Genomic DNA, 72,089 nt, shown 5'->3' on the forward strand with positions numbered 1-72,089 from the left:
ATTAGCACTCTAACGAACTAGTATGCTCTCTAGTTTACTTCTATCTCAAGTTATTTTATCTATCCTCACATACCTCTCTTTTGTTGACATTCCTCTTTTTATATTACCCTTTGGGCCCAAGGGTCGGGTTCACTCTTAATCTCGCACTTGATGGCTTACTTGGCCTTCCGATTGCGTGTTGGTTTCCGTTTGGCTCTCATATGGCCAACTGTACATTCGGCTTCAAGAGCTCTTAGATTATAGCCGAATTGACTTTAGCCAGATGTCTTCAAATATCTTGGCCTTCCTCAACACATCATTATTCGGCCCCCACAAGTGGATATTCCATTTTTGTGTATGGAAGACAATTTATACATTTGTATAATCGGTCTATTTTGTCGTCCTATGCTTTTATGTGGATTAGTATTACTCGTACAAATAACTTTTGGCATCAAACGGATAAATTTTGTTGTTGTAAATAGATTACTTTTTGTCGTGGTAAATAGATTACCTTTTGTCGTGGTACAGATTACGCCAAATAACCATTTGGCATGGTAGTGAATATATTTTTTATGTAAGGAGGGCATGATTTTTGTATGATTCTGTAATTTGTATGAAATTATTATTTTATGTTGGAATATAGTTGGTTTGTATGGAATTTGGCATTAAAAGTTATTCATTTTGGATGGTTGGAAGTGAAATGAATGCAGATTGTTGAATGATTGATAATGGCCCCATTTGGTGTAGCGGTTAAAACAAATTATAGCTTAACAGATTATAGATTATGACTTTAATTAGGAGTTGTTAATCTGTTTGGTGTAGCTGTTGGATTATAGATTTAAGTTGCTGAGTAGCGTTTGTTAAATAAGCTGTGAAGTTAACTTTTTCAATTAACTTTTATTTTTATGTTATTCACTACTTGTCTACATTTCTCATAAAATAATAATAATAATAATAATAATAATAATAATAATAATAATAATAATAATAATAATAATAATCTATAGTCCATTTGGGTCTTTTTTTATTTTTAAGAAAAATAAAAATAAAATAATCTAAGAGTATAACCGTAAATTAACATGTCTACAGCAGAAACTGATAATTAGAAGTGAGGGGTAAGCAGCTTCTCATAATCAATTTTTTTTTTTTGAGTTAAAATAAGTTGTTAGAATCAGAAGTTGTTTGAAATAAGTTTAACCAAACAGTCCAAAATAAATTTTCCAAACCTAAAAGCTATAAGTTTGCTCAAAAAAGCCCAAACAAACACCCTCAATATATGTATTGTTTTGTTTATATACATGCCACATATTGCACGTAATACAAGTTGTGGACAAATTAGAATTTTGAAAAAAAAAAAAAAAAAACATAAAATCATATTTTTGGCGACTAAACAATTGGCAGCTAAAAAGGAAGTACATATTTTTTGTAACAAAATAGTCAGTAGCTAATAAAAAATTTAAAAAAAAAATAAAAAAAAATTGGCAACTAAAACTTTGGTATCCACAAAAAAAAAAATATATATATATATATATATATCAGGGGTAAATTATACTTTGCACCTCTGCATTTTGTACCAAATCTCACTTTAGACCCTACACATAAAATTATAACAATCAACCCCCTACACTTCTAGTTAAATCTCACTTTGGTCCCTACACATGAAATTGTGACAGTCAACCCCTATACTTTTAGTAAAATTTCACTTTTGGTTGCTACACAAGTGTTAATGTCCCTTTCTGTTACTCAATTGTTTCAATCTTTAACAAAATTTAGTCATGTGATAAAAATGTAACTACGACATGAGAGTAAGAAAAGAAAATCATCTACATTTTTCATCAATACATACTTTATCCCAAAATTTACATTAAAATATGATTGTACCGGGCTAAAATGAAGCGTAGATTGTGAATAATTAAGAAAATAAACTAGGGTTTTGCATAAATTGTAATCACGAAACTCTATTTTTCACGGTAACACAGTCTTCTATCTATTCATCTTTCTTTCTCTTTGATTTCTTTGTTGCATTCTTTTTTTTTAAAATTTCAAAAGCCTTTCATCCCAATTTTTACCATACAAACATGTATATAATTATTGTATTATATAACTCTCATGTGCTTATCACGTAAGACAAAATATATTGGTAGGAAATATGGATGATTTTTCTCTCTTACCCTCATTTCGTAGTCACATTTTTGTCACATGACTAAATTTTATTAAAGATTTAAAAATAAAGTAACAGAAGAGAGACATTGACATTTGTGTATGGACCAAAGTGGGATAAGAGTAAAAGTGCAGGTGGTTGACTGTCAAGATTTTATGTGTAAGGACCAAAGTGGGATTTGATCAGAAATGCGGGGGATTGACTATCATGTGTAGGGCCCATAGTAATATTTGGTGCAAAGTGCAATGGTACAAAGTGTAATTTATCCAAAAATCAGAGTTCAGGCGATTTAAACTTTAATAGCTAGAACAATCAAATTTTAGGCGACTAAAGTATTTAGTAGCTAAAAAACATAAGATGAAAAAAATAAATAAATAAATAAATAAAATTGGCGACTAAAACTTTAGTAGCCAAAAAACAAAAATTAGACTTTAGGCGACTAAAACATTTAGTAGATTAAAAAAAAAGGATTTTAAAAAATAAGACTTTAGGCGGCTAAAATATTTAGTAGCTAAAAAAAATAAGATGAACAAAAAAATAAAAATAAAAAAAAAATAAAAAAGTAAAAATAAAAATTGGCTACTAAAACTTTAGTAGCCAAAAAACAAAAATTAGACTTTTGGCAACTAAAACTTTAGTCATTATAAATAATTGAAGTTTTTGGCGACAACAAGTTTTAGTTGATGAAAATGCAACATTAATCTTATTTGAAAGCTTTTGGTGACTAAAATATTAGTCGGCAATTTAGGATTTTCGGCGAATAAACTTTTTTTAGTGGCCGATTATCTTTCCCAACAATTATTCAATGACTAATCTAGCGACCAAAAGTTTCTACTACTAAAAATTTAATTTTAAAAACTAAAAATTTAATCACTAAAAATCTCATTTGTTATAGTGTCTCAAATCCTCCTTGAAAGAATCTCATTCCATGAATCATTTTTGTATCCATTCTACGTAAGAATGCCTTCCAATGGTACTACTTGCTTTTGGAAACACTACTGGGCATCCAAGAAAACAATACAAATTCAACTCAACTATTGAATATGATAAAGGATTAATGTGGACTATATATTATTTTTCCATGTAAATTAATTTGTTCATCAATTAAATATGTATTTCCAAGGAAGTCTCTCATCACTTCTAATAATTGAAAAATAATTCACACAAATTTTTTATTTTTATTTTATGTGTAAAAAAAATTTAGAATTATGTGATCTAATATTCGGATTTGTGCCAATTCAACAATTTTTTTTGTAAAGGGTTATTTACACAGAAATCTCCTAAATTATTAAAAAATATCACTTTAACCCGTTAAATTATAAAATCATACAAATAAACCCTTAAACTATTGAGAAGTATTACTTTTCCCCCTAAACTATAAAAATGTACAAATGGACCCTCATAAACTATTGTCATGTTCCATTTTAACCCTTCCGTTAAGGAATTCGATTTGTATGTTTTTATAGTTTAGGGGTCAATTTATACTCTTTTATAATTTAGGGGGTGAAGTGATATTTCTCAATAATTTAGGAGGTCTATTTATACGCTTTTATAATTTAAAATATCAAAGTGATATTTCTCAGAAATTTAAGGAGTCTTTGTGTAAATAACCCTTTTGTAAATTAATGATTTAAGTTTTGTCTACTCATTAACATAGTAAGATTCATTGCCAGCTAAATTGTTTAACAGGGTTGGATTTTGTTGGATCTCTTCTTCCATTTTCTCTACCTCTTCAACTGTGACAAGGTGATGATGATGATGATGATTTGTTCCTCCATTCTCCATTGGTGTTTTCAATCTTGTGTGTTCTCGAGTTAAGTCCTCAAATCGTGCAATTAAAAAACAACACTACACTCACCTTTATCAATGTAAATTTATCCAAAAAAAGAAATTAATAGTTCAAATTCATTTTACTCATAAACTACACACTTTGACAACTTAATTTCCACCACACAAACTCATTCGAGATAAATTATGAATTCCTAAAAGTGGGTTCATAGCATTTTTCATTAAAAAACATATGACTTGTGTACTTGGGGAGACAAGTCAATCATAGAGAAAAACATGATTTGGAGAAAGTCCTAATCACATAGGGGTAATTTCTGAGGTTAAACCCTATAAGGAGTCAACGCCTTAGAAGTCACCCTTAGTTGGTTGTTACATAACAAGGCCACTTAGTCATATAGTGGTAAGTCACAGATTCACACATAGGCAGGGATTCGAACACACACTCTTGACATTGGGTACAGTTCACCTAGATTTAGAAGGTTCGTCCTACCAATTATATGTATTGTTACTCGGGTAGCTGACTCGGGAAGAGTGGAACCGGAGACATGCTCAACTTTTTTTCCTTTGCCCTCAATCTGAAAATAGATAAAGAATATTCGTCAAAAATAAAAGTCTATCACTGTAAAATAAAAAATTCATCAAAATACATTTTTATTATCAAAGTTATCACTACTGTACACATCGTATTGATAATGATTTATATAAAAAAAATTATGAAAACATAACCTTCTTGTTTGATTTAATTTTTAAGTGGGAGGGAGGTGGTGTTGGGATTAAAACTCTCAACCTTTGATAAGCACCCTTCAATGCCCTACCACCTCTAGCTAATTGTAAGATGAAAGCGGAACACAAGTTCGTTTACTAAGATATGAAATAAATAAATAAATAATTAAAAGAAAATGTTTTTTAATGAAAAACATGCAAAAAATAATATGAGAAGAAACCTTTTTTAATTTTTTGTATGAGTTAAATTTTTTTTTAACTTGTTAATAATTTTTTAACTAAAGTAGCCACTTGCAAAGGAGGGCCCCTATGCCTTGAAAAATTTAATAATAGAAAATAAAATCTAGTGCGTGCATACTACTATATGCATTCTAATTATTTAAGCCATATCCCAGACTGTAACACAATGATAATAGTAGAGATTTATAGACTGGTTCTATGGCCTAGTTTGAATATCCAATAAGTCTTAGAGAGTGTTTGAGATGATATAAATAAATATATTTTTTGATTTTTTAGAAAAACATATGTAAAAAAAATAGCGAGGTGATGTGAATAAAAAAGATATAAAGATAAATATATATATATATATATATATACACTTTTCAAAGGAATGCCAAATAATGCCTAAATTAATAGATTTACATTTGATTATATTTTCACAACCCAATCCATAACCTACAATTCTCAGCTCAGACTGATTCGTATAATAAACTCATCGTTTTTCAACGATTCTTAATAATAATAAAAAACACAATTTTTAGGACTAATATGTCTATAAAAAGTCTTATTCAGGACTTATTAGTTAATAAATCTAACTAAAAGGACTGCCTGATAATTTTGCTTAATAAAATACATGAGCAAGGCTCCGAAGGCGCCCAGATTTTCCGTACGCAACTAGGCCTCAGGCCCAAAGAGAACCTGTATAATAATTTTTCCAGCCCAATAAAAGCCTCAGGCCCTAATTTAAGATCTTCAAACAAACATGAACAAAACAGGAATGATATGACTTACCCATCAGCAAAAATCAATAAATTTAATATTTTGTATTACTATTACAGAGGGAAAAATTATGTGCCCACGCCCAAACCCAATCATGCTAGTCCAAAACAAAAAGGATTAAGTCTAAGCCCGTCCCTTGAAGCCCAAGGAATATAGCTCGCAGCAACTTGGCATCAAATCAAGACTCGTGGGGGGAGAAGCAAATATAAAAGATAGTCTTCTAGAAGGCATATCTGTAAAATAAATGAGAGAAGTTGAATTGGGTACCATCCAACGGTGATAAACATAAAACAAACAAGACTAAAACATAGGCTGGGCTTGCTAGAATGAGGGCCCATTCGATCAAATTAATCCCCGTAACGCTTGGCAAGCTGGCCACTAATGTCTAATATCATCCAAATTGTCCATGCAACAGAGATCCAATTATCAAAGACAATGGCAACCTGGCAAGTTGCCCAACCAAAACCAGGTGTGAGCAGAACCTTTCGATCAGAGCACAATTTAATAGATGAGATTTGAGTTAGAATAGCTATAAAAGGGTAAGCAAGCAAAGCATAAGGGGACAAAAGAGAAAATCCAATTCTACTAAATCTTGATCAGCTTCTACTTTAGAAATATTTCATTTTTAAATATTTATGTGCTATGGCCAATTAGTGTACTAACTTAATCGTTGGATGGTCTTTCTAGCCTACCCTGGTCAGGAGTGATCACTGACATTTGGTTTCTCTTTACAAAGTGTAAAGGATTGAACGCATCATCACGCATTCCCTGTGGAGATAATCTCACCTTCCACAACTATAATTTTTTTTTTTCATTTAAATAATGTGATTCGTTCAAATTGGGGCCTATATTAGATGAAATATAATTCTCTTGAACTCAATTGTGTGCGCATCAAATTGACTATGTTTCTTTAATCCTTATTTAATTTGGTCTACCATTATGGACAAAGTTTTAAAATTTTGAAAAAAAAAAAAATTAGTGTAAAATTCATCTTCTACCCAAAAATCTTGTGATGATAGTATTAATCACACACAAAAGATTGTGACCTAGAGTGTTGAAATTTTTTATTATTTAAAAATTAAAAATTTTAAATTAGTTTGTCCATTCTCTTATAATAATAAATGATAATTATATTTATAATATATTTTTCATAATATTTTTAATAAATCAAACACAAGAATAAATTATTCTGATCTAGTAATCATTTCACTTCAATTCATTCCAATTAATCAAACATACATGATTGTGAAATACTCAAAACCCTCCATATATCAACTACTCAAATCTAGCTTTCCATAGATAGATAATCAAAGTCGTGTGAACAACGTTGTAAACTACAACTACCATATAGCTAGGGTCGTTTGTTCACTCGTGTTACACATGTAAACATGTAGGATTCATTACAACAAATTAAAGTTTTAGAAGTAAAATTATTTTTTTATGGACAAAATATTTTTGTTGGCAAAACTTGTCATTATTATATTTTTAATAACAAAATTAGATATTTAATGATGATTTTTTTTTTTTGAGGGCCAAAATTTTTGTCTAAAAAAATAAATCTTTTTTAGACTAAATTATTTTACTAGTAACATTTTCAAAATTTTGTCACTAATTTTTTTTTATAATTATTTTTTGAATGACTTTAATGATTATCCTTTGACAAAAAAGTTTCCTAAAACATCAATGTGTCTTAATATCCAAAGGCCACCTTTGTTTGGTAAATTAGATTGGATGGAATTGTTACTGAGAGGATGGTCAGTGAAATAATTGTTAAGATGAAGATTGCTAGTAAGGTGATTAAGAAAAAGTTCGTTTATTTTGATGATACTGGGAGTGACGATTAGTGATAAGATCGTTAAATTATTTTTATACCAAATTAAAAATATATATATTTCTATACTAAAAAAAATTCTAAAACAAATATAATTTTTTTTACAATAATAGATTTCACTTGGCACTACAACATGTAAGAGTTTTAGAGACCAAATTTTCTAATCTCTAAAAGTGAAAATTTTGTTACAAAATACATTTAGCGACTAATTTCTATCGTCATAAGGATAGTCGCTAAAAAGTCGTCCCGAAAAGTCAAAAATAAAGTTTTTAGGAAATTTTTTTTGAAAATGTCACTAATAAATACACTTTTAGGGACAATAATTTGGTCTCAAAAAGATAATAATTCATCACTAATGTCCAATTTTCATTGCTAAAAATATAATAATGACACTTTTCGCAACAAAAATATTTAGTCCCTAAAAAATAATTTTGTCCCTAAATTTTGTTCTCTAAAACCTTAATTTTTTATAGTGTGAGTAAAAAAAAAAAATAGCACTTAATTCCCTCATTATTTTTTAATCCCATACATTCTCCAACTTTGTTAATCCAGTTGTATAGGAGAATTGTCAACCCATCTAAACTAATAATTCACTCATAAATTTCTCTAACCACATATACTTTCATAGGTCTAATATCCCAATCACTGCAATCCAACCACTCATGGCGATAACAAGCATGGCCATAGTGCTATGTAGGATGGACCACACTGAAGTCAACATCAAACATTGGATGTTTTAATGAAAGCAAAATCTCAAACCTCCTATGTATGTGTAAACGAGGGAACTGATCAAGTCTTTTTTCAGACAGATGATCACCGCACGAAATGTGAACTAATAATACTTCATTGCACAGGAAATTATAAAAGAATAATGCTTGGGACCCCCTTTTGGGGGTCACCCCCTCACCCCCTTTGTCACGTGGCGGGTGGTGATTGGAGGAGCAGGAAAAAAAAGAAAAAGAAAAAGAAAATGTAACCAATGAAAGAGAAAGGGGGTCAAAGGGGGTGGGGGGAAAAGGGGGGATGAATCATTGTTGATTATAAAATTAAATAAACATGTAGTTTAGATTCGGGCAAAACGTGGTATGGGCCACATATTTATTTTTTTTATGTACTATTGTATCTTTTTTTCATATGCACGTAGTATTATTGTAATATAGGTTACATATTCGATGTATTATTCTACTGTTTTTTCATATGTACGTAGCATTATTGTAGCATGGGCTGCATATTCATTTTTCTATGTATTATTCCATCATTTTTCCATACGGACTTAGCATTATTGTAATAGGACTTACATATTCATTTTTCTTTGTACTATTCCATCGTTTTTTTCATATGGACTTAGCATTATTGTAATATGGGCTACATATTCATTTTTCTATGTACTATTCTATCATTTTTTCATATGTCACTACAAAAAATTAAGATTCTAGAGATCAAAATTTAGAAACAAAATTATTTTTTAGGAACCAAATAATTTTGTTGCGAAAAATGTCGCCATTATATTTTTAGCAAGAAAAATTAGACATTAGTGATTAATTATTATCCTTTTGGAACCAATTTTTGTCTCAAAAAATAAACCATTTTGAGACTAGATTATTTTGTCTCTAAAATTCTATTTATTAGTGATATTTTCAAAATTTTGTCGCTAAAAGCCTTATTTTTGACTTTTTAGAACGATCTTTTAGCGACTATCCTTGTGACAATAGAAATTGGTCCCTAAGTGTCTTTTGTAACAAAATTTTCACTTTTAGAGACTAAAATATTTGGTCTCTAAAACTCTAATATGTTGTAGTGTGTACTTAGCATTATTATAATGTGAATAAGTTAGGGTTATTCATTCACGCGTGATACACATGTAATGCATACTAGTAGGATTAAAAACTCATTTACAAAGTCTTTGCTTGTTATGTTCTTCAAGTTGGACCACAGAAAAATTCTCTTTAAAATAAGAAAAAAAAAATTGAAATTCAGATGAAAGTAAAATTAGCCTAGCACTTCTAATCAATTATTTATAATAACTTAAAAAAAGGTACTATTTTAAATCATGATATTGGCAAACTCAGAAGAAGCTGAAATTAGGATTGAAACCAGTCATGTTAACCTTTACCAGTGAGATTTTCTATGTTTAGATACAACATACATGGGATAAATTGAAGGGCAAAACATGAAAGATATGAATGGAAGGTGGTTTCTTGGAGCACAATAAACTGTTTTTGGGGTGAAAACATCATGTTTGGGGTTGAATTCTCACAATGGTGGTGAAATTCGTCATCATGTTTGCTGGTCATATTTTGGTTGAAGAATTCAAAGAGCAGGGTAAGGATTTATTGCTTCACACTGAGGAAGGTATTCATGGCAATCGAAGATGTTGATGTGCTGATTTTCTGTTTTTTGGTTACTTTTGAAGTAATGATGTGTGGCTGCTTAGGAATATAGGAGTTGTTTGTTGTTTGATTTTTCTGTTTTTGCCTCTGTTTTTTCCCTTTTTCTGCTCCCCTTTTCAGTTGGTTCCTTACCAGTAGTAGTAGCAGAGATGATTGGGTTTACTTATCAACCTAGTTGTGATTGATTAAGTTTTGTTGTAATGCTTTTGCATCCCGTCTCTCTTTATTGTTGTTTTTATCGTTGTTATATCTGTACTCTGATTGTTTCATCACTAAAGATTATTTTCACTGATCAAAGAAAAAAAAAGGTGGGGTGAAAACATCAAAATCAAAATGAAAACATGTGACCTACAATGGAGAAATTTGTCTCGGTTCGGTTTTTAATGGTAAAAGCACGTGCAGATGTAACTAAAATATGTACCACCATATAGAGACAGGCTGCTGAGTTTTAGATTCCATGACCTTTGACGAGCCTCTTCGGCCACATAAAAGAGTAATGTTATACAACTAATCTAGAAATTCATTCGTGATGTGACAAAAAGAATGGGACCCTTATTTATTAGGTATGTAATAAATTAAAAATTAACACCTATTTTGACATATTATTGTAAATAAAATTGTAGAAGTTTTTTAGAGTCTCAAAAATTTTCCCTAAAATTGTGGTGCAAAGTATTTTTGATGAATCATAGGATATAAATTTAGATTTGATGGGATATGGATTTGGGTAAAGCTTATGTTAGATTATTTTAATATCTTTTATTTATTTATTTATATATTTTGTTCATGAATCTTCTTTTGTCTTGTTCATAAATCTTTTCTTGTTCATGAGTGGAAATTCATAATTTTTGTGACCTTTTGTCTTGTTCATGAATGGAGATTAATTGGAGTTCATGAACTTGGTGGTGAGTAAATATTTGGAGACTCTCGATTTTTTCTAATTTAATGGTCATTATTATTTTTGGTATAAATTGTAAGGTCCTAGTGGCCTATAAATAGTTCCTCTCATCTACTCTTTTACACACCAACTATTGTTTATACTTGAGAGATTACTAACAAAGAAGGGTGTTCTTTTTGGTGGAGCTTTGGGTTCACCATCTTGTGTAGAGTTGGCCTGAATCATACGACAAGTGGTCGGGCTGTTGTATCCTGGAGGGGACAAGTCATAGTTTTGTGACTGCTGCATCGGTATTTGAGTTCTTCCAACCGCGGTGAGCTTGATCTGCTTAAAGAAAATGAGATATTTGTGCCTCTGCTTGATCTATTTGTATCTCATTTTCTTTGTATTATTTATCAATAAAATATAATTCTTCTGGTATTTTCACCAACAATTTTAAGGAGATCAACCATAGAACAAGTACCAAAAAAAATCAATGATGGAATTGGAGATCTCAACAAGCCTTTCAAGTTCAAGGGAGTTCATCTTAAAATGTGGAAAGGAAAAATTCTTTTTTACCTCTACCTTTTGAAAGCTGCATATGTTCTTACCGAGAAGAATCCAGACAAAATCCCAACCGAGAATATATATGATGAAGACTACGAGGTACATGAAGCAAAAGCGGCTTCCTACAATACAGATGAGTATAAATGTCATTTTTATTTCTTAAATTTCCTTGTCGTTTAATTTTATGATTATTACTATGACACCACTTACACTTTGTCTCTATTAATTTTTGGCATACTCGCTTGTGTCATGTTAACTGTATGAGCACGAAATAATTCTTCTCGTATAATCCTATTGATCAAACTTGCACTCCTCCGTACGTCGTCACTTTGCCACCTGAAAATACAAACATGAGCTAACCGGCAGGTGTGGGCCGGAAACCCCTCCGATGCCTAAGTCAGCACAACAGACAATAGACACAAAAGCTCTGTGAATTCAGGAATCAAAGTTGTGTTACCTCTCCATAGATGATGCTGTGAGCTTTTATAAGTTCTGTGTGGCACAATCCTAGTAAGACTCTTACTCCTCCACGCAAAGTCCTCCTAGGGATCACACTCCTGAAAGATAATACTTATCCTTCAACACCTCCCTCACTGCTTAAACCAAGTGAGATGGTTATACCTCGGTTGTATGACAAAACGACCAAGCTAAAACAGCCATGCTAGACCGGCAGAATTGACCGAGCTCTGACTAGCTCAGCTCTTCCTTTTACAACTTGTACCTCGGTTTCACTTCTTGAGACCGCACTATCCACAGCATACTTGGACCAAGCAATTCAACAGCAAGGTTCTAAGTCAAAGCCCAAAATACCCCGGTCCTTAGTGGTATGACCGAGCTAACTGCTACTACTCAGATCGTAGTGACCGAGCTAACTACAAAAGCTTTTTCTGGACCAGGCTAACTACAAAGCTTTTTCTGCACCGGGCTAACTACAAAGCCCTTTTACTCAGCCCTTTTCACAGAACGGCCCATCACCCAGCTCGGCCCAATTTACATATAAATTACCCTCTCAATTGCCCCTTAATTCCATCTTCACAGCATGATAGGGATTATCTTTTACCAGCCGAGCTAAAAACCTTAGCCTTTCAACCGAGCTAAATTCAGACCGGGATACAAATCTGTCCGGTCAAAACGCCTCTTCCGTCTCTGTAACTGAACCACTTGTCATTCCAAGGACACGTGGCAAACTCTTATTGGCCCAATGCAGCTATTCAGACGTCTTCGTACTTCGCAATATTTGAACAGTCCCGCCTAAAAAGTCTTACACAAAGTAAAAACCCTACTTTTTGAACCATTCACTAGCACTATTCACCTTCTCTCTCTCTCTTGTTTGAGCCTACATTTCTACAACCACTGTTTTTTGCAAAGCTCGTGTTCTTCCTTGCGACTTCGATCTTCATCAACTTGCCTCCATACTTGTAAGTGACTCAATCTCATTTCCTCTTTGTTGATTCCGCATCTACTTCGTAATACACAGCATGCGTATTTTTATGTTTTTTCAATACATATTCCATTTTTGCTTCCATTCCTCTGGGAAAAGGTCACGTAATAGAACTATCGTACTTATGAACAATCTGAAGAACGATGTATTTGATCCAAATTCACACTCCAACCGAACTAGGAAGTTGTTTGTATTATGTGTAAGCTTAGCCAAACCAAACAACCGAACTAAAACCTCACGCCATACTTGTAGTTTCAATAAGTCTGCGTACCTTTTGCATAATTTAACCGAACTAGCGAACCGTACTAGGTTTGTGCAATGCCGTGCTAGAAAGCCTCAACCACTGACCGAGCTATAACTTAGGGGCTAAACCAGCTCCCTAACTTAGTCAAAACCGAAAAAATGTTGCACCATAAGCTACAACCAGGCTACGAAAGTCTCATTAACTTAACCGGGCTAAATCTCTAGCCCAAACCGAGCTAAGAACGGATATTATTCCACGTGGCCGAGCTAATACAACATTTATTTTACCTTTTGTTTACTTTTAGCACAGTCCACTAGTCTGTGCTTAACACTTTTCCTTTTTACCTTGCAGACTTAGGTTGGCCAGGCACTCCCTTGAACGCTTCAGCCGAGATATTCCATATCATCTCAGCACCAAGCTAACACTTGAGTTTAATTTATACATAATTTAAACCCATATGGGAAAGTATAGGTTCTTACTAAACTCGCCAGGTGCTATGGCCGAGTTCCGAAGGGACTACCATATCCCTGATGATGTCCATCTTACTTTGGCCGAACTAGATACCACACCTTGGGGAAATCCTGGCTTCGTTCCTTTTACTGTTTTTTCCATTGTAGAAACCGGACTCTGATTCCCTGTACAGCCTCTCCTTTGTGAATTCCTCAGACAAACCAATATTTGCCCTACCCAGCTTAGCACCAATTCATATAGGATAATAAACGGCATTGCCGAACTAAATCGCCGCCTTGGCCTGAACCTCGGTTTAGCCGAGCTATATCACCAGTATTCACTTGGCCAAAATGAAAACGACTGGGTCTATTATTTAAAAATAAGAAGACACCAAGAAAAAATAATAAAGAAAACCCCAGACAAAGATGTAAACGACGATGATTTTTTCTGGGTCTCTAGAAACTTCGAAAACCAAGAGGCCCAGATCCCGGGCAACCGAATAAACTGGAACAAGGGCGTAGCCGGTATGAATACCTCGGCTCAATTTCATGCTTTTCTTTACTTCTCTATTTTAACCTTCAACCGTACTAACCGTTTGTCTTCTTTCTTTATGCAGATTTAAACTTCCTAAAGTCACAATACAGTTACCCCAACCTTAATGCCCTCTGCGCCGCACTAAGATATCCTGATAGAAATTGGGCCGATCTACTCAACTTTGAGCCGACCTACTGATACAGCAGCCACAGGAAGACCAGGGTGACCGATTTCTTGTTGGAGCCCTCACCTGAGCCTGATCCTACCCTTCCACAAATCAACCTCATTCCATTAACAGCGAAGCAAGAGATGGCAAAAAAGAGAGCAGTGAGAGCGCTAGATACCGAGACAAACCAGCCCGAGATACCATAAGCCGGTCAGACTCAGGAGACCGTGGTAACCTTACCATCCCATCAGCCTTCATCATCCTGCCTAAGCAAGCGTGCTCGGACTTTTCACAACCGAGCCACGCCTTGTCAACGAAGATGAAATCATCCATCCCCAATCCACACCACCAAACCCACAACCGGAGCGCTCTGACCAAGCTACATCTTCCAAGTGGGTGCCTAAGGTCACATACAAGAACCGCGCTATCACTGACTCCGACTCAGTGGTCGCGGAAAAGACCATATGCTGGCCTTTAATCTAGCCAAGAGCGTCTGCCTTCCAGCCGATATGGATCACCACGATCATCTTACAGAGCTGAAGGCCATTCGCTCGGCTTCCAAATCAATGGTGTTGATAAGTTCTCCTTTTCCTCCTCCAAATTTCAACATCTTTTTGCTCGGTTTATCTCAACTATTTCTCTCCTTTTGCAGGCCCTGCAGAAGAACCACGTTGCTCGCAAGCGCGTGTTGGAGCTTCGAAAGACCACAAGGGATGCCAAGGCAGAGGCCAATGCTAAAACGGCCGAGTTAAGAGAATCCAAGCAGAAAATGGCCGAGCTACAGGCCGAAGTAGCTCGGTTTATCGACCTGGTCAATTCAGTTGAAGTAGATAAGAAAAAGGCTGCGGCCGTAGTGAAAGATAAATATCTGCGCGAGTTGGCAAAGCTTGAAGGAAAGAAGAATACCGAGATAGCCCGGTTGGAGAAGAGCGTGGAAGATGCTGAAAACCAGGGTTACAAGGAAGGGGAGGCCACTTACATCAAGCAATGCGAAGCTGCCAAAGATATATTTTTCAAGTGTGGGTGGAAGGCGGCTGTGGCACAGCTCGGTCATGGCCCAGAGACCGAGGTCTTCCTCAACCTTCCTCCGCACTTCATACCGAGCTATATGGCGGAGTACGCTGCTGCTATTCAGTAAAAATTTCTGCAAGAAGGGGAGAACGAAGATTCGGCTCCTGAAGACAACACCCAGCCCGGTCGCCAGTCTATCTCCCCAACTCCAGTGGTTTCCAACCCACCTTTGCCTGCTGTGCCTGATGCGGTGCCTTCGACCGAGCTCAACCAAGGGATGCTTGCCACAACCGAGCTACCTCTGGGTGAAGACCGGGTTGTTTTGGACGCCGACCTGGACGACCTTTTCTCTTGATTTTTCTCCTTGTTTTATTAAAAGAATTTGTAGCCGGGCTGAGGCCCTACCTTTTGTACTTGATTTGAAATTTCAATGAAATCTTCTTTTGTTCCGGTTTGTGATTGCCTTTACTTTCCAACTATAATCTGAATGAAGTATAACATTTTCCAGCCAAGATACCTATCTCGGTCTTAACCTTGAAATCTCTGGTCATACCTGCCAACCTCTTCAGCCTAGGTTTTTACCTCGACTGAAGATCACAAAAAGTTATTCCAGCCAACCACTCTTCAACCTTGATCCTTATCTCAGCTGAAGAGTACTAAGTATTGGTTTTTCCAGCCAACCACTCTTCAGCCTAGATCCTTATCTCGGCTGAAGAGTACTAAGAGTTGGTTTTTCCAGCCAACCAATCTTCAGCCTAGATCCTTATCTCGGCTGAAGAGCAATAAGTGTTGGTTTTTCCAACCAACCACTCTTCAGCCTAAATTCTTATTTCGGCTGAAGAGCAATAAGTGTTGGTTTTTCCAGCCAACCACTCTTCAGCCTAGGTCCTTATTTTGGCTGAAGAGCAATAAGTGTTGGTGTTTCCAGCTAACCACTCTTCGGCCCAGATCCTAATCTTAGCTGAAGAGAGCTCAAAGTTTGTTGTTCTTGCCAACTTAGAGTGAAGTGTTTGGTTTTTTCAGCCAAACGTCCTGCAGACTGGATCCTTATCCGCGGCTTAGGAGAGGTGTTGGTTTTTCTAGCCAACTTCTTCAGCCCAGATCCTTATCTTAGCTTGAAAAGAGCTCCAGGTTGGTTATTCCGACCAACGTAGAGGGAAGTGTTTGGTTTTTCCAATCAAACGTCCTGCAACCGGGATCCTTATCCTCTACTTAGGAGAGGTGTTGGTTTTTTCAGCCAACTTCTTCAGGCCAGATCTTTATCTTATCTTGAAGAGAGCTCCAGGTTGGTTATTCTGGCCAACGTAGAGGGAAGTGTTTAGTTTTTCCAACCAAACGTTCTGCAGCCTGGATCCTTATCATCGGCTTAGGAGAGGTGTTGGTTTTTCCAGCCAACTTTTTCAACCCAGATCCTTATCTTAGCTTGAAGAGAGCTCCAGGTTGGTTATTCCGGCCAACGTAGAGGGAAGTGTTTGGTTTTTCTAGCCAAACGTCATGCAGCTTGGATCCTTATCCTCGGCTTAGGAGAGGTGTTGGTTTTTCCAGCCAACCTCTTCAGCCCAGATCCTAATCTTAGCTAAAGAGAGCACAAAGTTGGTTATTCTGGCCAACTCTGCTTACAATGCCCCTAGCTCACAAAACAACTTTTGCAGCGAACACCAATTGTGCTGAAAAGAAACTCTACTTGTTTTATTGAAAAAAAGAGAAAACTACATGTACTTAAAAGAAAAGCTAAAAATAAAATAGTTTGAGATTGGCAGTGTTCCACGGCCTAGGAATGGTCTTGTCGTCTCCATCCTCTAAGTGGTATGCCCCTTTGCCAGCTAATCCAACCACTTTGTAAGGTCCTTCCCAATTGGGCCCTAACTTGCCATCTCCGGGTACTAGGATGTTTCTCATTACTTTGCGCAGCACCCAATCTCTGATCTTGAATTGCCTTGGATGTACTGTCTTGTTATATTTTCTAGATAGCTCTTGCTAGTATGAGGCAATGTGAACCAGTGCTTTTTCTCTTCTTTCTTCTGCAAGGTCGAGCTCCAATGCTATGGCTTCTTCATTTAACTCTGGGTCAAAATTTTCACTTCTGATGGTGGGGAGGCCAATTTCCAGTGGGATTACAGCTTCCATGCCGTAAGCTAAAAAGAATGGCATTTTGCCAGTTGATCGCCGAGGTGTGGTGCGATAAGCCTATAAAACATGAGGAAGCTCCTCAGCCCACTTTCCTTTTGCTTTTTCTAATCTTTTCTTCAATCCATCAAAGACGACTTTGTTTGATGTTTCCGCTTGGCCATTTGCTTGGGGGTATGCCGATATAGAATTGTAGAATTCTATCTTGTATTCTTCACAAAAGTTTCTGTAAATTTTGCCATCGAACTGAGTACCGTTGCCAGATATTAGAGCTTTTGGTATGCCGAACCGAGTGATGATATTCTGCCAGACGAATTTCTTCACATCTTTATCCTTTATTGATGCTAGTGCTTCTGCCTCCACCCACTTTGTGAAGTAGTTTGTTGCTGCAAGAAAGAACTTTCTGTTGCCAGGTGCCGTGGAAAGTGGTCCTACTATGTCCAAGCCCCACATTGCGAAGGGCCATGGGCTAGTTAAAGGTAGAAGCTCTCTGGCTGGCTGATGTATTTGGTGTGCGAACTTCTGACATTTCTCGCACTTCTTGACATTCTTCTCTGAATCTGCTTGCATGTAAAGCCATCAATATCCCTGTGAAATTTCTCTGTAAGCCAATGATCTCCCCCCCTTGGTGGCTTCCTCATACGCCTTTGTGTATCTCGAACAAGAATGCCTCAACCTTGCTGGGATGGACGCGTTTCAAGTAAGGTCCTGTGAAGGATTTTTTGTACAAGGCCATTGATGGGGAGCCAAAATCACTGCGATAAGAATCCTTCGGGTAAGACGCCGTATCGTATTTTAAGAACATTATAATGAGATCCATCCATGAAGGGCCTAATTCGGCGCAACATACCTCTTCTACTTCGGGTTCTTCAATGCTTGGTCTTGGTAGGTAGTCAATTAGCAATGGATGTGGAATAGATGTATCTGCCATCGAAGCAAAGCCTGCTAGTTCATCTGCTCTGCTGTTTTCTTCTCTGCCAATCTGCTCTATCCACACTACTTCGAACTTCATGATCTCTTTTCTGACTAACTCTTGGTACTTAGCCATCCTTTCATCCTTTGCTTCGTAGTCGCCTAAAATTTGGTTTACCACCAGCTGTGAGTCACTGTAGACCATTAGCTCGATGGCCTTCATGTAGAGTACTGATTTTAGTCCTGCCAGAAGCACTTCATATTCCGCTTCGTTGTTTGATGCTGGGAAGCCAAGGTTGACTGCCTGTTTCACTACTAGGCCATCTGGTGAGATGAGGACTATGCCGAGTCTTGCACCGTGTTTGTTGAACGCCCCATCCACGGAAAGCTTCCACATCTCCCCAACGAACAGCCTCCAGCAAGTAGAGGGATCGGATGATGCCTTGGGGTCGTGAGTGGTACTGGTATTTTCTTCCAAGTCTATGCTTATTGTTTGCCCCTCACTATCTGATTGTACCAAGTTTTTATTTGCTGATGCGGCTTTGGGGCCTGGTGTAGCATGGTCTATCTCTTCGTGCTTTGTCTTCAGGCCCGTGTGATTCACAATGTGGCTGAGTATCTGGTATTAGGGGTTGCGCATTTACTGCGACACTTTCCGTCCCCATTTCGGTTGTTCCAGTCAAATCAACTGGGCAAATATGATGGCTTCCTAGCGTGAACTTAGCCACAAAGTCTGCCAAAGCTTGGGCTTTTATTGCGGTCCTTGGTTAAAACTTGATATCATACTACCCCAATTCCACCGCCCACTTCAAGATTCGCCCAGAAAAGTTCGCCCTCTCAAACAAAGCTTTTAATGGAAAAATTGTGAGGACGATTATGGTGTAGGCATGAAAGTAATGTGACAACTTCCTTGATGCCATCATCAAGGCTAAGGCCAGTTTTTCCAATGGTAAGTACCTGGTTTCTGCGCCCAGCAATGTCTTGCTGACATAAAAGATGGGCAGGTGTTGGATTCCTTCCGCTCTGACCAACACCGCGCTGATCGCATGCTGTGAAACGGCCAGGTACAAAAAGAGCTCTTCTCCAAGTATTGGGGTTACCAGTAATGGTGGAGAAGACATGTATTCTTTCAAGCTCTCTAGGGCACGGTCGCATTCTTCATCCCATTCAAACTTGCCTTTTAGTGCTTGGAAAAATGGTCGGCATCTGTCTAACGACCGACTTATGAACTGGTTGAGCGCAGCTGCCATGCCAGTGAGATGCTGTACTTCTTTTACTAAGTTGGGTCTGTCGAGATCCTGGATTGCTTTGATCTGAGAGGGGTCTGCTTCAATACCTCGGTTGGTCACCAAGAAGCCTAGAATTTGCCAGATCTTACGTCGAACGTACACTTGGATGCATTAAGGCATAGCTTGTTTCTCTTCAGGATCTGAAACATCTCATCTAGGTCCCTGAGATGGTTATTCTCATCCTTGCTTTTGACCACCATATCGTCTACGTATGCCTCCATTGTTCTGCCTAACAATGGTTCAAACATTTTGGTGACCATTCGCTGGAATGTTGCCCCTGCGTTTTTTAGGCCAAAGGGCATGACCTTGTAGCAATATAGTCCTCTTGGCGTTGTAAAAGAAGTGACCTCCTAGTCTGGTTCATATATAGCGATCTGATGGTAACCTCTGTATGCATCAAGAAAGCTAAGTCGGTTGTGCCCAGCCGTTAGGTCTACCAGTTGGTCTATCCTGGGTAAGGGAAAGCTATCTTTTGGGCATGCCTTGTTGACTATTTTGTAGTCTACGCAGACACGCCATTTCCTATTCTTCTTTGGCAGCACTACTGTGTTGGATATCCACTTGGGGTAGTGCACTTCTTTGATAGCTCCTGCCTCTAGAAGGTTTCCCACTTCTTCCGCCACTATTTTGGCATAGTGGAGTGCTGATCTGCGAGTGCGCTGTATAATTGGTCTGGCATTTAGGTGGACGTTTAATTGGTGGCAGATGAAGTTTGGGTCAATGCCAGGCATGTCATACGGCGTCCAGGCGAACACTTCGATGTTAAAGGTTAGGAATTCCACCACCTCTATTCTCTCAGTGCTGGACAAAGATGAGCCGAGCAGAAAAAACTTTTCTGGGTCTTTTTCATCTATCCTTACTTGTACCAAGTCTTCCACTGCCTTCTGTTCAGCGGCCTTGCCAACATCCGCAAACAGTTCATTACTCTCAGGTTCTTCCACTATCTGTACATACCCTTTGGCAGCGCAGCTGCCATTTACTGTGACGAAGCATTGTTTGGACATGATCTGGTCTCCAAAGACCTCTTCAATTACTTCGGTTTCGTTGGGGAACCGCATTACTTGATGGTAGGTTGACGCTACCGATCGCATGGCATGCAGCCATGTCCTTCCCAAGATTATGTTGTAAGTGGAAGGGACTTTCAATACCTAGAATTCCACTTGTTTCGTCATGCTTCCTGCTCTGACTGGGAGGATTATATTGCCAACTGGCCATTCTGGCATTTGAGTTGAATCCGATTAGGGGAGATACAGCAGGTGCCAAGTCTTTATCCTCCAGTTTCAATTGTTTGAAAGCTTCGTAATACATAATTTCACATGAGCTCCCTTGGTCAATCAAAATCCGTTTGACGTCGAAATCCTTGACGCGTAGAGTGACGACTAGAGCATCATTATGAGGGCTATATATCCTTGCCAAGTCTTTGTCTGAAAAGGATATGACATTCGTGGCCTCTGTTCTCCCCTTCTTGATGACAAGTTGTGCACTTAATACCTCTCTTACGTGCTCAGCCTTTTTGATCGTTCCTCAGAGCTCGTATATTTGCTCAGGTTCAAATACTCCATGTATTACGTTAATCACGCCTTGAGGTGGAGCGTCGACTGGCATCCCATCTGGGATGTTGTGGTTCTGGGGGGCTAGCTGTGTCCCTTCTTCAATGTATTGATCCAGATGCCCAGCCGCCACTAGCTCCTCCAAATGCTGCCTCAATGGCGTGCAATTTTCAGTGCGGTGCCCCTTTTCATCATGAAAGGTGCATCGGGACCTCTCGTCATAGTTTTTTTGTGCTTCTCTCAACTTAGCTGGCTATTTGACGAAAGGTTCATCGCGTATTTCACTAAGAATTCGGTAGATCAGTTTGTTGAACACCGTGGTGATGGCAGTACGGACTCTTAGCCACCTTTTGTCTGAGTCCTCTCTGTTGGCCCACCTGCCTTGCCCATTCTTGCTTGGGCATTCTACCGTGTTGACTTTTGTTGTAGTCTTTTTATCTGGCATTACTGTTGTGCCAGATTTTACTTTAGCACGGGTGTCGTCCTCCTCCACCCGAATATGCAGGTGTACTCTTTCCATCAAGGCCTCCATCGTGAGGGAGGACGTCATTGTGATTGAGTCCCTCAACTTGTTTCCGACTGGTATCCCTCTTTTGTACTGTGCGATGGCAAGATTGGTGGGGCAGTCTCCTATCTGTTTGAAGGTCTCCCAGTAGCGACTGTTGTAGGATCTCAATGTCTCCTTGTCGCCCATGTCAATGGAGAGTAGCTGATCGATCTCCACTGGCGTTTTGGTGTTTGTTCGGAACCTAGTCACGAACGCCTCCGCTAATTGCGCCCAGGTGGCTATGCTGTCTTCTGGTAGCCTTTCGAACAAGGTTAAACCTAGGTCGCCAAGGCTGGATGGGAATAGGATGCACATCAAAGCCTCGTTCCACCGGTATACTGCCATGACCTCGCGAAAGTGGCTTAGGTGCATGTAGGGGTCTGTCTTTCCCTCGTAAGTCGTAAATTTAGGCTGGCTGAAGCCTGAAGGTAATGGTGCGTTCTCAATCGCCGGAACGAACGACGAGCTATGTAGCCTTGCCAATGCTTTATTTGTTGGTTCGTAGGCAAGGTGCGGTATTGGCATTCCTACCTCGACATTCCCATGCGTCCGAGGAGCCAACCGCTGAAGGGCTGAAACTCTGTGCGGGTCGCGTGCCCTGGCATCCTTTTTCCATCGTGCCTTTTCTTCAAGCACAGTTCGTAAATCGGATGACCTAGGCAGCTCCGTCTGCCTAGATGACGTCTAGTGTGTGCATGAGGGCCGATAAGTGCTTCCCTCAGTATATGACCTCTCAGTCCTCGTTCTTTCGGACCTGGAGTAACGAGTCCTGGCAGTCCTTGATTGAGTGTCGCCTGTCATGAGGCTCCTACTCACTGCTTGTGACGGTGTGGTATGCCTACCACGATCTTCCGAGTGGCGAAGAGGCGTATTGCTTTTGCGCCCCTCTCCCGTCGCCACCCCCTTCTCTTTTATCTGGCGCTTCATTAATTCCATGTCCGCCACCATCTTCCTGATTAACTCGTCCTGCTCCTTTACCCGATCCTCTAAAACTTGAGGGTCGATCCTCCGCCTCTGTCTATCAGGACTTGATGAGCGACGGGGGCTATTACCACGCCTCCCCCTTGCATCCCTCCGAGGGTTCTGCCACTGGGGCTCTAAATCTGCTATGGGAGGGATGGAAGGCAAACCTTCACGCCTCCCACCTCCCTCTGGGGTTTGCCCGTCAATGGCAGACTACGGCAAATCTTCATTGTGCGCTATTGTGTCTAATCTAGCGAGGAAAACTTTGATCAAGAGGTTTTGTTCTTTCTGTGACTTCCCATAGACGGTGCCAATTGTACGAGCACGAAATAATTCTTCTCGTATAATCCTGTTGATCAAGCTTGCGCTCCTCCTTACGTCGTCACTTTGTGACCTGAAAATGCAAACGTGAGCTAACCGGCGGGTGTGTGCCGGAAACCCCTCCGATGCCTAAGTCAGCACAATAGACAATAGACACAAAAGCTCTGTGAATTCAGGAATCAAAGTTGTGTTACCTCTCCATAGGTGATGTTGTGAGCTTTTATAGGTTCCGTGTGGCACAATCCTAGTAGGACTCTTACTCCTCCACGTAAAGTCCTTCTAGGGATCATACTCTTGAAAGATAATGCTTATCCTTCAGCACCACCCTCACTACTTAAACCTAGTGAGATGGTTATACCTCGGTCGTATGACAAAACAACCGAGCTAAAACAGCCATGCTACACCAGCAGAATTGACCGAGCTCTGACTAGCTCAGCTCTTCCTTTTACAACTTGTACCTCGGTTTCACTTCTTGAGACCACGCTATCCACAGCGTACTTGGGCCGAGCTATTCAACAGCAAGGTTCTAAGTCAAAGCCCAAAATACCCCGGTCCTTAGTGGTATGATCGAGCTAATTGTTACTACTCAGACCGTAGTGACCGAGCTAACTACAAAAGCTTTTTCTGGACCGGGCTAACTACAAAGCTTTTTCTGGACCGGGCTAACTACAAAGCCCTTTTACTCAGCCCTTTTCACAGAACGGCCCATCACCCAGCTCGGCCCAATTTACATATAAATTACCCTCTCATTAACAATCAATATGTGGGAATCATGAGTAGTTTAGGATTAATTCCTAAAGTGACAAAAAAATTTGAGAAATGTGAAGTTTGCAGTAAAGCAAAAAATTACCAAGGGGCTTCATAAAAGTGTTAAAAAAAAATACCAAATTGCTAGAATTATTTCATACTGATTTGTGTGAGTTTGAAGGAATTTTAACTTGGGGTGGTAACCAATATTTTATCACTTTTATTGATGATTTTTCAAAATATACCAATATATATTTATTAAAAAATAAAAGTGATGCTTTTGAGAAATTTAAAAAAATTCCTTCTTGAAGTGGAAAATCAATTTGGTAAAAAGATTAAGAGAATTAGAAGTGATAGAGACCGGGAGTATGAATCTCTTGGATTCAACTCTTTTGTTCAGTCATTAGGAATTATTCATGAGACTACTCTACCATACTCACCTTCATCTAATGGCATAGCTGAAAGAAAAAATCAAACTTTAATTGACTTGACGAATGCTATACTTATTGATTCAGGTGCTCCCTTAAATCTTTGGGGCAGGGCTATTTTGACAGCTTACCATGTGATAAATAGAATGCCACACAAAAAGACTAAAATTGTACCTTAGGAGTTGTGGAAGGGCATAAACCAAATTTAGGTTATTTGAGGGTTTAGGGTTATTTGGCTTTTGTGAGGCTTGCAGATCCTAAACAACCTAAATTGGGTGAACGAGCCACCACTTGTGCCTTTTTTGGGTATGTGTTGCATAGTACAGCTTACATATTTTTTTGATATGGAAAATAATATTATTTTTGAATCAGGTGATACCATTTTTCATGAAAATAAATTTCTTTTCGAATCTAGAAATAGTTGGGGTCGAATAATTTCTGAAAATATTTTATCCATGCCTAACTCTTCTACTCCATCTCAAGTTTTTCAAGAACAAGAAAATTCTCAAATCCAGTCAAGAAGGAGTAAACAAGCTAGAGTTGAAAAAGATTTTGGCCTTGACTATTATCTTTACAATTTGGAACTCTTACGGTGCAAGAAGCTTTATCATCACCTGATGTTATTTTCTGGAGAGAGGCTGTAAATGATGAGATAGATTCACTAGTTTCCAATAAAACATGGACGCTAGTGGATTTACCTCCAGGTTGTAAAACTATTGGGTGTAAATGAGTCCTTCGTAAAAAACTTAAACCGGATAGAACTATAAATAAATATAAAGCGAGGCTTGTCGCTAAAGGTTTTAAGCAACAAGTTGATCTTGATTTCTTTGATACTTTTTCTCCAGTTACTAGAGTTACATCCATTAGACTGTTGATAGCAGTGGCTGCAATTCATTATTTAAAAATTCATCAAATGAATGTGAAAACAGCATTTTTAAATGGATATCTAGATGAAGGGATTTACATGGACCAACCTGAGGGCTTTGTGGAGCCTGGCCAAGAAAGCAATGTGTGTAAGCTAACTAAATCCCTTTATGGTTTAAAATAAGCTCCTAAATAGTGTCATGAGAAATTTGATTCCTGCATGCTTGAGAATGGCTATAAGACTAATGAATGTGATAAGTGCATATATTATAAAACTTGTGAGAATGCACATGTGATTATTAGCCTATATGTGGATGATCTACTTATCTTTGGCTCTAAATTGCATATTATAAATGAGACTAAAAATATGCTTAATAGCCACTTTGATATGAAAGATCTTAGTAAAGCGAATTTTATTTTGGAAATTAAAATTACCAAAACTAAGGATGACATTTTTCTTGATCAATCACATTATGTTGAGAAAATTTTAAGGAAATATAACTTTCTAGACTGAAACATGTTGCTACTCCTTTTGATGCAAGCATACATTTATCTATTGTAACAAATGAAAAAGAAGTGATTAATCAAAAAGAGTATGCTAGCATGATTGGTAGTTTGAGATATGCTACTGACTGTACTAGACTCGACATTGCATATGCTGTTGGAGTACTTAGCAGGTTTACTAGCAAGCCAAGTCGAGATCATTGGCTAGCCATGGGAAGAATTATGAGATATTTATCTGGTACCAAAAATTATGGTTTGTTTTATAAAAAGTATCCTGCAGCACTTGAGGGATATAGTGATGCCGATTGGAACACTTTGTTAGGTGATTCTCTCTACCTTGGGTTTTATTTTTACCGTGGGTGGTGGTGCTATATGTTGGAAGTTTAAAAAACAGACTATAATTGATAATTCTACAATGGAAGCTGAGCTTATAGCGTTAGCTTCAGAATGTGAGGAAACGAATTGGTTGAGAGATTTGTTATATGAAATCTCTTTTTGGGAAAAACCAAGTCCTTTTGTATTAATTTGTTGTGATAGCACTGCTGCTATTGGTAGAGTGAACAATCATTTTGATAATGGTAAATCCAGACCAATTTGAAAGAAACACAGTAATGTGAGATCCTATTTGAGTAATGGCATCATAATTGTGAATTATGTAAAATCTTGTGATAATCTTGCGGATCTGTTAACCAAGGCCTTGGCAAGAGATAGGGTCTGGAATACATCGAGGGTGATGGGTTTGAAACCTATAAAATCATAAACCATGTATGAGGATACCCAACCTAGGGACCAGAGATCCTATAACTAGGTTCAATGGGAAGAACGAATCATATGGTGGTTGTAAAAAAATGCACTCTTTAATATTTTGTTATCCATCCCTATAATGTAAGTGCATTTGTCCTGTAATGTTGGAGGGTTGAGTTTTTATACTCTTAATGAAATTATGTAGCTCTTGTTGAGTGGGGTGTGTAAATTACAGGAACATCCTTGACAAATTTCACCTATGTGGGCATGAAAGTGGGGCCGCTTTCTATGAAAACAAGGCTTATTCTCAAATATGCTCATGAAAACTGGGATTAGCACAAGGCCGTAATGTGCTAGCTATTAAAAGCTCATGTCAACACCTGGATTATTATGTGTGAGCAGTAACACTTTATTTCCTCTAAGCAGTCATAGTTCAGGTCTGAGGCCGCTACTGACTCTGGAGTAGAGGTTATTGTTTCACTAATGAAGGTTCAATGCAGAGCACACCTTCATGATGCATACTAGTCTATCTTTGTTTGGTAATCTATCTTGTCCTTGTTGATACTAAAATGAGTGGGGATTGTTGGACCATTTTAATATGTTTTATTTATTTATTTATATATTTTGTTCATGAATCTTCTTTGTCTTGTTCATGAATCTCATCTTGTTTATGAATGGAGATTCATTCACTATAACAAAAGTAACCTATGGTGATGAAAACTAGTGAAGAAAATAAATTTCATCACTAAATAAGAATGATTCGTGAGGAATTTATAAATTTTGTCACATATAATAAAAAATTAAAAATAATAGGTGATGAAATTTATTTTCGCCAATAAATACTTCTTTTTAAGTGAGGAAAAATTAAGTTCCATCACTAAAAATTTTCCCGCTAATTTTTTTGGGTGACGCTAAAATTTTGAGACTTTTTGTGAGATAAAAATTTGTCACTAATTATAAAATTATTTGTGAGGAATATATTTTCGTCACCAATAACTTTTAATATTTTTGAGATCTTTTGGTGAGAAAATAATGTTGTCACTAATTTTGGTGGGAAAATTTTGATGTATTGAGCGGCAGTGAAAAAAAAAGGGTGTTAATTTTTTTTTACCCCTTTTATGTTTATCATCTCTCTCTCAAAATAGGGTTTTAATTTTTGTTTTGCCTATTTTCTATTTTGCCTCTTTTCTGTTAATCAACTCTCTCTCTCTCTCTCTCTCTCTCTCTCTCTCTCTATCAAACAAGGCGCACTTAATACCTCTTCATTGCTCTTTGCCCTTGCTACTCCACCTTCAACGCCTACGCCTTTCTTGTATAAACAGGGCTCCACTCTCTGTATCAAACCCAAGTACTTTTATCTCTATTTTTTTTCTTGTATTACATTGATTTAATTGAGTTACAATTAGGGCACTCAGACAGTCACAACCTCACCACCACCATCAACCAACACAGCCGAACAGTCCTTAAAAGGACACTAAAATTTCTAAGAAGCAAGAATGATCGATTCACACAGTGCATTTTCCCACCAATCAAACACTAATTTGGATATAATGAGACAACAGGACTCGGGCCTACAAAACCCCTTCACAATTCAATTCTGGACACTTCACCATCGATATATTCTCTTGAATTTTCACTGTGACATGTTTGGCAATGCAGTCAAAGTAAAACAAATGGGTACAACTAGTGTTGTTTTCAAACATTTCTGATTTTATGGGTTTTCAATATTCACAAATTTTTTAGCTTATAATCTGGTTTTATTGTTGATTTGGTAAATAAATTTGGAATTGTTTTCTTTATTGAGCGATTTAAAAGGTTTGATTTATCATTTGGGTTTTTAAGTTTATATGTATTTTTTGGGTTTTTGTTGGTAGTTAATTGTTAGCCATTAATGCTCTGCTCAGGGATTAGATTTATAAATAGGGATTCGATTCTAGTGATATATGCTTCATTTCCTCATATTGAACTAATATTTGGGAAAAAAAATTCTGGAATAAAAAAATTTGCTATTTTATTTGAACAGAAATTTCGTAAATATATTTGGGTTTACTTTATTTGAGTTAAAAAAGTGAAAGACATTGATCTTGTGAGTACAATGAAACCAAAATGAAAGAAAATGATGAAGAATTGAAGAAGAGAATCGAGAGAGAGAGAGAGAGAGAGAGAGAGAGTTGAATTTTGCTCTGGTTTCATTCTGTTCTTTGAAGAAGAAGACATATTTTATCCTATGTGAATGCTGGAACTTTCACTTTGACTGTCACTGCTGTAGTAAAAGTGTGGCCTTACTTATGTCTATAACTATCACAAGCAAGTTTGAATCTTTCTTGCTCTCTGGATATCTATATGTTTAGGTGGTTTACGATTGTTAGTTGTTGTTGTTGTTGTTAGATATCAATTATGAAGATTAACAACTTTGTTAGATATGTGCCTTGTTGATGTTATTATCTTTAGTGACTGTTATGTGATTTGGTGGAATTGTTTGTTAGTGTATTAGTTGGTATGTTGTGCTTTTTTTTTTTCTTTCTTGAATTTCTCTTGTAGATCTTTTATTGTGAATATATATATATATATATATGGTGACGAAAATTAGTGGAGAAAACAAATTTCATCACTAAATAAGAATAATCCATGAGGAATTATAAATTTTGTCACGTATAATAAAGAAATAAAAGTAATAGGTGACGAAATTTAGTTTGGTCAATAGATGTAGATTTTTTCATAGATTCAGATTTTTAATTATAATGTGTTCCATTTAAGAGTAGAACACATCCCATAGATCAGATTTTTAATTAATCTTCATTCTGCATTTTTCTTGTAATGCTTTTGTTACTCAAATTTGACTAAAAATGACTTCATTTGATATATAGAGTAATATTGATTGTTTCTCCAATTTCTTTGGATCTGTGATTTTTTTCTTCCTGATTTGGTTCTTTACTCAGTCTATTATTTTCAGGAGGTCATTGGAATTTACACGAACAACACAAAGAATGGATTTTCGGTATTTTCCACAGTAGTCGAGGCAAACTACGTCACGAAGAAGCAAGACCTATTTTGAGCTTACAAGCTTACAGAGGAGGACAAGGAAGAAATTGAGAAGTTGGCTAAGGATCCAAATATTGGAGAAAAGGTATCTTAGTGAATATCTTCTGAGACCATGTCATTGTTGTATTGTAATGATATCTATTTTGAGTAATTTTTTCTAAATTATTAGATCTATAAAACTTCAGATATAATTTTTCAGTAAATAGTTTTTGTAGTTATATCTCAGATTACCAAGTCAATTGCTCCATCAATCTATGGCCACGATGACATAAAAACTGTAATAGCTCTTGCAATGTGTGGAGGTTAAGAGAAAAATGTTGAAGGGAAACATCGGTTGCGAGGGGACATAAATGTGCTCCTGCTAGGTAACCCAGGGACAACAAAATTCTTAGTTTCTCAAGTAAGAGATACCCCAGTTTATATCTGAAGTGTCTTAATTCTTTAATGGTGTTCACTTCTTAGGCTTTCATTTGTTTGATATTTTCTTCTAAGGTATGTTGAAAAGATTGGCCATAGGGCTGTTTATACAACTGGGAAAGGAGCTTCTACTGTAGGGCAGACAATGGCAGTACACAAGGACCCAGTCACACGAGAGTGGACACTTGAAGGAGGGGCCCTTGTACTTGTCGATAAAGAGATATGCCTTGTTGATGAGTTTGACAAGATGAATGAACAGGATAGGTAAGTAAATGCATATGCTTGTGCCCATGTATTTAGTCTTCTAAAACATTTTTAGATGATTTTGGAAATGTTAACTTTTGATCAAGGTAAGTATCCATGAAGCAATGGAGCAGCAGAGTATTAGCATATCAAAGGCTGGGATTGTCACTTCTTTCCAAGCTCGATGCTCTATTATTGCTGCTGCAAATCCTGTTGGTGGAAGGTATGAAAAATACGCAAGATAATAAATTTAATTTGATGAGGCAAGAGTTATTATAAGGTTGGCAATATCCTTTGTGGCGTAGTATTTAGGCTTGTTTAATGAAGATCATGCTAGCAAATGCCAACTCATTGCATGGAGAGAGAGAGAGAGAGAGAGAGAGAGAGATTAGATGGCAGCTATATCTCTTCCCAATTTCATTCATGCCATTCATAAATAGATCCCACTTCTTTGTACTTTATGAAAGATTTGCTTGATTAGACATGGGATCCTGTTTGCCAACCTTGCAATGTTGCCCCTTACTGTATTTTCTACCTTCGGTTTTGTTGTCTTTTCTTTTTTCTTTTTTAAATGCTTACTTGTAGATCTAATGGAAATTCTTTTCTTTATTCTTTTTTCTCTTTTTTTTTTCCCCTCCAGATATGATTCCTCAAAGACTTTCTCACAGAATGTTGAATTGACAGATCCAATCATTTCACGTTTTGGTATCCTTTGGGTTGTTAAGGTTATTTTTCTCATCCAATAAATTTATTCTGCAACTCCATGAGACACGTCTAATAGGGAAGGAAATATTGTTTGTTCCAGGATGTGGTGGACCCAGTCAAGGATGAGATGCTTGAAAAGTTTGTAGTTAATAGTCATTTCAAGTCTCAACCCAAAGGTGTTAACATACATGAGAAGTCCATATGCAATTCACAAGACGAAATTGAAACATCTTCCATGCCAACTGATCCTAAGGTCCTTACTAAAGCTATCTTATCTAGTCTTGTTCCTTTGAAAATGCTTGAATTTAAATGTCTTGATTTATGTTAATCTCCTTAGATACTCCCTCAAGATTTGCTAAAGAAGTACTTAACTTTCGCCAAGTTAAATGTATTCTCAAGTTTGCATGATGCTGACTTTAACAAGCTTACACAAGTTTATGTTGAACTACAAAGAGAATTGTCGGTTAGATTTTCCTTCTTGTTCTTCCTAATGATTCAATCTATTGGTGATTTCATACATGTCATCTCATGATGTATGCCTTGATTTTTATGCATTTGTAGCATGGACAAGGAGTTCCCATTGCAGTGAGGGACATCGAATCAATGATTCAGATGTCTGAAGCACATGCAAGAATGCACCTCAGACAACATGTTACTCAAGTAGATGTGGACATGGCAATTCGTGCCGTGCTTGATTCATTCATTTCAACACAGAAATTTGGTGTTTAGAAAGCTTTGCAAAAGGTACTAGTAGATCTAGCACTTGAATATTTTTCCTCATAAACCATGTTGCGTCTCTTGTGCATATTTACCAAACTAATTCATTGTGAACAGTGTCATTTTCTAACATGTAACGCTTACTTGCTGCATTTATTTTGTTCTCTGATTTTGTATAATAGATTCTAAGAAACAATAATGTTCCCAATGTAAAACAATCCTTATGCAGGGGTCAATACTGTTACTAAGACTGTAAGCAATGGATGCTATTAAATCCATTACTACTATAAAGAAATAGTCATCGTGCAGGGGCCACATTAATCTTGTGTATTTTGCCAAAGCTTCGAGTTCCTCAGTGGTCACACTCCTGTTAAATCCCACTTTGAGGGTTTGTGTCTACTCACATGAAATTTGTGCCAAGAGATTCAAGTACAACCAAATTAGACACTCTACCTGGCTTCCAACATAAATTTAGAGGCAATTGTTATTTTAGGTTACTTGAAGAATTTGGATACTTTGTTCAACTACTAACTATTTGGTGGTAAAAGATTTCTTTTCCTGATTCTTCAGAGTTGTGATGGTTGAAATTAAATCTAAAGGTTATCAAAACCTTGGAAATTCTCCTATACTTAATTTTGGAGAGGATGCATTGACATAAATTTTGAATTATTTTTATTTTGATTATTTTAAATTTTTTTTTTTCCTTAGAGGGCTTGTGAAGGATGCACTGCACTTTGAAGAAATTATGTCTGGCTCTGTTTCAAATCTAATTCATATTCATGTGAAAGTGGAGGAGCTATAGAGCAAGGTACTATAAATTTGCATTCAACTCGTTTACTTTTTGGATAATTATACTTTTTCGATTAATGCAAGTTATTAAAGATAAAAAAAATTGTGCCAAGGGTGCATCACTCATTTATAGGAAAGATGAATGAGTCACTTGAGGAGCATTTAGAGATGACATCAAGCATCATGGAGTTTCTTAAGAAGCAAGGTTTCAAAGGACAATTTAGAGGAGGTGGTATCCCATGAACTTGTTGATTGCCGTTTTGGTAAGTTTCACTTGTTTTATGTTTTTATTTTTCTCATGTTGGTTAGTATATACTAGTTAAAGCACAGCAGTTTCACTAATTATTAACTAAGATATAACAAGTTTCAAAATGTATTTAATGAAATAGATTCATTAGGGTATCCGACTCTCCCGGTCTTTACCTGGGACAGTATGTGAATTGCGTTGCAAAAAAATCAATAATGTACACACTAAACACTAAGCGCCACAAAAAGCGACTTTAGACAACAAGAATATTTACTTTTCCTATACTTATAGGTAGAAATGTGAGACATAACAGACCATGAGCTGTGAGGAGAACACTGAGATAACAAGTCAGTTGTCTCAATAGACAATAATAGTACAACTCAATGCAATGAAATGTTGTCCTAATTATTTGTGGCACTAAGATGAATCCCATAACGCAACAAGTCCATTCTGTTTAGGACATAGTTTAAAGTAATACATATTATTCCATGTCTTTTCTCATTACCTAAACCAGCATCTATTAGGTTCTCTTATCCTTGGAAAACATAAGAACGTGCCACTAGTTGCAAAGTCATCTTTGCACTTTGGTCATAAAAAATATAAAATTTGACTATTAATCAATTACTCCACACATAGCATTGGAACTTCCCCACTTTCTTTAAATTTCAAAGTCATAAAAGCCATCTTTTATTTCAAAGGAGCATTCAAGGAATAAAAGTACACATTTCTACACTAACACCCACTCCAATCTCTTGGGGGAAAAAAACGGAGATTAAATCAGGTAAAGAAAAAGAGAGTGTCAATCAATTGTTTGGATAAAACCAGGACAACCAATACAGGCATAGCAACAATACACATCTTCTTATCTTCCTAGTAAAACAGAGTGTAAGCGAGGTAAGACACAGTAGTTTCACTAATTAGTAACTAAGATTTAACTAGTTTCAAAATGTATTTAATGAAAATAGATTCATTAGTTACTTCTTACTTGGCATGACCCTTGTTAAAATACACACTAACCAAAGTAGAGACAAAACTATGTGTTTACTTTTTTGTGTATTTTTGCTAGGCAGTGTTAGAGTTGCTCTAAGTTAGTGATGTGATTAGGGGAAATTTGGCTATAAACCCCCTTTACCTTCCTTTCATTGTTAAAAGGACTAAGAAAAAAATTATACTTTCTAAACCCCCTCATAATTATAAAGTCTTGCATAAAGAACAAATTTATTATTTAAATATTTTGTATGACTATTATACCCACTCTCTTCTCCACTCTCTTCTTTTCCACAGATGGTCTCTTCAAGAAGAGCGGCGAGCTCTGCAACTTGTGCGGCACCGAAGCCGCCGTCATCACCTTCTCCAACGCCGGCAACACCTTCGCCTTCGGCAACCCCTTCGTCGACTCCGTCCTCGACCGTTACCTCTCCATGACTTCATCATCCTCCAGAGCCTCCGCAAGCTTCTCTTTCCTCTTTTGACATAGGGTTTCAACTCAAATCTGTGCACCATGAACGATTCCGATCTCTAATCTCCCGAGATCGACCTACGTGAACCGTTGTAGAATCGGCGAATCCCTCATCAGCAACCGTTGATCAAACACAGTTCCTGCAAATCGCACTGATACATATATATATATATATATATATATATGTTTTGAGTCTTTAAGATTGGAGATTTGAATGATTTTTTAGTAGAAGAGAGACCTGTTACATCAAGTTTTCGACAAAGAATTCGAATTGTTAAAGAGTACAGAGACGAATCGCGCGACTGTTCAAAATTTTCATATTTGAACACAGTTCTTCAGATTTTTCATATATATATATATATGTGTGTGTGTGTGTGTTTGTGTGTGTGTGTGTATGTGTGTGTGTGTGTGTGTGTGTGTGTGTGTGAGAGAGAGAGAGAGAGAGAGAGAGATTTTTCATTTGGATAGTGTTGTTAAGTTCTTAAATTGATCTATTGATGAGTTTTTACTATGTTCTCTCAACTTTTTGTTGTAAAATTGTTTTTGATTTTGATAAATTTTTGTGTCGTAAGTGAGCAATATGGATTGTGTATATGTAATAGATAACAGAGAAGCCAAAAAGGCTATACGAAAGAGGCAAGTAACTGTGAAGAAACAGAAGAATAGTGGTTGTGAATGATCTAATTTCATTTGATAGAACCAGAGTAAAATTTTACTCTGGTTCTATTGCTTTGTTTTTTTCATTTGACAGAATTAGAGTAAAATTTTACTTTTAGTTTCAGAGTTTCACAGTTTACTTGTTTTTCAGAGTAAAATTTTACTTTTATACAGAGTAAAATTTTACTTTTAGTTTCAGAGTAAAATTTTACTTTTATACAGAGTAAAATTTTACTTTAGTTTCGGAGTGTAACATTTTACTCTTATTCATGGTAAAATTTTACTTTTATACAGAGTAAAATTTTACTTTTAGTTTTAGAGTGTAAAATTTTACTCTTATTCAGAGTAAAATTTTACTTTTATACAGAGTAAAATTTTACTTTCGTTTCAGAGTGTAACATTTTACTCTTATTCAGAGTAAAATTTTATTTTCATACAGAGTAAAATTTTACTTTCATACAGAGTAAAATTTTACTCTGAAATACACAGTGAAGATGGCTTAATAGGAGAGCTGATAGATATGAGGGTATTATATTAAAATAAACAAGCTTTAAAATATTAGGGGGTTTTGAAAGTACTTATATAATTCTTGTCCTTTTGAAAGACAAATTAGATAGTGAGGGGGCTATCACCAAATCCCCCTGTGATTAATGGGAGCCTACCATATACAAATGAACTTCAGGTTGTTAAGCTAGACCCATTGTGTACACAAATTGTATTGACATGGGTAGAGAGGTCTATATAATGTAATTGATAATATATGCTAATGTTTTTCTTGTTTATTTTCTTTGCAAAATGGTTTTTGATGATGTTTGGAAGTATATATTTGCAAATCAAGATCAAGTGTTGAATTTTTTTTTTCCTAAACTAATACTTAGTTGTAGTTGCAAATCAAGATCGAGTGTTATTTTTTTTGTTGACTCCACGTTAGTTCATTTTGGGATTTGCTTTGATGGTTTTTTTGTTATACTTAATGGATTATTATTAAATTTGTTTGATGGATATATTTGGATTTATAATATAAATTGTTTAGTGAATCTTTTTGTGGAGTGGTGTATAATAGCTAGTGGATTTCTTAGTACAATTAAAAGGCTATTGGAATATGAGCAGGGATATTTGTGAAATAATAATTTAAATTAAAATATAAAAATATGGAACAGGTTTAGTGACGAATTTGTTTCGTCATTTGTATTTGTTATTATGACAAAGTGATTATTCGTCACCAATAAACATTTTTTCTGACAAAATTTATTGCAGCTTATATATGAAAGTTTTCATTGATTTTGTTGTTTGGTGACTAATAATTTCATCATGCATATATATATATATATATTTGCGGCGAAATATATTTTGTCACCCATGTATGATTGTTGGAGACGAAAAATTTCGTTAACTTTACATCTTACTGTAACCTCATCAATGATCAAAATGCGTGACAAATTTATTCGTCAACTAAAGTTATAAATATGGTACTGAATAACTATTTGGTGACGAAAATGAGAATTTTTTGCAACAAAATGTTGTTTTATTAGTGACAAAAAATTTCGTCACTGAAGTAATTTCATTGGTGACGATTTTTTTTTTCATCACGGTGGTTTTTAGTAACAAACATTCAATGACAAAACCGGTGAGGAGAATATTTCCTCACAAATATTTATAGTGACGAAATTAGCTCTTTGGAGACAAAAAAATTTCATCATTCAAGATGCAACTTGTTGTAGTAATTATTTTGGTGACCTTTTGTCTTGTTCATGAATGGAGATTAATTGGATTCATGAACTTGGTGGTGAGTTAATATTTGGAGACTCTCCATTTTCTCTAGTTTAATGGTCATTATTATTTTTGGTATAAATTGTAAGGCTCTAGTGGCCTATAAATAGTTCCTTCCATATACTCTTTTGCACACCAACTATTGTTTATACTTGAGAGATTACTAGCAAAGAATAGTGTTTTTCTTAGTGAAGCTTTGGGTTCATCATCTTGTGCGGAGTTGGCCTGAACCATACGACAAATGGTCGGGCTATTATATCCTGGAGGAGACAAGTCATAGTTTTGTGACTGTTACATCGGTATTTGGGTTCTTCCTACTGCGGTGGGCTTGATCTCCTCAAAGAAAACAAGATATCCGTGCCTCTGCCTGATCTATTTGTATCTCATTTTCTTTGCATTATTTATTAATAAAATATAATTTTTTGGTATTTTCACCAACAACTCATAATAAACTTCGTCTGCATGTTTCACATTTATGTTTTTTGGACAAATAACAATGCACGCAAATTAACGTAGTTTGTTTGTTAACTTAGTCGTTATTGTTTTAATTGCATTAATTCTATTATAGAATTTTTATATTGTGTCGATTTAGTTCAATTGATAATGTCTTTTCAAAATTTTGATTAAAATCAAGAGGTGAAATAGTCCTTTAACTATCCTTAAAGTGATTAAGGGGTTGATATATGTGGGAGCCGAATAAAAAAAAATCTAATCGGCAAACAGATTACATCCAAGCCCATCTTTGATGGGCCAAATTTAGCCAAAGCCCATTGGGTTCAAACAAGTCATTGCCGACTAGATACAAATGGGATGATGAATGTGTCGCATTAAAGGTACATAGGTCGTGCATTTGAACCAAGTATATTGAATAAGTCGGCATGACCCCATTAGGTGAGCCCAGACTGCCCTCTTCTGAAAAGTATAGTAGGGAGATGGACCTTGAAATGGTGATGATGAAGGGCTAAGCCGCAAGAGAAAATATCAAGTTTAATGATTCTATAAAAGGGAGCGAAGGCTAAAGGAGGAGGTTGTGAAAAAAACTTGCACTTTAAGAAAATAAATACTCATCTTCCAAAAGAACCTAACTTGTTCGTCGGAGTGCTAATTCCGGCACCACCAATAGGAGTTTTTCTTCTATTTCAAATAGCATCTCAAGGATCATTCAAGGGCTTATTGGATTGAAGGAGTATTCCAAAACCACTTCTTCACAATTGGTGTCGTCTGTGGGAATACTCAAACTCGTCAATGGCAAACCTAGCTCAAGATCCTCCAACCATTAGAAACGACATTGTCGTACCTGGAACGATTTTAGGTCCGAAAGACGCTCCCACATGAATATTCTTAAACTTTGATCCCATAACCCCTTCTTTACCTTGGACGTTAGCAAAGGATGCCAAGTAAACTTTGATAAACCAAGCAAAGCAAAATGAGCATCACCCGGAGGATATGGCGGTTGACAATAAGCGCCTAAGCCAAGAGTTGGCAAAATCCCGGCAAATGCCACTACATAATGAACGAGGCTGATCACCAAGGCGGAAAGCGAAGCAACAACTCTAACCCCAAAGGTATGATGATAGTTACAGTACATCAAACTCCTCTTAAGAGGAGCCCATAAAACAAAGCTGAGTTAATGAGTCTAGTTCATCAGATAGAGGAAGCTTTTCACAAACACAACACATACGGAAAATGAAAGACGATGATTCTGATTTAGAGGACAAGCATGATCCTTTCATACGACATATAGCAAATGCCGTCTTGCCTAAGAAGTTTTATGACGACTAATTGGACCCCACAGATCATGTTCGTCATTATAAGCAGGTTATGACTTTGCATGCAGATAATGAGGCTCTTATGTACCGAGTAAGAGGTGACGAGAATTCTAGATCTCATTGGGGGTTGGTTTCTTCGCTTTCAGCAATTTTCGATGGCTGAGTCGGGACCTCTTTGTTCGATATCTTGATTATCAACACCCTGTTGTACTTGTTCAATGCCCTGAATTACTTGTTCGACATTCCCCTCACCGTCCTCACTATCTAAAACTTCAACCGCTCCTATACCCTTCAGGTTGACATAACTTTCAAAAACCAAAGTTGTGAGCTGCTGTTTACCTTGAGGAATTCAAATATGATTGACAACAGTGAAAGATACGTAAAACGGATCATATTTTAGAAGAATATGTGTGGCGCGGCCCTATCCTTGGAGGTTCTTTTGGCCAGTGTACTCAAGAATGGTTTACCTTGGGTGAGAATAGCTTTGTCCTCTGAGGTAATCGCTTTTTTAAGATCGTTACTTGCAAGGTGGAGTTATTAGTACATTGGAGGCTGAATGGAATTAAAATTAATTTACAAACTACTCGGCCACCTGGTTCTCCCTTTTGCCTAAGAATCTGGTCCAAATGGTCCTCTTTCGGGCAGAATTCCCAATTTCCACTAACAAGGACCATAACGTTATCCACCCCCTTTCTCAAACTGGGGAGCATGGTCACTAGATGATGATCTATATCCTTGGCCCTAAGGAATAATTGCCCTAGCCAACCAGTTGATTTGGCAAAGGTATAGCAGTGCCGAATTGCAAGGATGCCTAAATTAATGTTTAATCGGTGGTTGAGTGCTACAATACCCATCATTATTCAATAAAAATTCACGTTTGGTTGTGAAGGAATCAATCCCCCGTAACGAAGAACAACTTGAAGAAATTAGTGAAGGGGAAATTGTACTCCACCTTCGGCTATCGCTAATAATGGAAACACTATAGTGCTAGTGTCAGATCTCCCTAGGTCTACTACCGTGTCTGCAATGAGTTTTATTTGAATGTCATCGGGAATTGCGTAATAACGGCGAAAAGCAGCACCTTGCTCTCAGAAAGCAAAGCTTTCAGGTAATTTGTCGTGAATATGTTGATGGATAGGCAAACCGAAGACACAGGGATGAACCAGAGGCAGAGCAAGGTCAAAATATCATGAAATACAAAGAACAAAAAGAAAGAAAAGGCTCAGAAGACTTATAGATTTTAAACGAATGATGTTCGAGCAATAGAAGACTAAAGCAGTTACAATCAAGTAGGAGGAATTGAATAGTTGAAAGGGTGAAGTCTTTTCGGAAGTGAAGGGACGGAGGCGATGGTTTTTTGAAATTACAATAAATAAGGGTGTAAAAGAGAGTGAAAAGGCAAGAAGCTTTACATATTATCCATCGGGTTCCATCCATCATGTCAGATATATGATAGCGTGTCCATCACACATCTAGATTTCAAGGCATATGAAGTGTAATCCTAGTTTGTTTCAATATCAGCCGAATGAAGCCTGTTCAACAAAGGTCGAGCATGCAGGTCACTCGAAGTATAAGTTAACCGGGTGCTCGGGGAGTGTAACAACCCCTGTCACGACCCAAACCCGCCCCTATAGGTTTAGCATCGAAACTGGCCAGTAATCCTTGGATTACCGAAGGCCTCTGAACAGATTAACAAGATTAAGGGGCTAGCGGAAGCTAATACATAAATATAGTTGTCCAATGAGCTGTGCTGAGTTATACTTTCATTTCAATTTAGATACAGTCACATGATCCCTTACTTTCATACGTTCATGTTCATATAGATTCCACATTCGGTATTGAAACTAACATTAAATGTTATTCCACTTAACTTCTTTAATCATGCACAAAGGTTTCATTTCAATATATTTTCAATAAGAATGTGTTCATAATAGTTCATATACTTACACATGATAATGCAATGTCCTTATTTCATTTCCAATACAACCCCTATCCGTAATTAGCCACTAATCCGTAATTAATGATGCTAATGAGAGGATTAAAATAAATTATGTGTTTATTCTGTATTTTGCATGATATTTGGCTTTCTATCTATTGCCTGTAGAAATATCTGTTTGGATTTTCCGCTTTAATATGTAAATTGAAAGCCTTATCGGCATCCGAAACTGAAATTGATTACATCAATATGTTATTTGGAATTTTTAGAACCTTGTGGCAAATTTTATTAAAAATTGATTTATAACGATTAATTAGGTCGTGTTTGGTTAGACTAATGTCCCAATTAATGCTCTATATCATCATAATTATATATGCATCACGTTTAGCTCTTTGAGCTCATTTCCTTTCATTTCCCTTGAATGGAAAAATTTGAGATTTCATCTTAGAGAGAGAGAGAGAGAGTGCAATTCTAGAGAGAGGAAAGGAGAGATTAAAAAAAGAAGTTGAAGATTTTACTTGAGTTCATCAATTTTGTGCAAGAGCTAGACTAATTCAAGACTATAGGTATGAATTCAACTCCTAAATTTATGAATCTAAGTTATTAACATGTAGATTGTGAGTTTAAATGTGTATATTGAGCCTAGGATGAAGATTAGAGTTACAATTCATACATGCATGCTCATGTAGGTGTTAAATTACTAAGTTAGCTTTGAATTACATCAATTGTGTTGGAATGGAGGTTGAATGGTACATGCATGCATATTTCATCAAGTCTTGTAAGTCAATCCCATGTTTTTGAAGTCTTGAAAGAGAATTTGGAAGAGAAATTCACATGCATGCATGAATACATGGAGTTTTGACATGTTAAGTTTGATTTTGGGCATCTATGTTGTTATCATGAGTTATTTGGCACATGCATGTGTAATTCATCATATTTTAAAGCTTAAATCTATGTTTTGAAAAGGATTTCCCTCATGCATGGAGCCTTTGAGCTCAATTTACTAGTTTCATGAAGTTTGAAGAAAAAATTTTACATGCATATTTTGTTTCTTGAATTTCAAGTTGAAATTGTGAGTTTTTAACAAACCCTTGGGCCATGATTTTATGAAATGATCCTAAATTCTTCATGTTTTACAAGTTTACTATGTTATCTCAAGTTTTGGGGCCCAAGAGATGTGTTTTGGGTGGTTGAATTCGAGTTTTGAGCTTGGTGATCAAATCTGGAAATTCCAGAATTTGCATCCACGCTCGAGCGTGGGAGTTCACGCTCGAGCGACCACTCTGAGTACATGCACTCAGCTCGAGCGACCAAAAGTCCGCTCGAGCGTGAATTGCAAGCTCCCAGAAGTTTCATGTCGTTTACAGATCGCTCGAGCGAAGGAATGTGAGCTCGAGCGACCATCTCATTTTGCATGTCCGCTCGAGCGAGGAAGTCTACGCTCGAGCGGGGACCTTATTTTCAGAAATTTTGCCTAAGTGTTCCAACTCATGTTTTGGCATCCTCATTGCATCTTAGGCATTCGTAAGCCTTAATTAAGCTTTGATAATGAGGTTATGGATTAGAAACACACTAAGAAAATAATGTACCAAGTTCCGAGACTGCAAGTGTGTGTGTGTTTTAATCAATGTGCTAAGTATGAACAAGAACCAACGTAATGAAAGTTAAGCTGTGTTGGCCATGTGAACGTGTAATAATGAGATGTGTTGTGTTATGTACTTTTGTGATTGTAGGTCAACGTCTGAAGATTGATTAACCGTTTGCGAGAACCACTATGAGTAACGTTATCGTAAAGATACGTTTATATGAAATTATGTTCCAAATGAAATGTGATAAGCTTTGATCTCTGATATGATATCTGTTTACGTGAACGAACATCCCAAGTTTGAAATCCATTATGGCATCCATAGATAGTCCCAAGTCATGGGGAACGGCATGAAAATACGGGTCCATCACATACAAGTTTACGAGATCTCGTTAGCCACTTCATTGTGGTGATATGTGTTTAATCGGTATCTGGAACCGATTACTCTAGTCGGAAGGCGTTCTGTTATGTGTTCTATGGGATGTACTATTATTATGTTCTGATATGAAGATGATTATGCTATGATCTATTTTCTGCTTATGATATGTTAGGATTTCATTCACTAACCCCTTTACCTTAATGTTATTCACTGGGCTTTAGCTCACTGTTTGTATATATATATTATAGGTGAGCATTCTGGAGTTCGAGCCTGAAGGCTTTTGTCTGGATCTGTGTTCTGTTGTCAGCTAACCATTGTGCCTCACGTGGAGGTTCCTGAAGAGTCCTGTGTTTAAGTTCCGCTGTGTCTGTTTATTTAAGACTTGTTTGATGTTGTTGGATGTACTTAAATTACTGTAATGTATGTGGGTATAATGTATGACTACTGGTTATGTGTATAAAGTTTTAAATATTCTGTTTCATATAAGTCAGCACAGCTCATTGGACAACTATATTTATGTATTAGCTTCCGCTAGCCCCTTAATCTTGTTAATCTGTTCAGAGGCCTTCGGTAATCCAAGGATTACTGGCTGATTTCGATGCTAAACCTATAGGGGCGGGTTTGGGTCGTGACAGGGGGCAATTGCGGGAACCGAGTAAAAATAAATCTAATCAGCAAACGAAGTACATCCAAGCCCATTTTTGATGGGTCAGATTTAGCCAAAACCCACTGGACTCAAACAAGTCATTGCTGAGTAGATACAAATGAGATAAAGAACGTACCGAGTTAAGGGTACCCAGATCGTGCGTTTGAGCCAAGTATATCGAATAAGTCAGCACGACCCCATTAGATAGGCCCAGACTGTCCTCTTTTGAAAAGTATAGTAAGAAGATGAGCTTTGACATGGTGATGATGAACGACTAAGCTGGAGGAGAAAATATCAAAGTTAATGACTCTATAAAAGGGAGCAAAGGCTGAAGGAAGAGGTATGTGAAAAAAACTTGCACTCTAATAAACTAAATACTCATCTTTCAAAAGAACCTAACTTGCTTGTTGGAATGTTAAATCCGGCACTATCGATCGGAGTTTTTCTTCTATTTTAGGTAGCATCTCAAGGATCCTTCAAGGGCTTGTTTAGATTGAAAGAGGATTCCAAAACCACTTCACCACAATATCCACTTTGAAATGACTTACTCTTGATTTTTGTCTAATTTCTAAGAATAATGCTATACAAATAAAAAAATTAATACATAATTCTCATACATAATGATATGGCTCATTGTAGACCTTTCACTTCAATTCAAAATATTATTGAAGATGAATTTATTTACAATAATAACATTGACACGGTATTTTTGTACAATTTTTCGTATGAATTTTATGTAAGAATAAATTTTCTAATTTTTAAATTTATGTTATTAATTTGACTAAATTAACTTAATACACTACAACATTTTATTAGTTTAGTGACATTTGAAAGTGCCACAAAACTATTCTTCTAATGACATTTTTTGGTCTTGTGGCATTTTGAACAAGTGCCACTTCTATCGGTGCCACGGTAGATACTTGCAAGTGTCACTGTACCATCATGGCTAAAAACTTTTAATGACATTTTAATGTCATGGTAGATATTATTTGTGGCACTATCAAACGCCATTAAAAAAAGAGTTAGTGACACTTATAAGTGTCATTACACCATCAAGACTAAAACCTTTCAGTGACACTTTAATGTCATGGTAGGCATTATTCGTGACGCTATCAAGTGCCATTCGTGACGATAATTCGCTGTAGAACAATTTGATCCGCTCTTGTAGAGACTCGAACCGCCAACCTCCCGCACCATAAACCTTATACACCACACTCTTCCCACTACACCTCTATAGCACCATATGATTATATATGCAACATATATTATTTATATAGTACATACATCTATATTAATATAAAAGTATATGTATAAACATAATTATTTTATTGAACATAATTTATGTAAAATAAAATATTTACTAGTAAAATAAAAAAAGACCACTTTTGGTGACTAAAAATATTTTTTGGTCTCCAATTTTATACTTTTGGCTACTAATTGTTTTTTAGTTGCTAAAAAACTTAACTTTTGCCGACCAAAATCGGATTTGGTCACCGAAGATGCACTTTCAGCTACCAAAATTTTGGTCGCCAAAAAATTTAATTCCTGCCTTAGGATTTTAGTTCTCCCGCGCTAAAAATAACCACTTTTGGCGACTAAACTTATTTTTTAGTCGCCAATTATACACTTTTGGCTACTAAAATTTTTTTAGTCACCAAAAAGCTTTACTTTTGGCTACTAAAATTTTTCTAGTTGGTAAAATTCATATAATCAGTGACCAAACTTTTTTTTGGTCAGGAAATTTAGTTGCCGAATATGTTTTTTCTTGTAGTGTATATTGAGTTTAATTTATTTATTTTTAATCATTTACTGCATTGTAAAAATTTTAAAAATATATTGACATTTTTTGTTTTTTCAAAAATGTCATTATAAGTTTGGAAAGTTTTTGACCTAGTGGCATTTCTCAAAATGGTATAAAATATTTGTTTATGAAACTTTTCACCTAAGTGCCATAAAAAGTAATTTGCACCTACCTAGTGTCCTGACATTTTTTAAAAAATGTCATTGCTACTAAAGTTTAGTGGCATCTGTTGGTAAATGTCACGAACATAATTTTTTGTGTCATTATTTTATAAAATGCCATAAAATTGATGTGACATTTCTTTATTGAAATGCCACTAGAGCCTTGTATGTTTGTGGCTTTGTGGCATTTATCTAAATGTGTCACCAAATATTATTTTTGTGATATTTTCTAAAAACATGCCACTAGTATAGTGTCACTAAAGTGTGTTTTTGTTATAGTTTTGTAACACTTGTTCATTGAAATGTCACTAGAGCCTTTTATGTTTATCATTTTGTGGCATTTTTCAAAAACGTGCCACTAAATATCATTTTTGTGGCATTTTCTAAAAATATGTCACTAGTGTAGTGCCACTAAAGTATGTTTTTGTTGTAGTTTTGTGACACTTGTTCATTGAAATGTCACTAGAGCCTTTTATGTTTGTCATTTTGTGGCATTTTTCAAAAACGTGCCACTAAATATCAGTTTTTGTGGTATTTTCTAAAAATATGCCACTAGTGTAGTGCCACTAAAGTATGTTTATGTTGTAGTGATATAAAAAATTAATTGGTAAAATTGATACAATTAAATTAACACAAAACACAAATTACAAGGACAACAACTATGATTTGGCTTAGTTTTTAGACAAACTAATTCTCGTGTTCTAGGTTTTGAAAATTTCTTATTATTTTTTGCTCCAAAAATACTCCGAAGACATTATCATCGACAATGGTCATTTGAAAAGATCATCGACACATGATGTTTGGGGTTGATATCAGAAAAAAGCCACATTTGTTTTTAATTTTTTTTTTCAGTGAATTTTTTGTTTTTAAATTATATCAAATTTTTTTATTGTTTCGGTGATTTTTTCAAAACCAATAGGTTTTTTTACTTTTTATCAACTCAATTTTTTTTTCTTTTTTGGGTCTACACATATCTAAAAAGTATATTTTTAAAAAAAATAATTCCAAAAAAGAAAATTGAAAAAGCCAAAAGAATCCACTATTTTTTGCTTATTTTTATTTTTTCTAGATTTTTTCAATTTTTTTTAAATTTTTAAATTTTTCTGTTTTTCTAATCATACTAAATCTAAAACCTAGAGTTTTTTGAAAATTAAAAAAAAAAAAAAAACAATCACTAAAGATGAAATAAGCAAATATATATATATATATATATATATCTATATATAAAGGCCACCAAATAAGCAAACCCTAAACACCTACTATTTAATAAAAAAAAAGGGCCATTTACATACAAGTCCCAATTTGTGAACTTATAATCTATTAAGTCTTAGATAAAATTATTTACTCCTTCAAGTTCCATTAATTTTTAATTCACCAATTTACCCTTCCAACAAACTCAAGGCAAGTTGTCTTCCCTCTCCCTTCCGTCCTCAAGTCCTCCATCGACATCCTCGACGAAACTCTGTTGAATCTAGCTCTACCACCAGAACCACCGCCTCATTCCCCTACTCAAACCGTCGTCGTCTTTGCTGAATGGTGGTAAGCTCATGCCTCGGTCGTGCTCATCTTCTGCAACGTCGTATTACGGCACTGGCAATGGGTACAATTCCAGATCCATGACTCCGAGTCTGCCGAAAAGAGGCGGAGGAGGGTTCGGAGGCCGCTCGCCTGTTGGTTTTGGATTGGTGGATGAGCTTCTTCTTGGAGACCCACTCGATGCTCCGAGATCATCCGGCGGCGATAGCATTTCGGTCGTAATGCTAGATCTGAGTCAATCAGTTTAGATATGCACTGCACTATTTGATTTTATTGGAATTAGGGCTCTGTATTACGAGTCCATTGATTGTGACGTCTCGGTTTTCACTGAGTTCACTGATGCCACTGTCATTAGAGAGAGAGATCAAGGGTTTTTTGAAATTAAGAACCTTCTCAATTTGTAATATTCTCAATTTTAATTATGAAAAAAATTGAGAAATTTCTCAAAATTGATAATTATAAATTTCTTAGTTTTGATAATACTCTCAATTCATACTAGAAAAAAAAAATTGAGAAATTTCTTAATTTTAATAATTATAAATTGAAAACATTCTCAGTTTTGAAATTGAGAACATTCTCAGTTTTGAGATTAAAGGGCAAAACGTCTTTTTACTTGTAAATGAGATTTATTGGTTCAAAAACTTTTTGACAGGACCTAAGCTATCACCAAATATGTAGATAGGACTTTTAGGTAATTAATCCTAAAAAGAATTATTATGTAGGCATGTTTTTTGGATCAAATTATATAGGCATTTCACAATATAAACGTGATACTCATTGAATTATTTAAAATCAAATAATTATATGTAATTAGTGAAATTTACAACTGAGATTTTGTTTTATTAGTAACTGATGATTCTTGTCCGTAATAAGGTGGCCAGTTGGAAATGAAACTTAGCAAGTTCAAATTAAAACCCTCAAAAGCAACAATTTGCCATGTTAAAATCATGATTAAAATTGAATATAATATCATTTACATTTCTTTACCAAAGGTTAAAATCATGATTAAAAATTAATATAATATCATTTACTTTTGTGTACCAATTTTTCTTTATCAAGAATACTTCACCGTTCTCTTTGTTGACCAAAATAAAAATAATAATAATAATAAAACAATAATAATTGATGGGATCAATTCCTATCGAGGAAAGGTTAATGCCTGTGTTGTTTTCCTTTCCTCACTAACATTTAACTCTTACTAATTTTATTAGGCTGATTGATTCATAAACTTATGAAGGGATTTAAAAAGAGAATTGAAAAATATATATACATGAAATATAATTATATTTTATTGATATTTCATAAATATATATATGTTAGCAAGGCAGACCTAGGGTTGGGCATAGGTGGCTGCAGCCCAACCCAAAATTTAAAAAATCTATAAAAAAAAAATTTCCCACCCAACCCAGCCTCCCAACCTCTCCCAGCCAGCCCCAAATAAGGGCCAATAGTTTTTTTTTTTTTTTTTTAAATAGGCAGCCCAATAGCTGCCCAATACTTGTCCCAAAAAATAGATAGGCACGCTAATAGGTTTGTATTTGTTTAAAGAATAAATCTTCCAAAACAATCCTCACATCTTTCAATAGATAGAAAGCAGCCCTCTCTTCATCTTCTCCGTCGGCTCTAGTAACCTACAGCAACTCCACTATCCTAGTATTTTTTGTAAATGTAATTAACCAATTATTTTATTTCGTTGGTTGATAATGGAATTGATTAACAATGGTTTTAAAATTTTGTCTTTATGCAACAAATATTATATTACTCTTAGTTTTTTTATGATATTGCCTTACTCAATATTCTATATTGCTCTTAGTTTTTTAACTTTGAAATATGTTAAAACTGTCATTCGCAATTCAACGGGAGATGAGTTTCTTACTGATTGCTTCTCTCTACCTTGAATGAGACCTTACATTGAAAATTGATCTAGATTTTGTAATCGATGAATTCAAAAATTTAGAGACTTGTCGAGTACAACTTAATTAGATTGTTTCTAATCAATAAATTTAGATATTAATTTAGATTATATTATTAAATTCTTTTTTTTCTTATGTGGTTATACTTAAAATATATTGTATAATTTTACCTTAATATTAGCCCACCCCATCGACGAATCTTGGGTCTGTCCTTGTATGTTAGCAAATATTTTAATATTATAATGTGTTATAAATTTTATCACTGCAACATAGAAGAGTTTTAGATACCAAATATTTTGGTCTGTAAAAGTGAAATTTTTGTTGCAAAAAATATTTAGAGACCAATTTCTATCATCATAAGGATAGTTGCTAAAAGGTCGTTCCGAAAAGTCAAAACAAGGCTTTTAGCGACGGAATTTTGAAAATATCACTAATAAATAGATTTTTAGGGACAATAATTTGGTCTCAAAATAGTTTATTTTTTGAGACAAAAATTTGATCCTAAAAGGATAATAATTCATCACTAATGTCAAATTTTCGTTACTAAAAATATAATAACGATACTTTTTACAATAAAAATATTTGGTCTCTAAAAAAAAATTTTGTCCCTAAATTTTGGTCTCCAAAACCTTAATTTCTTTTGTAGTGTATTGTTTGCTTGGGCTCTACGCAACTTGTTCTCCAAACTACCTTTCTTTGCTTCTAAAACAAGTTTATTTCCCTCCAAGTTCTCTTCTCTTTTTTTTCCCTCTAAGTAAACCCTTTTTCTTGCCTACCAAGCAACTTTTATTTTATTATTTTTCCTTTTCTTTTGCCCCAAGTTTCCTCTCCTATAAATTGGGCCAACCTCTTATCTTGAAAAAAAGGAAGAAATGTTTGTTATTTTATTATTTTTGTGTGAGATTATCAGGTAAAGAAATAAAGGATGCATGTGATGATATTTTGGGTACAACCAATGTGCAGTATTGGGGAACCATGCGACTTAGTCAGACTGTTGTATCTTGGGGAGACAAGTCAAGGTTTTTTCTGCTGCACCGATATGAGACTTTGCCTAACTGCAGAAGGCTTGAATATCTTTAAAGAGAGCAAATTTCTCGCGCCTCAGCTCTTTCAATAGTTATTGTAATTTTTATTATTTGTATTTTCTGGTGTTTTATTTGTAATTATCACCAATAATTTTAAGGAGATTCAAACAATAAAATTCATGGAGTCAGTATTGGAAAAGCCCAACGAGAATACCGGTGATCTCAACAAGCCTTTCCGGTTCAAGGGAACCCATTTCAAGAGATAGAAAGGTAAGGTGCTTTTCTAAGTCAGTCTTGTCAAGGTGGCCTATATCCTGACCGAGAAAATTTGAACAAAGTCCCCACGGAAGAGATGATCGACAAGGAGTATATCGCTCATATTGAAAAAATTGAGAAATACAACACAAATGAGTATAAATGTCAGTATTATTTTTTGAATTGTCTTTCGAATCAATTTTATGATTATTATGATACTACTTACACTACTACCAAGAAAATTTGGAAAGCCTTGCAGAATAAATATGACACTGAAGAGGCATGCGCTAAAAAATATGCTGCAAGCCATTTTTTCTGCTATCAAATGATAGATGGAAAATCAATAGTGGAGCAAGTTCAAGATTTTCAGATGCTAGTGACTGAAGTTAGATCCGAAGGTATCAAAATTGGAGACAATCTTGTTATGGCAAGTATTATTGACAAACTACCATCATCTTGAAGGGAGTTTCAAAAGTCAATGCGTCACAAGTAAAAAGAGACGTCCTTGGAGACTCTAAATACACGGATTCTGGTGTAGGAGGAAGCACGAGGACAAGATGCGCTTATGACACAAGAGCATTCCACTGCAAAGGTAAATTTAACTTCTGGAAATACTTTACCTAAATGTTGATTTCATAAAAATAGTCACTTGAAGCCAGTTAAGAAAATCTGAAAAAATATTGAAAGGCCACAAAATAAAAATTACCTAAGGCAAAAGAAATAGAACTAAGAACACCTTTCACAAGATTTGACAAATGTGACATGTTTTGTGTGTGGCAAAAGTGGGCATATTGCTCGAACTTACAAATTTTGGCAGCAACAGTCTCAACCATATGCTAATGTTATTGAAGAACCATTTGTGGCTATGATTACAAATAATTTTATGGTTCAATCTGTGGAAGGGTGGTGGAGAGATTCTGGTGCCAATAGACATGTCTGCTATGATAAAGATTAGTTCAAAGATTTTACTCATTTTAATGAGGAGAAGATTGTTATGCTTGGTGACTCTAATTTAATCGAGGTGCTCGGATGTGGAGATGTTGAGCTGAAATTTACCTCTAGACGTGTACTTATTTAAAAGATGTGTTATACACACCGTCCATAAGGAAAAATTTGATGTCGAGTTATTTGCTCAACAAAATTGGTTTCAAGCAGACTATTAAATCTGACCAATATGTAATCACTAAAAAAGGTATATTTGTGGGAAAAGGATATGCATGTGATGGAATGTTTAAATTAAATGTTGAGAATAAGAAAAGTACATGTTTCTGTTTACATACTGTCTTCTATGAATTTTTGACATGCTCGTATGTGTCATATTAATAGCCGATATATGGGAGTCATGAGTAGTTTAAGATTAATTCTCAGATTAACAAATAATTTTGAGAAATGTAAAGTTTGCAGTCAAACAAAAATAACTAAAAGGCCTCATAAAAGTATGGTGAGAAATATTAAATTGCTAGAATTAATTCACACTGATTTATGTGAATTTGAAGGAATTTTAACACATGGTGAAAATAGATATTTTATCATTTTTATTGATGATTTTTCAAAATATGCTTATGTATACTTGTTGAAAAATAAAAATGATGCTTTTAAAAAATTTAAAGAATTCCTTCTTGAAGTTGAACATCAATTCAGTAAAAAAATTAAAAGATATAGAAGTGATAGAGGCCGGGAGTATGAATCTTTTGGATTCAACTCATTTGCTTAGTCTTTCTGAATAATCCATGAAACTACTCTACCATATTCACCTACATCTAATAGTGTAGTAGAAAGGAAAAATAAAACTTTAACTGTTTTAAAAAATGCTATGCCAATTGAAGCAGGTGCTCCTTCAAATTTGTGAGAAAAAAAATTTTAACTGCATGTTATGTTATAAATAGAGTACCACATAAAAAAATAAAAGTTACAACTTTTGAGTTGTAGAAAGGGCATAAGTCAAATTTGGGATATTTTGGGGTTGTCTAGCTTTTGTTAAACTTGTGGACCTTAAAAGACCTAAATTAGGTGTGAAAGCTACCACTTGTGCTTTTCTTGGATATGCAACACATAGTAAAGCCTATAGACTTTTTGATATTAAAAACAAAATAATTTTTGAATCAGGTGATGCCATTTTTACGAAGAAAAAATTCTTTTTAAATCCAAAAATGGTGGGGGTCAAAATTATCAAGAAAATATTTTATCTGAAATCGGTTCCTCTACTTCTCTTATACAAAACCAAGACACTGTAGTTTTTGAACCTAGAAGGAGTAAAAAAAGCCAAATTAGAAAAAGATTTTGGCCCTGATTATCATGTTTTTAATGTGGAGGAAACTCTATTAACTTTACAAGAAGTTTTGGCATCTCCTGACTTTGTTTTTTGGAACGAGAACAAAACTTGGGTATTAGTAGATTTACCACCAGGTTGTAAAACTATTGGCTGTAAATGGGTTTTGAGGAAAAAACTTAAACCGGATGGAACTATTGATAAATATAAAGTAAGGCTTGTTGCAAAAGGTTTTAAACAACAAGCAGATCTTGACTATTTTGATACATTTTCTCTGGTTACTAGAGTTGCATCCATTAAATTATTAATTGCAGTGGCTGCAATTCATGATCTAAAAATTCATCAAATGGATGTTAAAATAGCTTTTTTAAATGGAAACCTGGATGAAGAAATTTATATGGATCGACCTGACGGTTTTCTGAAACCCGATCAAGAAAGCAAAGTGTGCAAGCTAGTTATATCCCTACATGGCTTAAAATAGTCCCCTAAATAGTGGCATGAGAAATTTGATTCCTGCATGATTGAAAATGGCTATAAAATTAATGAATGTGATAAATGCATCTACTATAAATCTGAAAAAAATTCACATGTCATTATTAACCTCAATGTGGATGATTTACTTATATTTGGCTCTAATTTTCATATCATCGTGAAAACTAAAAATATGCTTAGTAGCCATTTTGATATGAAAGATCTTGGTGAGACTAATTATATTTTGGGAATGAAAATTACCAAAACCTTTGATGGTATATTTCTTGATCAGTCACATTATGTTGAGAAAATTTTGAGAAAATATAATTTTTGTAAGTGCAAGCATATTCTTACTCCTTTTGATCCTTATGTGCGTTTATTTCCTATTAAAAATGAGGAGGATGTAATTAATCAAAACGAATATGCTAATATGATTGGCAACTTGCGCTATGCGACTGACTGTACTAGACCTGACATTGCCTATGCAGTTGGAGTACTTAGCAGGTTTACTAGCAAGCCTGGCGATGATCACTGGCTAGCCATTGAGCAGATTATGAAATATTTATCTGGTACCATATGACTTGTTTTATAATAAGTATCCTGCAATACTTGAAGGTTACAGTGATGCTAGTTAGAATACTTTGTCAGGTGATTCATTATCAACCACTGATTACTTATTTACATTGGGAGGTGGTGCTATAAGTTGGAAATCGAAAAAACCAACCATTATTGCTAATTCAACAATGAAGGCTGAGCTTATTACTTTGGCTGAGCTTATTACTTTAGCTACAGCTAGTGAAGAAGCAAATTGGTTGAGAGATTTGTTAAATGAAATCTCTTGTTGGAAAAAACAATTCCGCCTATATTGATTCATTGTGATAGCACCGTAGTAATTGGTCGAGTTAAAAACCGCTATAATAACGGTAAATCCAAACTTATTAGAAGAAAACACAGTATTGTGAGATTTTATATGAATAATGACATCATAAATGTGGATTATATTAAATCTAGTGATAATCTTGCAGATCCATTAACTAAGGCCTTAGCAAGAGATAGAGTCTGAAATACATCGAGGGGAATGGGGTTGAAGCCCATTGAATATAGCAGGAGCTATGTATGCAGATACTAAACCCAGGGACTAGAGATCCTGTTACTAGGTTCAATGCGAAGAACAATCATATAATGGCTATGAGAAATACACTAAATTAATTTTTACCCATGTTTATGATGTAAGTTCATTTATCCTGTAACGTTGTAGAGGTTGAGTTATTAAAAAAACTCTTAATGAATTTTTGTAGCTCTTATTGAGTGGGGTGTCATAGTTATAAGAGCACCTTTGATAAAATTCACTTATGTGAGTGTGGTAGTGGGGCCGTTACCTATGAGATTTGGGCTAATTCTCAAACACACTAATGAATCCTAGGATCGCACAAGGCCGTAATGTGCTGGCTATTAAAGCTTATACGAACACTTGAAATATTATGCGTGTGCAATAATTATTTATTTCTTTTAAGTAGTCATAGTTCAATGTTGAGCATACCATTGGCTCTGGAGTGGATATTACTGTTTCACTAACAAAGGTTCAATGCAAGTGCATAATATCCTTATTTGCCTAATAATCTTAGATTTTGTTACCTATAATATTAAAATAGGTAAGGGAATGTTAGCAGATATTTTAATAGTTTAATGTGTTATAGATTATATTGTTTGCTTGAGCTCCAAATAATTTGTTCTTCAAGCTACATTTCTTTACCTCTAAGAAAAGTTTTTTTTCCTCCAAGTAAACCCTTTTTTCTTGCCCACCAAGTAACTCTTATTTTATTATTTTTCCTTTTCTTTTGCCCCAAGTTTCCTCTCCTAGAAATTGGGCCAACCTCTTATCTTGAAAAAAAAGAAGAAATGTTTGTTATTTTATTATTTTTGTGTGAAAGTATCAGGCAAAGAAATAAAGGGTGAATGTGATGAAGCTTTGAGTTCAATCAATTGTGCAGTATTGGTGAATCATACGATTTAGTCGGACTGTTATATCTTAGGGGGACAAGTCAAGATTTTTTCTGTTGCATCGATGCAAGGCTTTGCCTAACCGCAGAAGACTTAAATCACCTTAAAGAGAGCAAATTTTTCACACTTTAGTTATTTCAATAATTATTGTAATTTTTATTATTTGTATTTTTTAATATTTTATTTGTGATTATCACCGACAATAAATATATATATATATATATATATATTCTAAATCTCTATACAAATTCACGAATCAAAACATAACATTAATATATAGTACTACGTGGAAAAAAAAAATTAAATAAATAAGTGATAGTTCTATTCTCAATCTTGATAGTGTGTTTGTCAGAGTTATTATTTTTTTAATTAACAATTATTCATGAGTTTATTGTAGGCATGTGTCTCACGGTAGACAAACAGCTGTCACATTTCATCTCACATAAAGGGTGTTCATAAGTTTCACGGCAAAATTACTCCAAAACTGGAGACCATTATATTTTACTAGTGTCTAATCTTTCTCATTAATCAAATCCAAGTCACTAGTCATTCGCCTCTTTTACGATTAATTTGTACAGGCAATTTTTGTTTCCATTATCCCCCCATCTCACCCCATCCTACCACGCATGGGTTTTGAACCCCGAACCTTTGCCACCAAAATTGGAAAACAAACTACTATAGGAGTTCTACAGTCAATTAAAATGTTATTTTTTATTAATCAGTATAATTTAAATTAAGAGAAATATCATATTAGTGGGATGAAAAAATAATTACAAATTAGTGAAAATTTTTTTTTTTTTTTTTTGATCAGCAAAGAAGGGAGACTTTATTGATGAAATGAGCCAAAACAAGCAACAAAATACATCAATAAAGGAGGGAAGTGCAAAAAGCATCATAGCAAACACTCCACAATCCCAACTAGGTTGGCACCAAGGAGGAAGCACAATCATCTGCTAGCACTACACCCACAGATTGGCGAGAGACCAATACAAAACAAAGAAGAAGAGACAAAAAAAACCTCCCAATCACACGGCATTCCAAATCTGCCAATTTCACACCAGTAGCAAACCCAAATCAAGATTTTTGAAGCCCAAGGCTGTTGCACTCTCCTAGTGTAACCCAAGTCCAAGCTGCCCAAACAGCAACCGGTGATGATTGTTGAGTGCTCCATTAGCAGCCAGCTAAGCACAGAATTATGCCTCCAAGCCAGAATTGTGCTGCAACAATGGCCAATTCTGAAGGCTGACTACCAGCACACCTGCGTGGGATCAGAGGGAAGAGCACAAACAGAACAGGCCACCCCCTTCAGCCATCAACACTTGCAGCCAGCAGAGCTTGACCTGCGTCTATAAGCAGAACAGAGTTCACCAACTAAGATCCTAGACAACACCTGACTTGTGAAAAATTAAACACGACATCATTGACAGAAAATGAAGCATCCCTGAATTGAGATCTCATCCACATTGCTAACCTCACCTTGATACATTCACACAGGGCCTGAAAATTGGGTTGGACTGCCTTAAACACACACTCATTTCTATAACTCCACACAGACCACAACACTGCTGCTGGGAGGGTCTTCCACACCAGATTTACTTTTTTCCTAAACTTCCAACCCAGCCACCAGATTAAGAGACCATCTATGGATTTGGTAATAACCCATTGAATACCCCACCAATCGATAATAGCAGACCAAATTTTCCACGTAAAAGAACAGTGAAGCATAACATGGTCAAGAGATTCTCTGGCCTCGTGACAGAATATACAATTAAGGACTTCTTCCCCCTCTAGAATTCCAACCCTATGAAGCAAATCTTTGGTTTTCAATCTTCCTCTCCAAGCTAGCCAAGAAAAAAATTTGGCTTTCGGTGGGGAAAAATTATTCCAGATAAGATCGACTGATCTGTGAGTAGGACCATCATTGAGCATACCCCAAGCATAAACAGCATTAACCTTAAAAGTACCTGGCTGAGCAGCCTTCCAACCCAAACTGTCCGCTACTTCACTTCTGAGAAGAGGGCCTGACCCCAGAGCAGTGGTTAACCTGACCAGCTCTCCTTCTTCCCACGCCCGAAGTGGTCTGTTGAAGTTGAAAGCCCACCCAGATTGACTGACTCTTCTGGCTACTTGAACATTCAGGGAAGTCTCTTTATCAATAACCAACTGGAATAATCTAGGGAATTGGCTTAAAAGATTTGTAGAACCCAACCAATTGTCTCTCCAGAAACTAATTCTTTGCCCATTACCTATTAAGATTTCCACATTATCCTTGTAAAATTGGATAATACTGCCATTCCTCTGCGCCACTGATAAGATGTCTTTCCAAATCTGGGATATAGGACCATGAACTTCCTTATCAGGGAACCATCTACCCCCATCTGAACCATACTTTTCGCAAATAACCATCTTCCATAGTGCCTCATCCTCTTGCCCATATCTCCACCACCATTTTAAAAGCAAACTATCGTTGGCTAAGCTGATGTTTTTTATCCCCAGCCCTCCTTGTTTCACACTCATACACACTTCTTTCCACCTGACTAAATGCAACTTCCTACTACGCTCAGAGTCACCCCACAAAAATGATGCTTGAATCCTATCCATCTCTTTAGCAACACACGCAGGTATTTTAAAAAGAGACATGTAATACACAGGTAAAGCAGACAACACGGACTTAATGAGTGTGACTCTACCAGCAAAAGATAACACTCTTCTCTTCCACCCAGTTAACTTTTTCTTGAAATTCTCTACAACTGGCCTCCAAGTCAAGCTCCTGCTAGGGCTGGCTCCCAGTGGTAATCCTAGATACTTCAATGGTAATTTCGTGCTTAGACAATTCAATCTCCTAGCAAACTCGTCGACCTCCACTTCTGCCACACCCACCCCACACACAACACTTTTGGCAAAATTGATCCTTAGTCCTGAAATTACTTCAAAACACCTAAGGATTCTTTTTATAGCCAAAATTTGTGACCCTTCAGCCTCACAAAACAGCACTGTATCATCAGCAAATTGTAGGTGAGATATATTCAACCCATTGGCACCTACAGATATGCCTCTAACCAAACCCATATCTTTAGCTCTTGATATGAGTATATTCAGACCCTCAGCTACAACATTAAACAAGAAAGGGGATAAAGGATCACCTTGCCTTAAACCTTTTTGAGGGCAAAACTCTGTTGATGGTGACCCATTAACAAGAATTGACACTCTAGCAGAAGAAATGCATTCCTTTATCCATTTGGTCCAGGTAGGTCCAAAACCAAAATTCTCTAACATTTGAAAAAGGAAATTCCAGTTGACAGTGTCATAGGCTTTTTCGAAATCCAACTTAATGATTAGCCCCTTTCTGTTAGTCTTCTTCCACCAATCCACAATCTCATTTGCAACAAGAACACCATCCATAATATTCCTACCGCTTAAGAATGCTGATTGAACTCTATCAATGATTTTTGGCACCACTACTTTCATCCTGTTGGCCAAAACTTTAGCCACCACTTTATAGACTGAACTGATTAGGCTGATAGGTCTAAAGTCTGTAATTGCTTCTGGGCTCACTATCTTGGGAACGAGGGTCACAAAGGAACAATTGATTCCATTACCCAATACACCATTATCATGAAACTCTTGCATGAATTTCATAATATCATCCTTTATAAATTTCCATCCCTTTTGGAAGCAAGTGAGATTAAAACCATCTGGCCCCGGGGCCTTATTGCCATCACATTCCTTTATTGCTGCCCAAACCTCTGTTCTTGAGAACTCCTTCACCAAACAAGATTGAATCTGGTTTTGATCAATGCTTCTAAACTCACCCCCTAGCCTTGGTCTAATCTTCCAAACTTCAGCGAACAAAGTTTTAAAGTGAGCTGCCACTGCTTGTTTTAACTCCGCAGGATCCTCATATAGAGTACCATTAATCTTCAGTGAATCAAGGACGTTCTTACTATGCCTTCTCGATGCCATAATATGGAAATATCTGGTGTTTTTGTCCCCTTTTAAGGACCAATTTAGTCTGGATTTCTGCAGCCATAGCCACTCTAGCCTTTTACTAAGCTTCCACACTTCATCTCTGATCTCAGTTTTTTGTCTAACTTCAACTTCTACAAGATCTCTCTCTTCAGCTATTAGATCCCACGAGTGTAGCTCAGCCTCAGCTTCTTTGAGCTTGGACTCCACATGCCCGAATACCTCCACATTCCAAATCTTTAGAGCTTGTTTAAGTGTTCTCAATTTCACCATAATTCTGAATCCAGCCCACCCTTCCACTTGTGTACCAACCCAAACCTTTTCAACTTCTTTAAGAAAGCTGGGATGAAGCACCCAGGCATTTAAGAATTTGAATGGTTTGGGACCCCAATCCCTATCATCTTCCTTCAATAAAATTGGGCAGTGGTCAGACAGTATTCTAGGCAGGCCCCAAACCTTAAATTTAAACCACACAAGCCATTCCGGATTTAATAGGAACCTATCGATCCTACTCCAGCATGCACCTGACTGTGAATTACTCCATGTATATTTCCTACCAAGCATAGGAACATCAACCAATTCAATATTATTTAAAAATTCATTGAACTCCTGCATCCCCCTATCTCTTCTCACACAGCCTTTCCTTTCTCCAATAGCTTTAATTTCATTAAAATCCCCCCCTAAACACCAAGGTTTTGGGAAGGTTGCTTTCAGGTTATAAAGGACTTTCCACAGTTTACTTCTACCTCTACAATCATTAGGGGCATAGACATTACCAACAACACAATCAAAACTGTGATAAACCATACCTGATAGCAGAATAAAATTCCTAGAACTGCAACAATTCTTCACCTGAAACACGTGGGGTTTCCATAGACATAACAAACCCCCTGCACTCCCTACTGCATCCACCTCCATATACTCCAGTGCATCTTCTGCCCATAGAGATCTGACAAATCTTTCATCAATACTTGACTTTTTAGTTTCTTGGATCAACACCATATCCACCCCTTTTGCCTTTAAGAAGTTTCTGATCCTCCTCCTTTTCTCAGGCTTACCCAAGCCTCTAACATTCCATGAAAGAACTTTCATTAGGGAACAACTTTGACTACAATATACCCAAACAGGTGCAGACTTAAGCACCACCATTCACCCCTTTTTTGGTTAGTCTTTCCTCATCTTGCCTGTCCATCTCCGAAACTTTCTGGATAACACTCTCTTCATTAACCCCAAAGTCAATACCCAAAGCTTTCCCCACCTTCACGGTTTCTTGAGCTTCATTTCGGCTTAGAATCTGTTTATAAGCCCCACTACTGATTGACAGAGATGAAGACATCACGGCTGCCGCAGCTCTGAATATAGCTCCTCTGTGAAATCCTTGGCAGAATTGGTGAGTAGAGCGTGATTTCCTCATTTTTCTTTGGCTTTGCCCCTTTATTTTAGTGCCCGAAGCTTGACCACACACAGCCACTTTCTTTCCTTTGTCTCTTCCATTTTCTGGTGGTTGCGCAGGGACTGAGGGATCCACTCCTGGTTCGACTATGGCTTCAATAGTAGCCTGTATTTGGGCTTTTTCCCCATTATTAATGGAGTCTCTCTGCTGTTCTCCATGTTCTTGATGTTCTCCTGTGTGGATAACCTGGTCAGTAAACCCCTTAATACGGCCCAACACCACTTCCAAAATCAGCCCAGGCTTAGCCATGCTAGACTCACTTAAACTTCTCATATACCCAGGCATGTACTCCTGATCATAGCACTGCGGAGATTTTCTTAATTGATCCCCCGGTTTTCCTTTATTTTTCCAGAATCTACCTTGGGGACCTACATTAACAGCCATCTCCTTCTCTGATCTTGGCCTACTAATTCCCTTCCCCTGGATCTCAACATTCTTGGCGCAAGAAGCTACAACGGGTTGGGCCACTACACCTTCATCTTCACTGCTGCTAATCTCATCATCAGAATTTCCCACTTCCTCAACTGGGCAGGCATTCTCCGGAAAGACTGCCTCTCCCGAATCAATCGGCCCATGCAGCCCATGGTTTAAATTGTTTTGGCCCAAGTCCTCTTCATTTAACTTTTTTTGGCCCAACTCCACTTTGTAGTTCGACCCATGTAAATTTAAACTAGATCCACTCAATCTTCTCATACACCCAGGCGAGAAGACATGCCCATCATTATCTTGTTCTGCTGGTTGTAAGGCATTTAATGCACTGCTACCTGCCTCCTTTTCCTTGCATGCTTCAACCTCGAGCTCCTTGCCTACTATGCTACTAGACTCAGCCACTTCCGTATCACTCCTCCAATTTGCCTCTATTGTACTGCCATTGCCACGTGTCAACACTCGACTGGCCTCATTTTTGAATTGCTCAGCATCCTGAGTTGACCCACCTTCTTTGGGTTGAGTTGATTCATCTCTGAGGTTCTGTAATGGCTTACCCACCCGGTTGGACCCATGATCCTCACCTTTCTCCTCTGAAATGGGTTCCTTCATCTTATCTAGATGATTCAAACAGCTGCAGCACTGATTTATGGTTTTTGCTTCAAGGCCCTGAACTTCCAAGACTCTCACTGGATGAGAGGAGTGTTTAGTCACCAGATTGATAACACTGTTAACAGAATCCATGCACTTGGTAAGGACCCTAAGCTTGCCACATACGGAGGACTGAGGCAAGCATTCAGCACCATCAATAACTTCACCCCATATGCTACCAATTTTAACAAGATTGGACCTATTCCATAAATGTAAGGGAATGCCATAGCAAGTGAGCCATACAATTCTCTCCTGGACTAGATCAAGTTCTGGCCTCCATTGTATGATGTCATCACACCATTCATGGATAATATCTTTGATAGACTTCATCTTTGATACCATTTCCTCCTTGGACTTGAAGGATAACACCACATCCCGACCACCTCCTTGTCTGGCTTCAAACCCGTCTATTCCTCTAGCATTAAGCTCGAGAGTCAAACTAATGTTTATACATCTGACTTTTAGCCTGACTAAGACACTGTCGTAAAGCCACCCATTACCATACTCCTCGGCCTGAATTGAGATAGAGTCTCTGTCCTGTGTCTGTATACCTCTTACCACGTCGGCGAACGTTTTGTTGTTGGAAAAATGGTGTGTGCCTCGCCAGAGTTCCTCTCTGAAATGTAACTGCGGTGGATTTTGGGCATGGTACTTCCCCTGTTCTCTGCTTCGATCAAAAGCTGCAATCTTCACGAATAACTTCTTATCATCCACCCATAGGCCATCCGCCTTCTGCACCGCAACGTTTGCAGCTACCTCACAGCTATATCTTACAAAACCAAATCTAGTATTGGTATTCCTGCGACGCTTTTGTGGAATGAAAATATCTTTTACAACTCCAAACTTTCCAAACAGGTTAGACAACCCTTTGGTATGCATTGAGTTAGGTAAGTTATCCACAAACACCGTGAAGATTTCATTGGACTTGAAAGACTTTATTGCTTCTTGCTTCCCTCTTTGCTTCACCACTGGAATCCATCCTCCGTTGGGCATGTTTTTTTTTTTAGTCACAACAGTATTCTCAAATCCGTTTAATTAAATTAGTGAAAATTTTTATAAGCATTGATAATTAAAATTTTAATCTTTTTTATTTTTTTCCCTGACTTCCATTGGGGTGTAATTACCATTTTAAATTGCTCTTTCCACCTAATTTCTCCATGAAATTTACTTTAATAACTCACATTTTAATTGCAACAATTGAGTTTTTTCCCTCACTATACCGTTTAAAACAAAGAAGATACATGAATATTTACACTTACACTGAATTATAATATCGTAATTATGTAAACTAATCAACAATTTAGTAGGTGTTTGGCATACACTAAAAAAGTGTACATTTTTTGCATACATAAACTTATTTGAGTCACATCTATCAACATCTTCTCTCTATTTTTCTACCTATTTTCTCTACTTTCCTATACATTTTTTTTTATAAAAAATCAAGAAGTATACTTATTTAAAACATGCTCAACCACCTCATAATTTAGAAAATAGTACACAACATAACTTCAAATAATCTGAATTCAGTCATCAGTATCTCCATAAAGTGAAGTCCATGTCACTAGCCATATCTCCCCAATTGAATCCTCTTTTCATGGCCGGTGGTGTTAGTAGCAAACCCTCCGCCATGCTATCAAGTAAACCTGGCATATTGAACATTGCCTCTTCATCCACGAACACCGTCATGGATTGATCCAAAACCTTTTCTGAGCCCTTAAAACATGTCAAATCACTTGAGAACGGTTCTACAACCATTTCGTGGCTCTCAATTTCAATACTAGAAAGAAGATTTTCTTGACACTTGACATGTTGAAAACTAGTCGAGCTAGGTCTCACCACATTGCTTATAAAGCTTGTATCGTTTGAAAATTTTGAAGAAGAGGATAAGGATAAGGAAGGAACACAGAAATCGTGCCACAAAAATGGTGCAGAACAATTGTGTAGTTGTGAGTCACACAATAGTGGAGCCCTCATTTCTTGTGAGTGTTCTGCATCATTTTTGTGGCACGATTTATATGCTCCTAGGACTTTTCGAGGCAAAAAAGCCCTAGCAGCCAGTTGTATATCCCTAGGGGAAGATGACCTAGGTCGAGGAAGGGCCTCCGCAGAGTCGGGGAAGTTGAGTCTAGCTTTTTTGCCACGGAGAGCCAAATCAGCGATGTCGTGAGCCGTAGCAGCCATTTCTGGGCTAGGAAAGGTCCCGAGCCATATCCTAGACTTCTTGCTCGGTTCACGCACTTCACACACCCATTTATCGCCATTTCTTTTGCGAACGCCTCTGTAAATCGGGTGGCGTGTCTCTTTGAACTTCTTCCTTCCCGCCTTGCGCTTCTGAGGAATACTAGGCGGCTCATTTGTTGGTGATGATGGTGAAGAAGAAGAAGCACATGACTCATCTTCAAAAGTCATTATCTATTCTATTACACACAAAACTCACTTAGATAATAGAATTTCACACAAATATATTGTTGTTGCCAACTACACACAGACAAACTCTCTCTCCTTCTCTCTCCAACAATCTTAATGTATTGACAATTTCATTTGCATAGTGTGCTTAGTTTTCTAAATCTCTACTATATATAAAGCAAAGGTTATATAAAGCAAAGGTTAAAAGTGTCCAAAAAAAAATAAAGTGATTTATCTTTTTATATTTAAAACACAAAATTATATAAAGATGTAAATGAGACTTAAAACCAAGATTTGGTAGGCTGAAAAAGACTCTTATCACAGTATATAGAAAGTGTGCCTTGGTTTTACTATATATAATGCATACTTGTAATGACAGAAAGTTGACAGAAGTGAGTGAGAAATGGGTCTTTTTAAGTGCAGTAATATTAGGTATTATGAAAAAAAATTTATAAAAATAATTATAAAAAATTTATAATTTTTAGATTACACTTAGAATAAAATATTACACACTAATCAAAATAATGTAAAAATCATAAATCTTTCTTAATTATTTTCATAAAAAAAATTTGATGGCGTCGAACTTTTCTCTTTTTAAGTGTCTACATGCGGACAGTTAAAAAAATAAAATAAATAAGTAACAGTTATAAATAGGAATCTCAAGGGTCTGAGTAAGGACGTACGTGAATGAGATAGACACGCGCAAAAGACGCGCAAAAAACACGTGACGGAAACTGTTTGTCTTGGGCACGTTGAAAATTAGGGACGTTATTTGAATTATTTATTTATATTATGGGGTGCTTGACAATAGATTTTTTTTTTTTCCTTTTTTTTTTTGACATTTTAGAATACAATAGTACTGAAAATTAAAATAGATTAAAATAATTAATAAAATAAAATATTATATCAAATTTATAATTATTTTATTTTTTTTCTTACAAATATCATATCTAATTATAAAAAAAATTCAACCATCTTCTTAAATACAACTATTTTAACTTACAAAAATAGTAAAAAACTAAAATAATTTACTAAATAACCAACATCCCAAACACCCTCTATATTTGTTATTTGTTAGTTATTGTTGGAGTCTGAATCCTCTATCGTGCTCCCCTGCAGTGGTTCTTGCGGTGCCCCAAAGGCAAAATTTCAAAACAGAAAAAAAAAAAAAAAGAAGAAAGAAAGAAAGAGAAGGCACTGGAAGAGGATTTCTCTATTGTGGCCATTTTTTTCTGTACTTTCTTCTCTAAAACCCTCCATTTCTCACCACGACTCAAAAGAACACCAACATTAACAATTGTTCAAACAATGGGGTAATTTGGTTATTTTATCTTAGCATGTCCTTATGGACAACATATTTTTGGAGAAATTCTATTTCCACACTTAATTACCTCAATGTATATATTCTCTCAATGCACACATTTATTAATTTGATTATTAATTAATTTTCTCAATCCACACACTAAAAGTTACAGTTATACCCTTCACGCATACTCATTGTACACACACTACTCAACTCTCCTTTCTACACTTTATATATATATATATATATATATATATATTTTCAGTTTGGAGATTTTGACACTAGTTTTTCGAAATTACACATTTAATTTGAAACTTAACTTCTGAATAAAAGTGTTTATTTTGACAAATTTGTTCCAAAAAAAATATATAAAAACTTTCGGCAGTTGATGTCCGAATATAATGAAATAATTCAGTACGATTATCCGACTGAGAAAAAAAAATTATGCATAAAAAAACTAATATTTTCATCACTAATAGAGTATAAATCTAGAGATTAAAACAATATAAGAGTTGTTATGAGAATATTGATTTGCAAACAATAAAAGAGTATAGAGTGTGTAGCAAGCAAAGCGACAACAATAGAAAAATTAAGATTTATTTATTTTTATTTTTTTACTCAAAATGTGTATATTGAGATTTTTTTGCTTCTAAAAGATATGTACATAGAATATTTTCATATAATGTTATGGGTGTTAGTAGATGTCCATTATGATCATTTTAATTTAGGGTATAATTGCCAATAAAATAATATTTCATTAAGTGTGTACATTGAGATAATTATGTGTTTGAAAATAGAATTTCCTATATTTTTTAGCTTGGACTTTTGAACAAAGGTAATCTAAATTTGGACTTTTGGGCAAAGAGCCCTTTTGGTGGTAACTTTTTTGTGTTTGGTTAAAACTCTTTTTTTTTTTTTTTTTTTAATTTTAGTTATGGCACACAAAATATGAAATTATATCATTTTTTTTATAGTTATAATATGTATATAATACATACCCTTTGAGAGATATGTAACATAATTTTTCCATTTTAAAATGACATCATTTTAAGAAAATCGACGAATTATGTTTTTATTTGATTTGATTTATATTTATTTTATTCACAAACAATATTGTTTTAGAACACTAAATATTAATCCACTATAAAAGAAATTGCGCCAGTTATATGATTCCATAATGGGAAAGACTAATATCCGTATTTTTTGGGTGTTTGTGCTATGCATTTCATACTTTTTATCACAAAACGTATTATAAATATATATATATATATATATATATAAAATTTTGGTTACAAAAAATATAATTTTTATCTCAAAAAATATAATTTTAATTATACATAATTTTTAGGTGCAAGTCATAACTTTATCACAAAAATCGTAACTTTTATTATAAAAAATTCATAACATTTGTCAAATAAATTGTAACTTTTCTTACAATGGCCCTGTTTGGTACAGCTTAATTTCAGCTTATTTCAGCTTTCAGCTTAATTTAAGCTATTTTGATGTGTTTGGTTTAGCTTATAGCTTATAGCTTATAGCTTTGTGGAAGTCAGAAAACAGCTTATTCTTTAAGTGGGGCAGGAGATGCTTTAAGAATAAGCTGGAAATCAGCTTAAGCTGAAAGTTATAAGCTATAAGCTGTTTAGGCATAAGCTATAAGCACTTTCCCACAGCTCTACCAAACAGGGCCAATATATAAATCCACATAGTAACATTTCCTTTGAAGGATATTTGAATGTAAGAAAAGTAGTTTAGTTACTTCCTCCTTTTGGCTATAAAGATCACTTCATTTTGCGTGGGTTCATTTATTTGGATAAGTACTGTACCTGAAAGAATAAATAAAGTAAATTTTTTGGAATTTTTTTCTTCTCTTAATTTACAAAACTATTCCTAAATTCAAAAGTTCAAACACTATATGTAAATAGGTTTTTGGCATTATCAAACAACTCCTCTTAAATTTGTAAAGTGATGGTAACGTATATAAATAGATTAAAAAAAAAAAATCAATCATACTTTCTCTACAAAGGTTTTTAACAATGTGGGTCCCATATAGGTCCCACACCCATGTGAGATATTTGGTAAAATTTTTGGTAGAATTTTTGGGGCCTCTAACATTTTTGTCTGTGGAGGACCCCCACAACCCCCTCACTAATCTACACCATTCATGATGTGTGGGGTCCACTCATGTATGTGTGGGGTCCACATCATGAATGGTGTGGATCACAAAGGGGGTTGTGGGGGTCCTCCACAAGGGGGTCCTTATCATTGCTGTTATTATTTACCACCGCAATTGGGGGGATAAAATGAGAGAGGGGGCATTTTTCTTTACTTAATGCATCCAATAATAAATTATATTTTTCAAACACAACTTTAACAATAAAAAGTTAATTGAAATTGTGTTTTGAAATAATTTAAAAAACAATTTTATTACAATAATCATGTTTTAAAAATCACATTTTTGAAAAATAAAATAAAATAAAAAGTCGTTCGTCAACTAAAATCAACGCCCACCACCAACTTGGATAACCCCTCCCCCCACTTTCTTCATTTTTCATTTTTATTTCATGAAATACAAAACAATGACAGTTGAAAAAGACAAATTTACATGATTCCTTCAACTTGCTGTATTTCACAGACAAAACTGATCGTTTTACTAATTCAAAAAAAAAAAAAGATACAAATATATCTTACACTTTCTCTATACTATCTATTTCTCTCTCTTGTTTTCTTAGTTATAAAATATATGTAGTGTTAACAAGTGACAAAAGCATAAATAAGTAGAAGAATAAATGTTTAATTACATAAATCAATAATTAATTCATACATCCACTAATCATAAAGATTGAAATAATAATTGGAGAAAGTAAGAGAAGATAGAGATGAGCGAATAGAGAGAGAGAGAGAGGCATAATTGTTTCTATATGTTGTATATTTCAATTACACAAAGAAGACACTCTGTTTATAGAGGATGCCTTGGATGCCTATGAACAATTAAATAACACTACACTAACATAATGCTACACTAACATAATGCTACACTACACTAACATAATGCTACACTAACATAATGCTACACTACACAAAGATAATGATGCACTAACATAATGCACTACACTAACATAATGATACACTAACATAATGCTACACTAACATCCCCCCGCAAACTCAAGGAGGGAAAGCATCAACCAAGTTGAGTTTGGAAACAAAATCATTGAAGCGGCCAGGAGGATGAGCCTTAGTGAAGATATCAGCGGGTTGATCGACGGAAGCGATAGGGAAAAGACGAACAGTACCACAGGTAACATGCTGGCGAATGAAATGACAATCAATCTCAATATGTTTGGTGCGATCATGAAAAACATCATTGTGAGCAATCTGAATGGCACTCTGATTGTCACAATAGAGAGGGGTAGGATCAGAAGAAGAAACACCCATATCAGCAAGGAGCCAGCGAAGCCAGAGAAGTTCCTGAGTAGTATCAGCAAGAGCTCGGTATTCAGCTTCGGTGCTAGAGCGGGCAGTGAGGGATTGTTTTTTGCTACGCCAAGCAAGAAGAGAGTCCCCTAAGAAGAAGCAGAATCCCGTGGTGGAGCGTCGATCCGTAGGATCCCCAGCCCAATCAGCATCGGAAAAGGCACGCAGTTCAAGAGAGGAGGAAGCAGAGAAGTGAAGACCATGGAACAGAGTGCCTTTGAGGTAGCGAAGGATGCGGAGTAGAGCAGTATAGTGGGGAGTGCGAGGAGCCGACATGTACTGACTGACAATGTGAACAGCATAGGCAATGTCAGGACGAGTTACTGTGAGATAGACAAGGCTGCCGACGAGTTGGCGATAAAGAGTAGCATCAGAGAGAAGAGTCCCATCGAGAGGAGTGAGACGAATCTGAGGATCGACTGGAGTAGAGGTAGTTTTGCAATCAGTCAGACCAGCACGAGCCAGAAGATCGGATGCATATTTGGCCTGGGACAAATAGGAACCAGTAGAATCATGAGAGACTTCAAGGCCTAAGAAGTAGTTAAGAGTACCAAGGTCCTTCATCTCAAACTGGCGGTGGAGAAACTGTTTGAGGTGGAGAATACCAGCTTCATCATTACCAGTGATAATCATATCATCCACATACAGAAGAAGAAGAGTGGTACCATGAGAAGTAGTCCGGATAAAAAGAGCAGAGTCATAGGAGCTAGAGGTGAACCCAAAATCATGAATGGTAGAACTGAACGTAGCAAACCAAGCACGAGGTGCTTGCTTGAGGCCATAGAGAGCACGCTGTAGTTTGCAAACCTGATGAGGGGGAAAAGTGGACCCAGGTGGAGGTTGCATGTAGACCTCCTCAATAAGATGACCATTGAGGAAAGCATTTTTGACATCCATCTGAAAGAGCCCCCAGTGGCGAGCAGCAGCAACAGCAAGTAAACTACGAACAGAGGTTAGCCGAGCAACAGGAGAGAATGTCTCCTCATAATCAATACCATATTCCTGGTTGAAACCCTTGGCAACAAGACGAGCTTTGTAGCGTTCAATAGAGCCATCAGAATGTGTTTTGATTTTGTAAACCCATTTGCAGCCAATGGCAGTCTTACCAGGAGGAAGATCAACAAGATCCCAAGTATGAGCTTTGTCCAAGGCCTGTAGTTCCTCGGTCATAGCTTGCTGCCAAAGAGGATTAGTACAAGCCTCACGATAGGAGGTAGGTTCATAAGTAGAGAAGGCAGCAGATCCAACAATATAATCACGAAGATGGATAGGAGGTTGAGTTACCCGACGTGGTCGACCCGTAGGAGGATCGGTGGGAGGAAGAACCGGTGGAGAAGGAGGTGTGGCAATAAGAGGTAGACCTTCACGGAGAGCAGGCTGGACAGGATCAGGAGTGAGCAAGGGCGTCTCGATGGAGGAGGAACCTGTATCAAAATCAGCAGAGAAAAGATCTACAGAAGGATTAGTAAACAGTACAGTAGTGGAGAGTGCGGGTAAGTGAAAAGAGGATAGCGAGGAAAACATTTGGTGCTCCCAGAAAACGACATGGCGGGAGATACGAAGACGTTTAGAGAGAGGATCCCAACAGCGAAAGCCTTTATGTTCAATTCCATACCCAAGAAAGCAACAAAGACGAGAACGAGGTTCAAGCTTGGTGTGTTCATGGGATTGAAGTAGAACAAAGCAGGCAGAGCCAAAAACCCGGAGATTGGCGTAAGGAGGGGGAGTGCCATGTAGACGTTCAAAGGGAGTTTGATTATGGATGACAGGAGAAGGAGCACAGTTGATAGTGTAAACAGCAGTGAGGGCAGCTTCCCCCCAAAAGTTTTTAGGGCAGGAAGAAGAGAGAAGAAGGGCGCGAGTAGTGTCAAGAATATGCCTATGTTTCCGTTCAGCACGGCCATTTTGCTGGGACGTGCCAGCACAAGAACGATGAGGTAGTGTACCATGATGCTGAAGAAAGGAAAGGAAATCAGAATCCCGATATTCCATAGCATTGTCAGAGCGAAAAATTTTGATGGTTTTGGAGAATTGGGTGTGGACCATTTGGGCAAATCTATAATAAATGTGTTTAAGTTCAGACCTAGTTTTCATGAGAAAAAGCCAAGTAAATCGGGAAAAATCATCAATAAAGACAACAAAATAGCGGGATCCCCCCATAGTAGTAGTAGGGGAGGGCCCCCAAATATCGGAATGGATAAGATCAAAAGGTGCAAGGGAAACTGAAGTACTTTTATTAAATGATAAAGCAGGTTGTTTGGCAAGTTGACAGGGGATACAATCGAAATTATCGGGAATTACATGACCCAACTGTCCACTAGAAACCAAAGACCGTAAGCGATTAACAGAAATATGCCCTAAACGACAATGCCAAAGATGAAAGGGAGATAATGAGGAAGTAGATGTAGGAGCAGCAATCGGAGGAGAGGCAGGAACATGAAGGTGAATGAGTTCATAGAGACGTCCATGCTTACGGCCGATCCCAATAGTCTGCCCCGTCTGAGGGTCCTGTACCAAACAATCAGTAGCAGAAAATGTGACAGTTAGACCAAGTTCACATAATTGACCAATGGAAATAAGGTTTAAGGTAAGAGCAGGGATATGATAAACTTGAGGGATAGATAAAGAAGAGGTGGAAACAGTACCAACATGACGGACAGACATGAGGGAACCATCAGCAGTATGTATTGAGGGAATATGAGGAGATGAAGAGAAGGAAGAAAAGATAGTAGAACTGGAGGTCATATGATTACAACAGGCAGAGTCAAAATACCAAGAAGAGTTACCTGGGATTACAGACAAAGCAGTAGGAGGAGGTGTACCAGATGGGGAGAGAAGTTGTTTGAGCATGGCCTCTACATCCGTTGGAGAAAAGCGAGGGGTAGACGGAGCAGACGACTCAGAGAACCCCGCAGAGGTGACAGCATCAGTGTGGGGAGACTGATTCCCGGAAGCAGCAACAGCAGTGGGATGAGGCTGATTCCTAGAAGCAGTAGTAGCAGTGTGATGAGACTGATTCCCGGAACGATGAAAGCTTCCCCGGGCAGAGCCACCGCGAGAGGAGTGGCTATTGGACGATGATCGGGATGGATTGCGAAAACAATCCTGTTGCAGATGACCAGGACCAAGTTTGTTGCAGTAGCGGCAGGATCTGACGGGGCAATTGACCAGGAGATGGGTTGAAGGAAGACCCCGATTCTGACAATAGAGGCAAGCAATGGTCCGTTGGGTAAATGATGGCCGGTACGGAGGAGTGGCCAGAACAGAGTCCACATGATGAGTTTGAAGAGTACCGAGACGCGTCTCCTCTGATAGCAACTCAGAAATTGCTTGTTCAAGAGTGGGCAATGGATGGCGATGAAGCAGAGAGGCACGTACGGGCTCAAAGAAGGAAGTAAGAGCCATAAGAAAATGCACCAACCTTTGCTGGTTGCGATAGATAGTAAATAAAACAGCATCTTCGGGGGTATGCCAAGTTAGTTCTGAAAGAGCAAGCTGATCCCAAACAGAGTACATTTGAGAAATGAAGTCATTAATGGACTGAGTGGATTCTTGGCGCATGCGGTGAAGTTGGTTCTGAAGTTGATATTGGTGGGCAAGACCAGTAGTCTGGTATCGTTCTTTCAAGAAATCCCAGATGTCTTTTGCAGGAGTAGTTACAGAGTCAAGCTGAAAGCGACCAAACTGAAGACTGATAGATGTAACAGAGGTATTACGAAACCAGGTAATGATTTGGTAATTCTTACTGTCCCATTCCTCAAGTCGGTCTTCAAATGTAGCAGTAGGAACAGTAGTTTCATTAGTGTCACTGTCTTTCACCGGTTTAGTCACATCCCCGGTGACAATTCGCCAGAGCTTCTTCCCTTTTAGGAAGGAGGACATGGCTTGGGCCCACAGAACATAGTTTGAACCATTCAAAATAACGGAAATAGGATGGGAGGCATCATGACGATCCATAATACTAGTTGAATAGGGTTTAAAGTAATATGATAGACCTGTAGGAGCAAAATTAGGTAAAACAGAGTGTACCAGTGAGTCCGGAAGGTCGAAAATAGCCAGGAAAGGTATGCTGGACAAAGATGATGTCAGCAAATATGTCAGCGGCGCACGTTAGCAGAGTGCAGGAAGGAACACGTTAGCAGGAAGCGGCGGTGCACGGTAGCGGCAGGCGCAGACGCGGCGCACGGTAGCGGATTCGGCGCACGCGGGTGCACAGTAGTGAAACGGCGCACGAAAGGCGCACAGTAGCAGGCGCGGCGTACGGGAGAGGCAGGGCTGACGTCAGCCGCGGGTCGTGTGGGCGCGTGTAGGCGCGTGTCGGAAGGGAGAAACAACGGATGGCGCGTGCGGGCGCGTGTGAGAGTGGTGGCGGAAATGGTGACGCGCAGTGGACACTGGCGGCGCGTGTGGGCGCGTGAAAGGTTTTCTGAGGCCGGGCTTGGTGCCGTTGGAATCGTGAGGAA

At 36.6% G+C, this 72,089-nt stretch overlaps 1 protein-coding gene and 1 pseudogene across 1 annotated transcript; one reads left to right on the forward strand and one right to left on the reverse strand.

Moving 5' to 3' along the window:
- Nucleotides 1–29,056: 29,056 nt before the first annotated feature.
- On the forward strand, nt 29,057–33,786 carry LOC114308796 (DNA replication licensing factor MCM2-like; annotated as a pseudogene).
- Nucleotides 33,787–61,714: 27,928 nt separating this feature from the next.
- On the reverse strand, nt 61,715–63,311 carry LOC114308809 (dehydration-responsive element-binding protein 1F). The gene has a single exon (XM_028254478.2). The coding sequence runs from the start codon at nt 62,850–62,852 to the stop codon at nt 61,974–61,976; it is 879 nt and encodes a 292-aa protein (XP_028110279.2). The 5' UTR covers nt 62,853–63,311; the 3' UTR covers nt 61,715–61,973.
- Between the last annotated feature and the right edge of the window lie 8,778 nt (nt 63,312–72,089).

The sequence above is a fragment of the Camellia sinensis genome, chromosome 14 (genome assembly GCF_055761805.1).
Source record: "Camellia sinensis isolate YWXY chromosome 14, ASM5576180v1, whole genome shotgun sequence".
NCBI lineage: Eukaryota > Viridiplantae > Streptophyta > Magnoliopsida > Ericales > Theaceae > Camellia > Camellia sinensis.

What these genes read in the sequence shown, in the direction of transcription:
- LOC114308809 (XM_028254478.2), bottom strand. Translation starts at nt 62,852, where the DNA reads ATGACTTTTGAAGATGAGTCATGTGCTTCTTCTTCTTCACCATCATCA.